Source organism: Oryza brachyantha, chromosome 4, assembly GCF_000231095.2.
Source record: "Oryza brachyantha chromosome 4, ObraRS2, whole genome shotgun sequence".
In the NCBI taxonomy this organism is placed as follows: Eukaryota; Viridiplantae; Streptophyta; class Magnoliopsida; order Poales; family Poaceae; genus Oryza; species Oryza brachyantha.
The window spans coordinates 7,607,691-7,667,396 of NC_023166.2; the positions used below are offsets into that span (position 1 = coordinate 7,607,691).

The window sequence follows — 59,706 nt, forward strand, 5'->3', positions numbered from 1 at the left end:
TATTTATTTTTAGAATTTATTTTTAGATCGCTAAGAATACATATATAAAATATTTAGTTATAAATTTTTTTTTTATCAATCATTAATAAGTTGTTTTGCCTATCCTTAATATAAATTACTAAACGATAAGTTGTCTGTATACAAAAAGTAAGTATAGCCTATAAGCTTAGAAGCGTGTAAATGCAAAGGCAAAATTGATAATTACTCCAATCGTTACACTAATGGAAAACTTTACTAAATTCATATGGATATCAATGAATCTATATATATATATATATATATATGGTGAATTTAGACAAGACTAAAAAGTCTTACCACACGAAATGGAACGAGTAGAAAAAGAACATAGCTGTAGCAAAATTCTTTCTGCCCTATTCACTAAAGATACTTTCTTTTAGACCATTTATTTTGAACTAAATTTTATTACTTAGTTTTACTTTGGACCACCTATAAATATATCTTTATTTTGCACTGTATAATTTTATCATTGTTGTAGTTTGGACACCCGACTAATTTCTAGTACACATTGAGAATGTTAAATCCACTGGCTTGGCTCTGGTGTACCAACAAACTCCAGTACACATATAAGTCGAAGGATTTCTTTTCGAGTAGGGAGCTTGGTATATCTCTTTTTGGGTTCGGTCCAGATAGCATGGGGAGGTCACAGGTTGCGAACGTAGCGTATGTGTAGAGACGGGAGAGGAGGACGTGTGAAAGAATTTTCACAAACAAAGTGATTTATAAAGATTCGGTATGTGTGAAGGCGTAATATCTATTCATGTGAGGCGTAATATCTACGGCGGTGATGTTTGTATGAGTTTTGGTGAAATACATATGAGAGGGAGCTGCAACTAGAGCTCCTTCTTCTCTCTCTGGCTCAAGCATATTTTTCACTGGCTCTCTGTAGGCCCCGATATTTTTTTTGGCCACAAACATTTTTAATCTGCCTCTCTATCCTCTTCTCTTTTATAGTCTAATTAATATGAGGAAAAAATCAATGGGATTGATAGGATTGGGTAATGATGTATCTTTTTATATGGAGATGATAGAAAATGTCCCATCGTCTTTAATATATGACATGAAGAAAAACGGTCAGATATCATATATGTCTAATAATATGAAGAATGTGTGCCAAATGTGATAGGTCTAGCCTTAATTTTATTATGTAGAGTATGTCACGGATTATATAGAACTTGTCAATTTTTTTACTGGAACCTAGATGTTGGCTTCATTGGCAAATGATCTTTAGGGTGGTCGGACCTCTCCTCCTTTGATCAAGGATCTATTTAGATAAGATTCCTTCGATACCACTAGCCACTATGTTTTGAGCCACTGGTGTGAAAACTTGGTTCTTATAACACCGGTAATATATACATTCTATGTATCTCCTGTTGAATGAAGTTTAGACACAATTAGAAAAATATTAGTGGTATTTCAAATCGTAATAATGGTAAATGTATTTAGTTCAAAGTAAAAACAATATACTCAATTATAAGTTTTTTAGGCAAAATAAGTTTATTATTTTTCAAAAAATATTTGTTCTACCCCCGTAATCAAATCGATAATCTACGGCAACTATAAATTGAATATCTATTTTTTCCGAGAACTGAATAATCGGCAGCGAAGATGCCGTAATAACCGGCTAGCCGGTCGAGCGATGCTGCGTCGCATGTGACGAGCACATGATTTCCGTGGAATCTTACAGGCGTGGAACATGGTATCAGAACATGTAGCAACACGCGTCACTCTCTCTCGCGTTACTGGCTTATCCAACTCCAAGAGCTTCATAATTTTACCTCAGGGAATGAAAAAAAAAAGGAAGACTGCATTACTTGCTAAATTATTATTAATTTGATAATGGGGGAAGCTTGGCCTCAATGTCATTGGTGAAAATGGTGGTTGTTTTCTTGCAGGGGGAAGTCTGAAACAGGTGAGTGGAAAAGTTAGAAGTGATGTCTCATGATAACCTCATTTTTTAATTTCTGTGTCCAAAGTTTGATCATTCGTCTTATTTAAAAAATTATACAAAATTTTTTAAAAAATAGTCACACATAAAGTACTATTTATGTTTTATTATCCAGTAACAATAAAAAATAGTAATCACAATTTTTTTTAAATAAAACGAAGAGCCAAAGTATTACAGCTAAAAACTAAAAAATAAACTTATTTTGAGACGGAGGTTGCACTACTATCTTATGTTTGTATGCATATGCCTAGCTCATTTGTAACTATCTTATTATGTTTCACAAATATAAATAAAATCATTTAAGATTCCACTATACGACAAAGGGTAGGAAATTTTGGTCTGACAGAAGAGGGAAAATCGAAAATCCAAAAATTTGAGAAGTGCAGAATCAATTTTTTAGGTGCTGACATGACAAAATACGAAATGTTGCATCTATTTTTCTGCTTTTGCTTATGCTTATAAACAAATTTTAATTTTTTAACTTTAAATTTGGAGTTGATTTCAGAGTTTTTTTTATCGTAGTTTATTTTTCAGCCTTAGATTTTAGATTGCTAAGTACATATATAAGACTTTTATTTATAATTTTTTTCTATTTACAAATATGTCGCTTAGCTTTTCCTTAAAAAAACCAAAAAATTTGCATGTTCTCTATACTCTGTTGTAACAGAGCCCAAATCCAGATATTTCTGCAGTTCAAATCTAATCTGAGTTTTGGAATATTTAAGACGGTAGGAAACGTCTTGAGGACTTAGTGCCATAGCTGATATGCCGTTTGAGTGGCTTCTTAGTTAAGTCCACTTATTGTGAATACTCCAAATATGCAACTCAAATTATCAGGTCTCTCCCGCGTCATACTGAGATGACCTGATTAATATAACAAACACATGGATTTAAAATTCCAGTTTTCCTGAAAAAGCCTACTAATGCAGTTTCTGCGATGAGATATCTCCAGACTGAGTCTTAGCAAGCAAAATTCATATATTTCTTTTGAATCAAAAGCAAAATTTGCTCAGCATGCTGTGGATTGCTAAGCTGGAGAAAAATTCAATCGGCTGCCTGTTCAAATGGCCAAGATTCCAAAAAACAGACAATACCAACAATACTCTTTACTATCATCTATGCATATGCGAATCGCCTATATACTAAAAAGGAAAATAGCTATATATGTATACATCAAATGAGCATCCTCATTGTTCATCATTCCTCCAACTTCCATCTTTGTCGCTGGAGCTAACATGAACAATGCCTATTGTGCATCGTCCTCTTCATCTTCTCAAGGATGCCAGAAGCTTTCCTCCTTGCCCTTTGAGTTCCAGTTTGTGCAAGTAATGCCAGGGAACCATTTATGCTCTCATCTGCCTCGACCTCCTTCAGCTTTGTCCTGTTGTACGTGCATATAGCGAAGAGAACTACCATCGCATTCTCTTTGCTGCGCTTGCAATCGCTCTCCCTTATCGAACGGAGCATGGAAGCGGTACCATTAAACTCGGTGATGATCTCCACCATCTCATGATTTCTTGATAGCAAAGCAAGTATAGCTAAGGACTCGTTAACAAGGGAGTGATCTTCGATGGCTCTCATTGCCACATCAATGATCCCACTTCTTGTGGCTATTGACCTGTTCTCCTGGAGAAGACAAAGATTGAAAATCGCAGATGCTGCGTCTTTCTTTGCTATGATGTTGCCATGTTCAAGGAGATCAATCAAAGGCTCCATTGCCCCTAACTCACCAATCTTCTCCTTGTTTGAGTCGATAGCTGACAGAGTAAAGATGGCAGCTGCAGAGTTGCTACGGCTCCCCATATCTCCTGATTTCAGTGCCCAAATGAGAAATTGGATTGCTTCTGAATCATCTCCAATGATCTTCTTATTGCTATCATGGATCGAAAAGTTGAGAATTATAGTCACCATGTCCTCCAGTACTTGTGCATCATTTTGTAATCCTGGGGTGGACCGTGCCAAGATCATTTGTGCAATGGAATCTGGTCTCTGTTCTAAAACAACTCTGAATTCACTGTTACGTTTTGTAAGAAGCCGAAGATCCTTGATTGCTTGCTTCCGTTCACCACTGCTTGTTGCAGAAGTTATTTTGACAAATATTTCATCAAATTTTTTCTGCTCACTATTTTGACAAATATCACGATCTCCATTTTGACAAATAACACGATCTTCATTTTGGCAAATAACACGATCTCCATTTTGGCTCTCAATCTGTGGTAAAGTGATCCCATTTTCCATGCACCACTGTGAGATCATGGTACGGACAAGCTGGTTAGGAATGAGAATGGTGTGTGAGAGCACTTGTTGGGTCTGTGGGCATATCTGGTTTCCTGCACTAAACCACTCCTCAATGAACTGCCGATCATAGGTCTGCATGGAACGAGAAATAAGATCAGTAGGATAACATGTCTACAAAGCATAGTGTTCTTGTACTAATTGATTAGGTGGCTATGTCAACTCTAAACCCTAGCACTTTGAAACCATCCATGATCGTGTTTAACTCTGGCAATTTCCTTCCATTGTTGTCAAGTTATACAGAGCTATTTCCTGATCATATTTGTTGACTTACTATTTTGTTCCATATTCCTAGAAACCTTTATAATATCAGCATATAATAACTGTAAAAAAGATCCCCATGGTACTCATAAAAGCCAAGTACTAACAGAAAGCAGAGTATGAAACTGATTAGCCAAAATTATAAACAAGCTCCAAACTTCACACCACATGCTCCAAACACATGTCAAACTGTACAGTCTATGCCATACTATAACTTCATACAAGTGCCAGCGTTGTAATATATAATTCTATAAAATTCCCATACTAACATATATCGGTGCATACAAATAATTGAAGTTTTAGAGTGCATGCAAAATAAATCTTTGTTTTTTTATTGAAGGAAATAGAGGAAGTGCCAGTGGTAGCTACATTCACATATGGAAATTTAAGCACAGAAAACATATATATCAACATGATTTACTCGTGAAGCAATGAAACCATGCTACAATTTTAGGTAACTTCTGCATGTTGTGAAGCGAATGCACGAGATAATACCATAACTAATACTTACAGAACAAGTATTAGAAAGAAACAAATTGGACTCAATAACCATTCAATTCACACGCTTCAAATGTAACGACGAAAGTCAACTCCATTATGTGATAACTACAAGGTAATCAAATCCATCTTTAAAACTTCTGAGTCTACTTTGATAATCACATGCACAGCAGGACATAAATGTGAAGTTGAGGTTCCTCAATTCACACTCCCCAAGGATGCACATAAAACTAGTCTAAAATTGGCAATGTGGATTATAGAGTGTAATCCTTCCATATCCAAGCAGGGCTGCCATTGATCGCGCACTTAATATTAGTTGAGAGAGTGCTACCTTTCCTGTAGCAACAAATTGTACTAATCAAATATAAGATCCTAATAAAATGTACCGAATGTGACATTTGCAGTTGCTCAGTTCACCTGCTCCAGGCATTGTCAAGTACAGATAACAATCCTCCAGTACAAACAGCTCTTCGGTTGACCACATATTCAATTCCTCACAACTAACAAATTTGCTGTAATCCACGAACACTGGTAAACAGCTACAAAGAACCTAACATTTGCAAAACCTAAACGTGCCATATCTCTCTACTGATTAGAACAATAATAATAGGCAACAATCATGTTTGATTTAACCCCCCCGGCGGGAAAAAAAAAGTTACCATCAATCTGACACCAGACGATCCAACAACGTACACAGATTACGAGGGCGCACGCACAGTGCGTAATTCTTTTCCGCATTTGATGAATTCGGGAACCAAACTAAAGCAGTAGTCGCCAACACATGAAGAAATCAAAGAGCACGAACTGAGCAGGCGTAGCAATGGCGCAGTCAAAGCAACAAGGGAATTCTTTGGCACCCCCCCACCCCCACCTGGCCGGACTCGATGACGACGGGGTCCCTCATGATCTCGGACGAGATCGGGCACAGGAACCGCGCCGGGACGACGGCCGCCGCCGCCTCCTCCCCGCCCCCTCCCGCCGCGCCCTTCCTCCCGCCGCCGCCGACCTCCGCCTCCCTCAGCGCCGCGAGCGCCGCGGCGGCCTCGTCGAACACGGCCGCGGGGGCGCCGCCGGCGGTGGCGGAAGCCACCAGCCGCCGCAGCCGCCGCCGCAGCGCCGCGGCGTCCTCCGCCTCCCCCTCTGTCGGCGGCGGCTTGGCCATCTTCGGAGGAGCAGACAGACGGCTGGGAGTGGAGGGAGGTTTCATTTTATTTATTTTTCCTCACTCCCTTTTATAATAATTTATTTATTAATTTAATTTAATTTAATTTAATTTAGTTTAGTGAGCAACTTGCAAGGTTTTCGTGGACTCTTGGCGAACCGGCCCACCACTGTTCGCCACGTGTGCTCCCTTGATCCATACTCGTTTTTAAGGGAAAAAATAATCTGTTTAACCAAATGAAAGGCATTTAACACTTTAGGTATGAAACCGGGTATTTTACTTCTGAAGTATTTAAACGGGTTCAAATAACACTGTAGAGTAGTTTTCTAAGTGGTTTTAGATATGTGGAGTGTAGTGTAAACAACGACATGGCAGTGGAGGATGTTAAATACTGTTCTTTTAGAAAGATGCATATTGATGAAGTTGTGTAACTCTTGGGCTTGTTGATCAATAAGAGTAGTACGTGGATTGGGTAGACTTAGATATCCATCTTTTTGTTTTTCTTATACTTATAACATAAAATTTGATTTTAAGCATTAAATTTTGAGTTTATTTTATCACAACTTATTTTGAAGTATGCACTTTTAGATCGTTACGAACACATATAAAAGTTCTATTCATAAATTATTTTTTATTTACAAATATGCTATTTGACTTTTTATATAAAAAGACCAAACAATCACCCCTTTAGATTAAATGGATTAATGTATGTAACACCAAAGTAATACCACCTACCACATAAGGAATAAAAGCTGCCACATCATCACCCAAGATCTCTCTAAAGAATTATTTGAACCGGTTTAAATTTCAACGAGATAGAATACCCGGTTTCGTACTTCAGGGGTTTAGTGGACCAAACTATATATTACATAGAGTTAAGTAGACTTGTTCCCTTCTTTAAAAATGAGTAGAGGAATACTTGTCTTAGTGTCTGTCATCCCATATGGTTAGATATTTATTCATGTGAAACCTTATGGTGTTCTAAAAATCTTTAGGGGTGAGAAATTTCTTTGATGTCTATCGCTTAAGGGGATGAAAAATTTAAGGATATTCACCACTAATATGTTGATTATGGATGCTCATTTATAATATAGTAAAAGGTCATTAATGATATTTGTCTATATGTTTAATGCAATTTGAGAAGTAGTTGCACATATAGATATTAACTTATTTCACATGTCAAAATATTCATAGAGGAATGAAAGATAAACCACAATTTTATAGTTTTGGAGTACACCAGTTAGAAAAACCCTTCTCATCTGATAAACCAATGCCTCGTCAGTTTTATTTGCATGCACATAATCCGTTATATGGTTTGCCAGTTTGTCACCCTTTCTCGAAGAAATAAACATCTTTTTATATAAAAAAAGTTTTTCCATGTTATAGAAATCCATAACACATTTTCCCTACTTCTCAACCATTTTACTTTTTAGCATATATGATCTTAGAAAAGTTTGCATTTCGGGTTGACCACCTTAACTTACAATGCTCTTATTAGAGCAGGGCCAAACACAAGGAACTTGTTCAACCATGGATTTATTATCCACATGCCTTAAATCTATCCTATGTTTGTTTTTGACTACTTTCCATGTTTGATTTAGCCCTAGTAAATTCCACATAGTTCTGATAGCTTAGGAGGCACACACAGATGGTCGTCCTCCAAAATATCTCAACTTTTTTTTAAAGGCAAAAAATGAAATCTCAACTTAAGTGAATATATATAATAAATATAAAAAAGTATTTATTAACATATAAAATACACTTTTGATCAATTTTATATTATAATATTATATATTATATTTGTGACAATTAAAAAGTTATGTAAGTTCGATCACCCAAACAAAAATCCTAGATACGCCACTACCTTAGGTGTTTATAGTGTTACAGAAGAAGCATAAATAATTTTAAAGTACAACTCTATCAAAATGGTGCACTCTATAAGAAAAAACTAGTAGATTGTAGGCATGCACAAAAAATTGGATATACTTGAATAAAGACATCCAATATATTATATTCTTGATATCTGTGAGACTTGCATGGATTCTCGGTTTGCCTCATTTCTTAATTTGACCGGTGCCATTGATTAGTTAGTTGATAATGATTATGTGAATTACTTGGTTAATTTATGTAAGGAGAGAAGATATTAGGCCCTTAAATAAGTGGGGTATATACACGTATAGGCTCCCCTAACTCCCTAATGGAAACAAACCTATATGAAGATTAATTACATCACAATGGACTAATCTAAACCTAGTCGACAATCTCATCATGCCTTGTAGGATTATGGAAGGTGTGCTTATGGTCTTTTAGATCAGTGGTACCTGTTGATCTAGGAAGTCTTATCTTAAGTCACGAACTTTGGTCCTATCTATTTATAACTACAGGCTCTTCATAGCCTATCCTATAATGTTGTTATGACATTCTAGGCCACATAAAACCATTTCAAATCACTCAGGTCATCCATTAGTCACATGGATTAACCCTGGTAACGATTCTCACCCCACATCCAATTTCATCAAGAACATGAATTCACCCTTGATTGTAGGCAAAATTGTTTGAGTAGTTTAGTTCAATTCTATAGAGGTTGCACACTTTACCCCACACAACACGAAACTGATTGCGAGTACTGGACAATATCGAAAGTTGGCGACAAAGCCTTTCCAAAGCCAACCTAGGTTGTCTATTACCTCAACATGGTTCCATAAAGAATCGATGCTAGATAGGCTACCACCGTGATTTCCACCAGAACTCATGAGTAGCCACTTTGATGACTCTAGTCCTATTGGCACTAGACTTTCCTAAGCCAACTAATTACTTAACTAGGAGTACTCTAGAATACCCATAGGTCACACTACAAGAGATCCCGAATACTATATTTAGAGGACATAGAGTCAGATGTTACAAAGGTATTCGTGAGAATGCATGAAGAGGAATAACATAGAGAGATTTATACTGGTTCAGATCCCCTATATGGTTAATAGGCCTAGTCTAGTTTATATGTGTTGTTAACGGAGATACCACAACAAGTACCATATGGAGAGGTGTCTAATCTGGCCTACCAACTAATCTCGACTGAAAAGGTGAAAGCTGTAATCGATAACAGTAGTCATTGTCTATACGCAAGATCCTCCTTGCAACCAGCTTGATGTAGCGTGGTTTGTCTGATACTTATGATTAGCTTCCCTCCCCTCTTGGGAGACCCTTAGGGCATGTACAATGGCGATCATTAGCTGACTCTCTCCATTGCCACGTGAGCAAATATGATGACACTACCTTTGTACATACGCTTATAAAATGATTTAGTATTGTTGACATAGACAATGTAAGAGTCAATACTAGGTTTTACTTTTGAACATGCCCTTATAACCCTTTCTTCATCTAGAACCCCTTCTTCATCTAGAACTCAAGGTAACCAAACTTGGCACAGGTAAGTAGTCCTCACTGTTACCAAGTCAAACTACTAGATCCTTTCCTTATATAGGAGGAACTTCTATCCCTACCTCTGTTACTATCCATTTCTGATTTTTACCTTCCATATATCCTTGGGTATGTGGTATTCCCAACTACCTTTACACATGTATAAGGTAGCTAGGAAAAGGGAGAGGCTAACTTACTGGGCTTGGCATTAGGCCTATGGGCTAAGGGAACATAGTCCCAAGGCCTACATGGCGATGAGGACATCTTTACGTGGATACAAACATGCCATAAGCTAAACAAAATAAACCAATGATGCAAGCTCCAATAACTCGCACATGTGCCTGTCAACCTAATCATTAGGTAAATCCATTCCTATGTTTACATATAAATATATCTAATGACGACATACCATTTAATCCTTGTGATGATTTGATTATCGTTAAGAACTTGGGGGTAATGCTATGGGAAAAAATATGAATGCAAGTGTAGAAGAGAAGCTTTTGAGTGCAAAAAAAAATTTGTTTGTGGTTCCAAGCCTCCGGAGAACACCAATTTCAAATGGACATAGCCACTAATGCACAAAGCTTCTTGGGTCCCATGAGTACCTATTAGAAAGAATTAGAAGTCTACTTTAAGATGGTTTTGGTTCAATGTAAAAAATTCGATTTGAGCTATTTTCAATAGTCAAAACAAGCCACACAACTCTTCCCGTCTGAGCATTTTTAGCCTTGGGCCTTGTTATAGAGTTTTGCTCTGTCGACCTTTTTTATGACTGACTTTCCATCGTTATTTTTAGGGTTTAAATTTTGCTTAAATTAGTATGCCACTTAGGAATTTTTCCACTATATCAGTTTGTGGAACCCCAACTCCGTGTGCTTAATTATCTATCTACAACTTAGATTATGTTTTCTTATTCTTGTGAGTTTCTTAGACTGTTTGCAGGAGGAAAACCTTTGTGGTGAGGTCAGTCATTTGAGAGCATTGTTGATAACTACTAATCATGCCGGTGTAACAATTATGAGGCAACAACCGACTAATCGAAAGCATCATCACTTTCACATCACAAAATCGAACCCATCAAAAGATTGGGTGCCTAATTTTGTATCACATGGCCCAAGCATTTTAAGCCGATGGTGTGTCTTGTATATGGTTAGTAGGTGCATATTTGGCTAAAAGTACTAAAATCTAGCATAAGTGGTGCATTTTTACCAAGAGAATTTAATTAGATTTTAATTAGTTAGGTATTTATGTAAGTGATGATAGTGGACGTGGGATTTGGGAGTACTTATTGTACACTAGAACCAATCTTGCACTCAGGTGGAGAGAGAGAGAGAGAGAGAGAGAGAGAGAGAGAGAGGGAGAGATTGGGCCAAAGGAAAGAGAGGCCCGAGAGAGGGAGGAGGGAGAAAGGATGGGCCAACTAGGCCAAGTCATGGATTAGTCAGAGGAAAGGATTTTGGTTAAGTATTTTAGCACATGAAGAATTTAAGAAAAATACTCCAATCCATATTTTGAATGTTTTGGGATGTATTTTAGGGTTTATGATTTCCTTTACATTTTAATAAATTCTATAATTCCAATTAGAAAATTATTTTTTAAACTCAAGGTGGATTTATTAGGACGTGATAGTCAAGGAGGTGGGGCCAGTTTGTGGGCCCTCATGTGGATCTCCTCCCTTCTCTTCTTCATCTTTTGTGCTTTTTGTTTCATCACTGCGAGGAGGCAAGGCCAATGCAAGTACAGGCACTAGCAGATGGCGGCCAAGGGCTAGAGCTTGGTGGGTTGGTCCACGGAAGGTTGTGATTGACGGCTATGAAGAGGTGGCTTGGGTGGCAGTTGAATGGTCGAACGGACAACGGGCTCGTTCTGGTCAAAGGAAGCAGTGGTGTGTGTTGTCGAATACAGATACAGCTACAATATTTGAGGATGTAGGGTTGACTTGTGCTAGGGTGTACTTAAGAAAATAACAAGAAGGAGAGATGCGTTTTTATATAGGTTCAGCCCCCATCAGATAATAGCTCTACTCCTATCGGCTGTAGCAGTTTTCATCGATTATTTCAATCTCCACATCAGGATGACGTACAAGGAGGAAACTCTAGTCTAATATGTAACTTTATCAACATGGTAGAATGGAAATGGTTGTTGGTGGCTAGATATTGTTTGACTTCTTCAATATTGTCTTGATGAGATTTGTATTCTTTTGGCTTCTAATTGCCCCTCATGGTCTATTAAGTTGTATTGATCACGGGTTGCCTCTTGGGGTCCGTTGGTTTCTCAAATCATGTTGGGTTGTCTCCTCTCCTGGGGGTCTTGTATTTATACTCACATTTGTTCGCTTGTCCAAGTATAACTAGGAAGATAAGTATTGATACTATTTTAAAAAAATCTTGATAGGAACTGATAGGACTTTGATAAGTCCATGGGCTAAACGGTCAGGTAGGTAGAATCATACCTAGATTTAACTACATATTTTTCCTTACTCGAATACAATTTCCTTCCTCTACTGTATAGAATTGGGTATGTGGTACTTCTGCTGAGGTAAGTGCATGTCAATGGGGGTACACCATATCCACAACACTAATAGTGTGGGAAAAAGGTATACGATGTGGGGATGGTGCAGCGAAGCAAGGTGAAGCACGTGTCAATATGACAAAGGGGAGTTCGATGGATGGGAGTTCGATGGGGGAGTGATAAGACTACACTAGAGGGGAAGGAGGCCAGATAGAGATGGCACGGTTGCATATGGTTGGGGCTTTGGCTTTTATAGCTAAGGTGGTTGGGTGAGGTTGGGGAACACTTAACGAGGGAAGGTTGACTTCTTGGTGCTCCGTAGGGGGTGTCGGTGCGTTGTTTGGACAAGTGAGGGAAGGGTGACATGATAGGGGAGGATGGGGGGTAGGGGGTGGTACTGGATGGTCAGAGAAGGAAGATGAGGCAATCGCTCAGTGACGTTCATTGGTGGCACAACGCTCTCACACGCATATGCAAGTTTGGTCATGTCGTGGCGTGGAGACGGATGGTGATTGGCGTTGGCGAATGGATCGTGTCACGGCAACACACGTTGGTCATGTTAGGACATTGAGATGGGTGAGCTATTGCTGACGTGGTCACATGAGTGGCATTGATGGAGTGGGACATTAGAGGGCTTCGGTGCCGTCATGACAGATACATTGAAATCATCATGCATGGACCCACGTGGCTAGCACGATTCATGGTGGGAGCTTCTGACTTGGTGCAATGTGGTGTGTCGCATCATGCGATGCATGGGAAGGGCCAACTTGGTGTATTGAGGTGTGACGTGGTGTGTTACAATGTCACGCCTAGAAATTCAACCACTTTTTGAACAATACCATATAATAAATGCTAGTCTAGGACTAGCCTAAGTACACATAACATTTGAATAACAGTAGCCATCGTCTTGTAAAATAATTAAAATAGCAAAGTCTTACAAATGTAGCGGAAGTAAGCGAAACTAATTCTCATGGCAGTGAACAATAGGTGTACTTGAGCAAAGAAAATGCCTTAACCTTCCGAAGGGACATCCTTTGACTCGTAGCCAGCTTCTGAGGGAAAAGGGAGAAATTACAAGACTGAATACCACCCACCGTAGTCAATAAGTCACACCAACAAATGCAATATAGATACATACACGTACAACAAAATGACTTATGGTTATTTTGCATAAAACAACATTTTTGAAACATTTATTTAGCAAAGATGAAACATTGATAAGTATTAATCAATATTAAACCAACAACCGGTCAACGTTACACGTGCACTAGGCTCAACCATCCACTAACACCATGCTAAACCACATAATACTAGCTTCACTCATCTATACTAGCAAATTATTATCCATATTCATTTATTATAAAAGAGTGTGAGTAATCACAATGAAGCTCAGTCGATCGCCCATAACCATGAGTATGGCTGTTTAAATAGTTTTAAACTAATTAGAGGTGTACAACTTCACCCACAATGCACAACCCCAACATACGTATCCGTATGCTAGTCTGCCACCATGGCATCCCAATGAGAAGCTGTGACAAAACCATCCACATAGCCCATCCCCTTGTGCCACGGTAAATCTGGTAGCCGTTCAACCGTTTCTCGGGCTGATCCAACTCCATCCGACCTACCCTCGCCTTGGTGCCTAGGGGAGGAGAAAGCTATACTTCATGTCTAGCCATTGCGCACGCCGGCTTGCGGTAAGTACAATTATTCTCAGAAGAATTTCCTATGAATCGATTCTTAACTACCATGGACATGACTTGCAAAACCATGCACCATGGTCCACCATTAAACCATATTTTCATTGATTTCGTAAAGCACTATACCATCAATTACTTTCATTAGGAGTTGATCACAACTCAAGGGGTATGAATAAGTAGAATAGTATTCCCTCCCACTTACATGAGTTAAATTAAACTAAACATGGCTAAGCACAATATTCTTCATCATATAATTTAACCCAAAGTAACAAGTTAAAGGGAATACAATATATGGCTCAATAGCGTAAGCATAGGATAACCCATCATACATGTAATTGCAAAATGATGCATAAATAATTTATAAATCAAAAATAATTTTAGAACAGGGTACAGGGGAAAAGTACGACTGGTATTGAGGCTTTGAACTAGCATGAGCTACGAATTCGTAATAAACGGGAGCGTTAGAAACACATAATCCTGAACATAGAAGTAAAAACACTCAAAACAGTATATTGTATAGTACAAACATGAAAATACACTATTTTTATTGTATTCTTGACAATTTTATTGATCCAATGAAATTTGAATGGATGAAGTCCATTTAAGTCCATTCAAATTTCAGTGGATCAATAAAATTGTCAAGAATACAATAAAAATAGTGTATTTTCCTGTTTGTACTATACAATAAAAATAGTGTATTCCATTCAAATTTCAGTAGTTAGGAATTTTAGAAGTTCTGTTGTTTTCTAGTGAAACTAAAAATATATTTAACGATTTATTAAACTGGCGAAGACGAACGAAACCTGTGATCGCAAAGACGATCATGAGCACGACAATGACCGAACGGAACAAGGAAAAAGAAAGGAAAAACAAACCTTTACCCTTACGACGAGATGGGACGTTAATGACTCTGCCATGCATGAAAAACGACCCGTGACAGCCGGTGAACGGATCTGATCTTGACGACAAAGGCGGAATGACCAGCGACAACTCGACCACGGCCGACGTCGATTGAAACACGGGCAGACAGAACCACACACGAACTTGGGATTCATGTGGTGGCAGCACAGCAGCAAACGGAGGCAACAAGCAGCAGCAGCAGGGCGCGATGGCTCGGTTAGGGCTCGGCCGGCGGCAGTGGCTAGCAGGCGACGGCTTGGCGAGGCAGTGATGCACGTAGTCAGCGGCGGCTAGAGGCGGCAGCGGCCGGCGCACGCACGGTTGAGCAGCGGCAGCTTGGCTTGGGCAGGCAGCACACACACGAGGGAGAAGGAGACATGCCAGTGGCTTGAGGTGGGAAAACGGGGTTTATAGCTACCACGAATAGCGGATTATATTAGAACTCCGGTGTGACAAAATTAATAGAGTCCTACGGGAACTCTATTAAGAAAACGATGACTGGACTGCCACGTGTACACTACGTATAACGAAACTGTTTTGGATTGGGTCGAGGGGGTAATTTACCCGATATTGAAAGTTCAGATGTCTGGTTTTCGGAGTTAAGGGGGTAATTCGGTCGACCACGATAATTCAGAGGGGTAATTCGTACCTTTTCCTTTATTTGATGATTTGTTTTCTCTTAATTAATTATTGACTTAAGAAAAATAATTTCTTTAATTTTGTTTTTATAGTATAAACTAGGGGAAAACTCGTGCAGTGATACACGCCCACGCGACATAGTGGCCAGGAAAGGAAGAGAGAGGGGAAAAAGAAAAGTGAGCTGGCTAGGTTGTTCTAGGGGACATCGAAGAAGAGGAAAGGCAGCCTGATTGGCATAGTAGTTTTTGGTTGTTTTCTTTACTTTATTTGAATGAGTATTTAGAGTATTTGAATTGATAATTGAATTGAGATCTGTTATTTGAATTCACAGAAATTTCAGGAGTTTGACAGCAAGGTCTTTCTAGGGAATTTTGGTATTTTTTATGGAATGAACTCTGAATAGATTTATAGGGAGATGCTAGAATTTAGAGGGGAATTCACGAGTTGTCTAGGAGGATTTAAATTTACTCTTTGCATTTCAATTGAAATGTGTCATTTGGATTCACATAAATTTCTAAGAATTCAAGAGATGGATATTTGACTAAGACTTTTGTTAATTGAGGTGATTTCTTCGATTTGCCATCGGGAAATGTCTTTAAGAGGTAATTCAAATTTCAAAATTTAAATATGAAAATTTTATTTGGGAAAACAATTTTGAAATGAGATTTGTGGCACCTACTTCTTATATGTACATAGAGAATGAAATTTTTAACATATATTTTTACTAAAATAATTTTCAATAGTTACACGGAAATTCGGTGTCACACGGTTCAAACTTGACCTAACCTGGGCTTAGTCCCATATTCTACACCCAAAAAACTTGAAAAAAAATCAGTCTGAGAAAGTTTAAATTGAAATATTTGTTTCTAACACGTGCTAATTTACTATGTAGGTTAATACTAATGTATATTTCTCTATTAGTTTGTTATATCAACAAGTAAATAAACAATAATATCTATACACAGTAAAAATTCATTAAAAGCTTGGGCTCAGCTCAGCAAAGCTCACAAGCTTTGGGTTAGGTGCGAGCTTGATCAACTTGTTTAGAGCATGCTCGAGCGAAGCTCAAATCGAGCCTCTAGCTATTTGTAGGCCTCGAGCTTTTTGGACAAGCCTAATTATGCTCAGGTTAGTTTTTTCGGCTTGTGGTTCTTCATGCCAGCGTCGAGCTATAAATAGACTATTACGTATCCCCTATTTACTATGACAACAATCAATATGTAGAAATCAAAGTGCTTATTAATAAATAAGATATGAATGTATGAGAAACTTATAAATGAAGCTATGTGAGATGTGCATTAACTCCATAGCATTGGTAACATTTATGTGTACCTTGAAAAGCTATAAATGCTTTATTACATCTTAGGCTATCTCATTCAATTCAGCTGATACATTCTCATAGAAGACCTTGGATGATTCTCTATTCATTTTTCAAGACCACTGTTTGGATGTTGTACTAAAAATCCTTTCTTTGGGGGGTGCTGGTCTGCCATTAGGAATGACTGGTGCATCAATCAAGAGCATAGAAGCAAAATTTCAATTTTTTTTTTGAAAGGAAGCATGGAAGCAAAATTAAATCTTATACTGTTGTTTGCGGCTCTACCAGGGAAAGTCTTAATCACCAGTAAAAACAAATTGTTTTTGGACTTATAATTCATGCACTGTAGCAAATCGTAACCTGGTTGCTATCATGGAGTAAGCTAATTAAGAATTAGAGTTAGAGTTACTGAATTTCATTTTAAGTTTAACTTTTTTAAGCATCATGCAAGGCCTTTGGACAATAATTTTTTTCGAGCAACCTCCTTTGGCCTTCGGGTAACATAAAATGAAAAAATGTGGCTCCATAGCATGAGAAGATCAATATTATTAGTTTTGGGCTTTTGCAAATTTACCGCTGTGGTTTTCTCTAAATTGCAAGGATACCACTCGAATGATAATTCTAGTGACCTTTTTTTTTTGCAGTTTTCTAGTGGCAATTTTTGCAATAATGTTTTAAACCAGTGACAAAATTGTAATTGTCCCCTTTCCATTCCACAAGAAAAAAATTCATTTTTTATTCCTCTGTAAATTTCACAATAATGATTGTAATTGTTCCAATGCCAACATAGCCAACTCATTTTGTTTCCATATGGTACAAGTTCAGGCTAGCTTGGACCGTAACATAGATTGGCAAATATCCCATTGGGAACTATAGTATTGTTTGAATATATTTTATGTAACAATTTTCTTCTGTGATATAAAATGAAACAGTAAGGAGGAACAAATACCCCCACACAAGGCTGTTATGATCAGGATCCTAGGTAGGATCATTGTTCTCCCAGCAGTGTGGACCACAGGATTGTACCGTAGGAATGAGATTTATCTTTTTTTATGTTTAATTTTGTTATTTCTACAAATTATATGAATACATTCTCTAAGAGCAATAATAATATCATGACATCTTGGTTGCTAATAACAACAGTATGATCAATATATATTGTTAAGCTTGGAATGTAGATTGTATAAATCTACAAGTCGTATCACGAAACTGACAACCTTGTTCCTACAATGAAATCAGGTATAAAGGTTTACTTCTCCTTAAATAATCACTAATTTCATCTTGAGTTTCCATTAACGTGTGTAATTCAATTACATTCTACTGACCATATTATATAAAGAAATACTATACTAGATTCATATAAGAAAATAATATGTCTATATGGCACCTTTCATTTAGGGAAAGAAATCCACTTAACCCTTTAAACTATTTTTGGCTCATTTTACCACCTAAACTATTAAAAATTGTTCACTTCACTACTTCATAACATTTTTCCTTTTTGGCTATTCTAATACAAGTTGTATTTTAAACTGATTTTTTAGAGTCATAGATTACACCGTTATCAAAGTTTAAAATTATTTTCAATTTTTTTCGTGACTATTTGGCTGAACTTTAAAATATTGATGGTTAAATCAATCTATGTGCTTCCAACCTATGTTAGCAGTTTGAAAAATTATAAAAGATTTGCTAATATAAGTTGTAATGCAAATTATGACTAATATAGAGAGAAACAAAAATAGAAGTAGCATTAAAGAGTAAAGCGAACCGCCTTAAATAGTTTGGGATGTAAAATAATCCAACAAATAGTTTAGGGGGCTAAGTGCTCCAATGAAATAGTTTGGGAGAGTAAATATGAACATTTATGGCTTTTCATTTAACACATGACACGCGTCACTGAAATATGAACATTTTATATGCAGTCCCCTAAGTTCCATTGAAATTATATGTATACCTGCTAGCAGGGGCAGTTTTATAAATATCCGTGTTATAGTATTCTACGAATATAAATGATGCAGAGATCTCCCACATTAATTGAAGATGATACAATAATGATATAGCGACAATAAGTTTGTACCAGAAACCATGTTCGGAGTATGCTATAAATAGACTCAACCGCGGCCGTGGGCTTCACACACAAAAAAGAGAAGCAAAGCAAGTAGTATCCATAGCTTTAAGAAACTCATGGCTCAAGGGGTAGGGAACTCACCTGATGGGGTTTTTGTCATAATCGTTGACGAAGATAAGTGCCATGCGAACTATGCAAGAAGCCTGCTCTCTAGTCTCAACTTTCATGGTAAGTTCATTAAAACTCCTATATAGAGTTCATACATGAATTTTTTGGAGAAATATTTGGAGTCCGGCTGCGGAAAATCGCAAATTTGGAGTCCGGCTGCAGAAAATGGCAAAAATAGTAGCCAGTCGAATGTTGGTAGACCGATAGGGGCCCTGTCCTCCTGTGGGAGTTCGACAGGGCAACGCCTAGGCCTGTCAAACTCCCCCTGTTCGACAGGGCGCCTGTCGAAGTCGGTGGGGGGCCTATCGAACATCCCCAGTTCGACAGGCTGGCGGCGGGGGGACTTGTCGAACGTCCCCAGATCGACAGGCCGCATGGTGGCCGGTGGTGGGCCCTGTCGCCCTTCCGACGTTTGATTGGCCCACCTGCCGAACAGGAGAACGTCGACAGGTAGCTATTGACCTCCCGCCGTCCGACTGCCCGCTATTTTTGTGATTTCCCTCCGACGGCATGCGATTTTGTGATTTTCCATTTAAAGAATAATACTTCTCCAAAAAATTCGTTCATACATAACAAATGCATGTCTAGATGATTTTTCACTTCTAGAGTTCCAGATAATAAAAGCAACCAAAAGCTCAGGAGTGACAATAATCCAGTTTTGTTTTTTCATTTGGGTATCTACAATACTACTTATTCGATACATTATTTCCGGGCTATATGTTACAGATCTCAGATATGTTATATATGGTATCTGTAAATGTATTTATACAGTTCTGAAAGGGTACTGCATTCCATATATATGTGTCTTCAAAGGTCTTGTTTACTCTTTCAGTGATAGTATACACAAGCCCTGTGAATGCTCTCCTTTTCCTGGAAAACTATGCGCAAGACGTTGCGTTTGTCTTGGCAGCAGTTGACATGAATCAACTCAGTGGTTTTCAGTTCCTCGAAGCTGCAAGAGGACAACGTGAAGACCTTCAGGTGATCAGTAAGTATGCAAAATCCTGTTCTAATTCAACTTGATGTTCTCTGATGTATGGTGTATCTGTAAAGAAAAAATTATAATTTGTTAGGAAACTGTATTTTATAACTCTTTGCTTTGTTACTAGTGATGTCAGCTGAAACAACAATGCCAACAATGACGAGGTGTGTTCAACTTGGTGCGTGTTTTCTGGTCAAGAAGCCCCTTACCGAGGCAACTGTGGGTGATTTGTGGCAGCATGTTGACCTGAAATTTCTGAGGATGGAGAAGATCAGGGAGTTACTGCAAGGTTGGGTTTCGAACTAGCTTTTCACTAACTAAATCATTTTTCAGCAGTTTGTAGAAGAATTTGGATATGAAATGTCTTCAAGTATATATCCTGCTAGAACTATGAACAAGTTTTTTTTTTTTTGAAAGAGAACTATGAACAAGTATATGAAATGTCTTCATTAGGATGATGATTTCACTGGCTGGAAATATTAAATCCCAATCCCTGCCACACCTAGTATATGCATGCGTAAGATAGAAAAAGTAACGTTGCATGTGAATTAATGAAGCGAGAGATACATGGAAAACGTAAATAAACCAAGAGAGTTGGCAGGATTAATTAACGGCCTGAAAATTTCGCTAGGAGTTACACGAAGAAAAACTATCAATTGATATGCCTATTTATTTGATAACCCTTTTGTTGATGCTAGAATTGGGTACATATTGTTTTGAGGAAGGATAAGAGGGCTTTGTCCAAATATTTCAAAACAATTGACTAAACTCTTACTAATTATTACTTTTCTTAGTTAACAAATTTTTAACTGTAGAGGCCTCCCATGTTGTGCCCCTTTCAAAAAAGGTTTTATATGAAAAGGAAATTTAAAGAAGTTATCTTGTAACGGTAATGTTTTATTACTTTATTCCATTAATAAATATCATGGCTAAAGCTTCAAGAATATCTCACATTTGTTTCTATGTTTCATTTACAATCTGTCTCACAGCTAGTACAGTATTACTAATATAACTTCAGTTTACGAAACAGCTAGATTATCATGTTTACTTTTAAACTGGCTTGATTCAACTTCATCCTGTACAATGCAGATCCTGGACAGGACACCATGGATGTTCTCAGTTACGACGACCAAATCTCCGGAGGAACTGAAGCTGATGAAGCTGAAGAAGCAGAAGTCAATTCCACTGAAGCTAAGAAGAATGTGAAATCAATTGAAGTTGCATCAAATGAGAGGGGACATGGCAATGCTAAAATCTTTGATGCAGCTGAAGGGACCATGTACAAGACTACCTCCAAATTGTCTGCTGATCAGAAAGTCTCCACCTATAATGTTCAGGTACTCCCAAAAGAAAATGAGGCCCATTTTGAAGAGAGCAAGGGTAGCAGCTGCTCAGGTGACCATGTCCCCTGCAAGAGTGATGCCGGAATTGGTGCAGGCCTTGTGGACTATCCAGACTCTGATGATGATGAGACTAATAAATCCACAAGCACTTAGTTATAATCTAGTGACCAGAAAAATGCACTGCCATATATGATAATGGTAGTGTTTGTATCTTACTTTCTGCAAAACAAGACATCATCTGGTGAATAAATTGGATTTCTAGCATTCTGAATCATGATGTGCTGCAGTACATATAGGCTGTACATGAACTTATTGGTAAAAGGAAAAAAAACACCAAGCTTGCACATAGGTATTCTAAAGCATGATTTATAATGTTTTAGTAATTAAAATGCAAAAAGTCAACAATATACAATGTGTAATCAATTTACTTCTGAAATTAACAAAATTTATGACCCTGAAACAATATTTGAAGTTTCATCTATCTTTGTGAGAGTGATTTCTAGGAGCTCCTACTTCAACTCTCTCTAGTGCCTTCCATATTCTAGTGGCGTCCTTGATACAACACAAGCAGTCCAAGTAGAATTTGCACCTTTGCTCAAAAAAAAAGCATCGGTTTCGTTTGCTCCTCATAACTATGTATTTCAGTGATGGAACATCGCCATGATCTAATATTTGAAGACACGAAGTATACAAATAGTTCAACAGACGAGAAGTATGGTTCTATGTGATAACTATAGATGGTTGGTTTATGACTTTACTCACATGCATTGTATTGATAAGCATGGATGGTTGGTTAATAGATGCACACAGTGATGTCACTCACATGCAGCGTATATATGTCAGCTTTTTTAAGAGGGTATGGACTAAACTTTATATCTCTCTTTTGTCTTTATATAGTAGCTGCAATATATAGCTTATTTATGGATAGGTGGGATAACTCCAAAGTACATTTACTCATGAAGATATGTACAGTGGAATGGATGACCCACTTATTTACTTCTTTATTGAGACATGTGCATATGCATGCGTCTAGAGTCAAAAGTCTTCTTTGTTTGGCTAGGTTTAATTGGTGAATTTTTTAAAAACACAATGACAATTGCTCTATTTTGAAACCCTTTATTCCCATGAGATATTGTTAAGGATACATTGAAAGTTATGTTTAACACTAAACCATTAATAGGCAATTAGCACCTTGTGTTCCCCTCTACTCACATGTAATAGTTTAGAATATAGTGCTTTTTTTTCACTTAGGCTGTTTTTGTCTTTGGTTAGCATGCATGCACAAGTTGCTGTATTGGAATGGATAGGTTGTAATGCATTGTTTTACAATACAGATTAGCAATAAAAATTATATCTGAAGATCGGTAAGGTAAGGCCAAAGTACTGCACACAACCAGTTTACAATTTCGAATCTGAATTTCCGAAATTTCAAGTTTTCCAATAATTCGGTATGAGGTTCTTCTAGAAAAAAAAATGCCCACTATTTTTAAAATTTATAAAAAAAAACTGTCCAAATTTAAGAAAAAAACTTCAAAAAATAAGACTAATCAGTTCAAATTTCTTAAACTTCAGAATTTGTGGTCCCCTGAAATAGTTGCACATTACGAAATAGTGAACCCTACGTAGCATGACTTGCTTGGATGCACGTAATGTAGAGGAATTAACCAGAATGATTAATCCATTCTTAAAGGATGTATGGTTTTTGATCTGTTCTTATCAGAAACAGGGCACTAAATTCCTGTGTGGCTTCTAACCGTGGCACCAACAAAAGATTCATTTTACTACTATTTTCACCTTGCTAACGTGTGATAGTTGCATTGAAGTTTAAAAAAATGCAGCTAAATGTTATTTGATAGTGCAGGTCAAGGTTTCCGCACCATTTTTTAAATTTTATTACTACTTCTCGGTTTGCTTGAACTATTTTTCATATGAAAATCAGTCCACCCAAGTATTACCTTCGTTTTGAAGTTATAGGATTTTTTGGTTTTTCTCAAATTCATATGGATACTATTAAATCTGGAAATATATAGATACAATATATATATACACATATATAAAGAAATTTTTATGGTATACCAAGTTATTGCGAACACACCATTGTTTCAATGATCCAATGTCTAGTGTTAGCCCTTACCTCGTATGTGGTAAGACATCATTTAATGTTATTTAAATTCTATTAAATATAATTATTGTAGTCTAATATGCAATACACCAATATTTCCTTATTTTCATATTAAATCCGTAAAAGCATATAATAAAAATCAGGTTACATTTTGAATTAGATTCTATTCAAATTATAATTTGTAAAAGGGTTGGTTTATAACAGATTTAATTAGGAATATTTGGATTATATATAATTTAGGGAAAAATGCTAGGATTTTCCTAAATTAGGATTACTATAAAAATATAGTTTTAAATCTTCAAATCAAATGTATATAAATCTTGAATGAGATTTTTTTAACCTTGTATAGTTCATATTTAGTATATAATATCAATGTTCATACCATAGTCAATTAAATTCTTATGCTTAACTCAAATTTTGGAAATTTGAAAATCTTGTATTTTATTTCTCACATCTGATCAAATCTATATTGTAATAACCTTTGTAAATTATAATTTATTTGCACCTACCGTGCATGCGTGATTGGAATTTAGAAAAAGTAATCATGGCCTTTAATAATCCTTTCCTTGCTATATGATTTATTCATTAGGAATGAAAAATAAATAAAATAATTAAATGGTTCAGATTGATCTTACCTCCACTCTCATCATCTACTTGTAGGCTTATCAGTTATATCCAAAGTTTGAATTTTGAAACTCTATTTCCGAGTTAATATATTTAGGGTTTTCTAAATTCTATTTTTCAGCATTGGCTTTTAAACATCTAATAACACTCAACTTATTACAGCCACACCACTTTGCTCAAAATTTCCAGACAGTGCAAATGATAAGGATCAGCACCTGCATTGCATCCACAGTATAAGGCTGCTATGGCTAATATGAGCTATTCATGCTATCTGGACAAGCGTATCTCTAAGCTAGCTCTATTGTTGTGTAGTACACATCAGTTGGAGATAGAGATGCTGTGGATGGATATACCAGCTTCTATTATTCTATAATTCTGCGCATATTTTCTTTCAAAAAATATATTGCTGAGCACATCATAATATCCTAGTGCATGCAGCATGCATCACTATAGATATACATATTGAATTGGTACAATTTCAGAAAGGACCTCGGCTGCCCCTCTACCTTGCGTTAAAATCTTTCTTTTGCAAGTTAATCTTCACACTAAAATATATAGACAGGTTAGTGATTCTTACCTTGCATTGAACTTTACTCTAAATGTTTAGGAGAATGTTTTTTCTATGAGAAGTATCAAGTATGTGACAATGGATACACCATCCACTTAGAAAAAAATATGATCATATTCCATCACAACTATAACCCGATCACGGTATAACGGCTGTTGTGGCTACCATGCCTCTAAGTGCCATAGATCCACTTATCGGGGGGCGGCCTACACGTATACCCATGGATGGATGGATGGTTGCATGATGGACACTTGTCCAGAGACAGCATAGCTCACTAGCCATCCATCAAACTCATACACCAGCATTCTATCTCTAAGCTAGCTCTATCCTAGTGTAGTAGCCAAGAGATATAGTGTATTTATGTGCATTTGAGATATCTCAAAGGTACACTTCAGTTTGGCATAGAAATCGATGCTATTGATGGATATTCAGGTTTAATATTATTTTGTATTGCTGAGTAGATTTTCTTTGAAATAAAATACTGCTGAGCACATCACAATACATCTACATGTATCACTCTAGATACACATCCAATTGGTAGAATTTTGAAAAGGACCTTGGCTACCCCTGTATCTTGTGTGAAAACATTTCTTTGACAAATTATTCTTTACACTAAAATGTAAACACTTGTTAGTGCTGCCCACCTACATTTTGTCAATGTTAAGGGACAGTGTTTTTTCTATGCGAAGATATGTGATACCGGTTACACTATGCGATGAGAAAATTGTGTGATTATGGTGCCATCACAACTATGTAAATACCTTATCACTCTATAATGTGACGACTTGTGTGATTTATGTAACAATGGAACAATACAAGACACGTTAGAAGTTCAATGGTGATGACCATCTTACTCGTGAGCAATGTTACATCACTATAGTGTGTGACATTCCTTTGATCCAACTTTTTTTACCAAACTTTGTGATGCAACTTTTGCCTTATTATAAGGTAAAATAGCATACAGCCGTACAAAGTATCTTAAAAGATCAATACTTTTGGGTATTAAGTATCTCGAGGTACTAAAATTTTGCCCCAAAAATTTGCTACCTATTGATACCTTTTAAGGACCGTAAAATTTAATTCTCATCCCTCGTACATATGAATAATATCATCATATCTGGTACTTGCTAAGATTACGCAACTATACAATGTTTATATGGAAAATATTGATGGTTTATGTGTCATGATAAATTTAAGCAAAACTACCATATTAGTTACTTAGATCCTGTAAAATTTTATATATACAATATGGACCTATTTATAAATTACTATATGCAATGGTCCTTGATGAATAGTAGTAACAAAAAAAACATATACCAGAAGCAACATACATCAATCCTTGTTGCACTATAAATAGTCTCTAGTGCTTTCATACTTCACAAATAACAGAACTAGTTGAATACTATTCTTCAGAAAGTTATGGCTCAAAAGGAAGTGCTCCCTGCTGGTAGGATTAGTGCCATGGTAATCGATGAGGATAAATGCCATGCCAATTCTACAAGTTGCATGCTATCAGCAGAACTCAACTTTTGTGGTAAGTCCCTCAAATCCAAGGTTCTAAATAGCGGGCTAAGCCGGTTAGCGGTTGGACTCTCCAACGGCTAAGATCAGCTATAGCCGGCTATAGCCACAACTAAGGCATTTAGCGGATTTGAAAAATATTGAAAAAAAATTCAAATGATTGATAGGTTTACAATAAAAAAAATGTATGTGCCTTGTGTTCTTGTCAAGGACTTGATATCGAACTGCATGTGTCGTAATCTCTGGCATGATTTGTTAAGTTGCACGCTAAAATGTTGCGAATAAGTTATATATATACCAGCATACTACATTTGGGTTTACTCACTCTGTTGTGTGTTAACGGAGCGATGACAAAAGTTGTCCTGGGAGATGTTCTTGCTGACATTAATTATCTGTGTATATACTCTTGAAACATTCATATAAAATTCATATTGTGTTGTTGGTGCATACACTGATTTTATTTTTTGGTTTTTTTTTTCAGTCAGGGTGTTTACAAGTCCCTTAAAAGCACTAGATTTTCTTCAGAATCATGCAGAAGGTGTCGGTTTGGTGCTGGCAGATGTCCACATGGAAGAGATGAATGGTTTTGAGTTCATGAAAGCTGCAAGAAAGCTTCATAAATCCATTCAAGTGATTAGTGAGTAGGCATATATATTATTCTCTACAGGGACTAATTTAATTTAAAGTTTGTATATACCTCCAATTTTTTTTAATGTCCATGCATCTTCTATTTACTAGTTTGATTTGTATACTGACATATTTATTAGGTTTGTGATGCTAATAAATCTTTCTGTCAATTAGTGATGTCAACTGAAATAACAATGTACACAATGAAGATGTGTGCCGAACTTGGCGCTCGATTTTTGGTCAAGAAGCCTGTTGATGTTGGAACCATACAGAGTTTGTGGCAGCATCTTGACCTGAAAGTTTTAAGAACGGAGAAGATCAAGGATTTGCTTCGAGGTGGCATTATAACTTGTCAGTTTATTTTACAACAGAATAACAGTCTTATATCAGCTCAACTATAATATAACATGTTTAGATTTTTTTTTTGTTGTCTTAGTTTGACTGCAAATATGTTCATTTTCTTTTGATAATTTCTCCAACAGTGTATTTTAAATCAAGAGCATATTTTAGGAAATATTCCTTTTATAGTTATATGCCTTTTACTACTAAAAATTAATTTGTAGTGATTTCGGATCCTGAAAGTTCCATTTCTGCTGACTGCTGTACTGTGAATTATAAGGGTTAAAATATAGTAAAATCTATAGATTTGGCATATGAGACATATGCACATACAAAGAGCCTTTGTGGTGAAAATTACTTATGGAAAAAATTTATTAATTTCATTTCAAAAAAATGAAAACAGAAACATCTTTATTAAAAAATTATGTACAGTATATATGAAAAAGTAATATCCATTTTATATTGTTCACAAAATAGATAAGAACAGGAATGATACTTCTCTATGTTTATGCTTATGTAGGTGTCGGAGATAAAAGCACTTGTGACAGTGAAATGAATTCTTTTGCTAATAACCAGAAGGATGATAACAAGAAGAAATACTATCTCATGTGGACTCCACATCTGCAGAAAAAGTTTTTGGATGCTCTTGAAATACTTGGAGAAGGTCAATATCTTTGCTGTCACTAGAGGATATTTTTTTGGATTTCAGGTATATGGATAGTAAATTATATATATGTTTTTGATCGATTTGTCTTAGATGCTTCACCTAAGAAAATAAAGATGATCATGGATGTGGACAACATAGATCGCAGACAGATCGCTACTCATCTTCAGGTATGCGTGCAATATATGCTTATTAAATCACATATTTATATGACATTCAGTTGCAAATGATCATGAGGGCGCCTGGCGGTTTGTAGCAGGAGCAAATCAAGGATATCCGTAGAATGGTTGCTGGTATAATTAGTTTTTTGTTTCTTTTAGCACATTTATTGTTTATTGTTGTACCTTTTGTTTTCTTGTGGTTATTTTTCTTCGATCTTCTGAATAAAATGATGCGCAACTCTCCTGTGCGTTCAAGTAGAAAAAACATAGGTATTGGGGAATGTAAGAAAGAGAGGGCCAGTTGTTATGTCCTATGCTTATAATTTGTAGGAAGACTATCATGGGTGTTCTCTTCCTTTTTTTTTCACAAATATTTCATTAATTGTTTTGTTAATCTATCCTAGAAACATCGGCTGAAACTTAAAATGAAGCTGAACAAGGCATTATTTACAAACGGAAGCAGCAATGGCTCATCAAATTCTGGAACTGAGCCTGCAGAGAGTCATCCCAGATGCCGTAGCACAACCCTGCAGCCTCATCCCTGCAGTGCTCAAGCTGCAAAAATAACTGTGAGTTAAACCATACAAAATCACATAGTAATACCATATTATCACCCCTCAAATATAACATTGCACACCTAAGAACACAAACTATATGTATTTTTTTTCTTCATTTCAGATGCAAATCCTCCCTGAAGACGACGACGAACACGACGACATTTATGCAGCAATGCGAAGAGCCTTACAGGATAGGACTGTCTTTGATGAGTGCCAGTATTCCATGGATCCTTGTGGTGATGAACATGATGTGGGAGGAGGATATGGATGTGCTGGTGAAGCCAATGCTAGAGACTCATCCTCTGGTGATCATCATCAGGTTGCTGCTGTTGCTGAAGAAGATATGATCAACAATATGCCTTCTCCTGAAGATATGCAAGCCACTAGGGGCAAGGCACCGGTTTTCAGCCTTGTGGATTATTCAGACTCGGAGAGCGGTTAAACAGGCAGAAGTTACTAATTGGCGGTAGTTGCAACAATAATTAGTCTCCTCAAAACAAAAACAAAAAAAGGGTTAACTATACTGTTGGCCATTGCATACATGCTCCTGCATGGTAGTTGATGTAACCTTTCCTTGATGCAAAATAAGACTGCATGTTAAAACTGTTGCAGCTGAAGTTGCAAACACATTCTGAAATGTTTGGAATATGATATGCTTGAAGGCACAATCGATGCACAAATTGTTGCAAACATATCCTCTCATTTACTAAAAACAGGCTCTCTAACTTATTGTCCTCTGACTTTAGCATATGAATCTCATATCGTATGGGTCCACGTGTTAATGGACCTATGTTAGAGGGCAAAAAGTTAGAAAAAACTCGTCTCTACTTATTGGTGGGTATACCTTCTGAGGTAAAATAGTAGTCTGAGGTAAAATAGTAGGTAGAGTTTAGGGATTAAGATCAAGAAATGATGTAGTTGTTTTCTCGTGTGCTAAGTTCCTAGATATACACGATTTGGTTTCAGCAACAAAAGAATGGCTACGAAAGAGCAATCTGGCTTCCAAATATCGTACGCCAGTTCTAACCATGAAGAGCAAGTCAGTGCTATGTCTCTAATACAGTAATAGTATACCAACATGCTTTGGCAAACCCAACGGAAAATGCTACACGCGGTCAAATGTAACTGTGTGGAGAGAAATGTAACAGCGCTCATGAGCCCTCAAGTCCAATTAGAAGACAAACGTTTCATCGTACAAACATCGTCGTATCAGCACTGCAAACCCAACTCTCAAGGGCTTGCTTGGGCCCCCTCAAAAAAGGGGCATTCAATTACTTGCAATCCAAAAGGAGATACAATGGGGCATTAAGTACTTGCCACTGTTATAGTAACTCATTTAATAATTTATCATCCTATATATCTATGACATGCAGGTCCTATACACAGAGGTTAAGTGTCAAATGTAAGAGCGCAAAATGATTAAACATCCCATATGAAGGCCTTTAGTGGAACGATTAAGTTTCCTAACTTTTGCAACTTTAGATAGTTAAATGCACCAGGATCTTTCAGTGGTATATTTCTAAAACCAGCATATTTCGATGTCATGGAACCAAATTTGCTTTAAAACAACGCCTGAAGTGTGCCTTCAGGAGATGTGCAGTACCGAATATAAATTTCATGTGATGACCACCAAACAGTCCAAGCTATGTTCCTTGGTTACATAACATCAACCCTACACTAATACATCCGAAGGGCAATACAGATCACATTTACTAGTATAAAAAGAAATAACATAAACGACCTAGAGAAACTCAAGCATTTCAGGAAAGCTAGGAAGAAATGTTAATCCAGCATTCCAGCTAAACTATTTCTAAGAGTTTGCAGCTTTACTTCCCAATACTGTTGCCTGCAAAAGGAGAGAACATGTTAAGAATTTGTTGGTAGGGAAACAGAATGCCAAATAGATCAGAGAACGGTTTTAACCTGAAATGATGTATTTCAAAGTAAAAAGGGAAAATGAATGCATATTGAAAAAGCAAATGACAAATAACTTGCAAGAACCAATTTCGTATGGGAGATGATGATCACACGACTTAAGTATTTTGCACATATCATGTCGATACATTTTTTTCTCATGCATAAAGATTTTTTTTCTACCAAACATAAAGAGGGAATCGTGATCTTCTAATTAAGAGTTTCAAATGAATGAAGACATTTTCATTTTACAATATTTTTCTGATTTGGAATAGTGAGTTAATAAAATAAACACAAATGTGTCAACTTATTATTTTTCTCAAGATATGTATTTAAGGATAGTAAAAAAACTATATTTGTTTCCTTATAGCATTCAATTTTTATATAAATATAAAGTATTTTTTCCATTTGAATGAAACCCGAGCGTCAAGTGTCAACTTCAGCTCATTCTTAGTTGTCCCTAGAGGAATAGCAGATAAAAGCATGATAAAGATAGTTCCAAAATGCAAAAGCCACACTGAATGTTAAACCAATTGGAGATGCAAATCTATATAAAAGAAAACACAGCCTTTCTCATAAATAAAGGCAAATAAATTTATAGTTTAATAAGTTTTAATTGTAAACAAGATAAAGTTCTAGAAGCCCAGGACTGCTAGTGCATTTTACCCTTTATATTTGTACTGAGATATTACAGATTAGATTGAATGGGAAGTAGTTTGGGAATTCAAAATTCCTGCAAAGATAACTCTCAAAGAATTAACTTTGATCATTTTGAATAATTCACACAGGAAACACATGAAAATCAAATCAGTAATAGCCAGGTGAAAGCTGTTGCAAATCAAAACCATTTGTTTCATTAGTTCTACAATGATTAATTGACAGCTGTCACTAGCTTCATCTTGACAGATACAAAAAATAAAATAACAGTATCAGATCTTATGTTCAACAGTTCAAGTACCCAACAGGTGCAAGATTCCCATGTCAACAAACCTATACACTAAATGTATCATTAGAAATGTTAGATAACAAAAGTGAATTTGCCTCTAGTAGAACAAAGACATACAAAATCTTGAAACCCACTAGGACTAGTATGCCAATTATCATAAAGCATCTAGGTGTCCACACAAATTAGACTGAACCAAATTTATGGGAGAATTATCATACAAATTCTGCATTAGTATCTAATATTAACCAGGTGAAAAGAAATTTGGACAGCTCAGAAATATATTCATTTCTTGAACTCTTGCAAAACAGAAGTATATAGCTAAGATTCCTTTGTCAGTTCATAACTAAATTAAATTCCAAAAGAATGTTACATTGAATGACCCTACATAAAAGTTCAGATATGTCCAACTAATTCTCATAAGATAGTTCAGCTCAATACTACTAAAATCAACATATATGAATAGTAAATTTGAATATTATTTGTAGACAATACACTAACAAACATATTCATAGGAACAAAAGAACAGCATAATACAGATGTAAGGTACAGCTGCAGAAATAGAACAGCATTTTCTACATAAGGATACAGAAAAGGATACAGGTGAAGGCTATACCAAGATGCCTGTATTATGTAGTATACTGCAAGATAATGTCAAATAGCAGTGTAAAAATAAGAACAAAAGACGAAAAGAACTCAAATATAAGATAGAAAATATACCTGACCAAAAAAGGGCAACTGTTTATATTTTTTCAGTATTGACAATCACGTTTCCTTCTATGATGCATCCCATCATGGTATAACTCAGGCTGGCCTGCAGATCCATCATCAAACATGCTTGTTGCAGGATCTACATCAGAATATGGATTTTGGGGATCATATCTATCACTGAACTTATCTTGAGTGACAGACACTGATCTACGTCGGGTATGACTAGCTATACTCATATCATTGCTTCTGACTCTTGACATGCGGTCTCTTGTGCAACCAGTGGATTCAGAATAGTAGTCTGAGCCATCTTTGTTATACTTATAACCATATTTCCTATGATCATCAGAATTTCTTTCATGTCTGCTGTTCTCATGATTGCGAGAATACCTTTGATCTACTTTGCTTTCTGAATCTTTACTCCTTCTGTTCTCATTATCAGATACTTTCTGATACCGGCGTTGATGACTTCCATTTCTTAAGTCCTTATATGAATCCCTCGTGCCATGGTTCCTTGATGAAACTATTCCAAAAGAATCAGCACATGGTAATTTTTCACAACTGACTGACTGAAGACCAGAAACTTCATTATCATAAGAACTGCTCGTAGGATTATAACTTCCATGGTATGTGCCTTCATGTGGACTGTGCTTAAGCTTACTCTGCGCAATATCACCAGGCACATCCAAAAGACAACCAATCCCTCCTGCCTGTTTGATCTCTTCCATATGCGCATCAATTATGTCTCTTAATACCTTCAAAAGAGGAAAAAAGTCAAATCCTTATACTGATCTATGCAGATTGTAGAAGTCAACTAAATAACATACACAACATGCACTGAAGGGTCATATGAGTCACATCGAATGATCTAGACGAGATTGAATTATTAAATATAAAATCAAGGTGTAACTACATAAGATTAAAATTAAATAGGATAATAAACAGTGAAATGGGGCATAATTAGATTCAGACAATAAATTAATTGAGTTGATGTTCCCTGACTTCAAACCCTAATAGATCGTTAGCTGTCATCAGACAACAAAAGAGAATGTTGAGTATCGTTCCACCTGACAAAATTATATAGACCCTCCACTTTTAAATATGACCTATCATGGTCACAACTCACAACACTACTTTTGGATTGGGGATTTTTGATGAATATACCGGTAGAAATAGTAGTATTCTAGGAAATATTTTCAAAGACATGGATGGCTTTGTCCTTGTGATCAACGACACAATCTTTTACATATATTAGTACCAAGATTTCAAATGTTTGCAAGCAGGATCCCACAGAGAAATATATTTAGGGGCCATTGAGCATACATAAATTCTTCATATATCAGAAAACTTGAGGATGACAAAGACAAATAATACTTTTGTGAAAAGAAAATCCAAACAAACCTCTTTTGGATTTCTCTTCACTTTCTTGCCACGGTACGACATTCTTCTTCGCTTGTAATCTCGCTCTTCCGCTAAAAGCTCTTCTCTAGTCTTGGCTCTATCAGATTCCTTCTCAACATGATAACAAAGAGAGGTAAGATACACTACAATGATATTACAAGTACTATCTTGTATGGAGGACAACATCAAGAAAATCAAGGAGTTCACAAATATCAACCATTTGTCCACATTTTTTATTGGAGCTTTTATAAAAACATACTTTTAGATAGTAAATAGCAAAACAATGAGATTTCAACATGCAGGTCAATATTCACATACGAAATACCTACAGATCAATTAAGGATTATAAACACAGAAATAATACTGCTACATGAGTCAATATAATTTGAAATATTTTTTTCTTGGAGCTGTTCAATTAGAGGTTAGTACATACAGCTCCTGAAACAACTAGAAAAATAAAAACATCAGGCATGAGCATGGTATCTAGATACTAAAACTTACTACTGACAGAGTATCTGTGCGCCTTTACCTGGCTATCTACTCGGCGTGATATAATACCATCATACTCCAGAACGGCTCTGTAGTTTGGTCGCTTTGATCGCTCCTCGTGGCCTCGCTGCAATGCTTGTGAATATTCCAGTAATCTACCAGCAAATTAATATATGGGGTCAAGGAAGGAAAAGCTTTACGGAACCAAGCAAAACTAATCATATGCGGAGAATGTAAAGTACTGTGAGGGGATCAGGTTGTTAAGTTTAATAACTATTTCAATTATGTACATTCATGACAGGAAGCCTATAAAATGTAATATCAAATCAATATACTTGAATTGATACATCAGAGCAACATATTTGAAGCACAGTTAACCATCAATCCATTATTGTATTTTAGTAACTCAGATTCTTCCCCTCGAATTTACATATAGCTTTTTACATCACGTCCATTGAACTGTTAAATATAGCCTGTTAGATGTCAAATTTGATGTACGACTTTTGGTGTCAGTCTGCTGGACTGGAACTAGTGTGATGTCCAGATATCCACAACATTCTTCAACCTTGATAGCACCCAACTATATAATTCAATAAGCAATGCTTGATTAATTAGAACAGTAGGTTTTGAAAAGCATACAGCTGATATTTTGATGGGTGTGGTGCTCGCAGTGCCTTGATCTTCTCTTCCAAAGAGAACCTCTCATACAGTGCCACAATGGCAGCAGCAACTTGAGCAACAGGCACAGAATGCTTCTCAACATTTCCAGAATCACTTCCTTGTACACCTGATCCTCCACTAGCTCCTGCCTCTCCGCCGCTACCGCTGTCAACAGCATCTCCAACACCAACAGCTAAACAAGAACCCACCTGCAGAATAGCCTCCCTCACCGCGGCAATCGCAAAGGATCTCCCACTGCCCTCCCCATACAGGATCGCGAGCTGTGCACCCAGCCATGAGACGCCCTCCACAAGCCTTGGGCACTCAAACCTTACGGCCATTGGATCAAACCCAGATCCTCCAACGACTCCGTTCATGGAACGCTCCAGGGAGCAGCATGCCTCCGAGGCTGCCGCCTTCAGACACAGCCGCACCAGCACCCAGACATGGTCCCTCGTCGCCGCGTCGATCGCGACCCCGTGCCTCGGCGAGCTCGCGAGCACCCAACGACGCAGCGCGGCCTCCCACCGCGGGAGGTCCCAGCGCAGCGCCGCCGCCATACGTGCCGCGGCGTGGGAGTAGGACCCCGGCAGCACGCTGTGGGAGCTCCAGGAGCCCACCTCCCGGCGCAGGAGGCAGAGCTCCGACGGGAGAAGGCGGCGTGGAGGAGAGAACGAGACCGAGGCGGCGTCCCCGGAGGAGGAGCAATCCGCGCACTGGGCGGCGAGGAAGGCGGGGAGGGAGGACACATCCGGGGGCGGTGGGGTCGCCGTGGCGCGGACGACGGCGGGGCAGTCGGAGTAGGGGCGAGGCGGGGCCGGAAGGGGGACGGGGACAGAGCCGGCGGAGGAGGGCAGGGGCGGGAGCCGGGTGGTGACGACGGGCGGAGGCGAGGGGAGGGAGGACGCGGAGGTGGTGGGGTGGGGGCGGAGAGGGGAGGGGAGGGAGGAGAGCGCGGAGGAGGCGGCGGAGAGGAGGGAGCGGAGGTGGGCGAGGGCGGAGGCGGCGGCGGGTGGCGGTGGTGGCTCCATGGGAGGGGAGGGGGGGGGGGGGGAGGGAGAGGCGGGATTTCGCGGCGGCGGGATGCCGGCGGCGGCGCGTATCGGGTGTTTCCGTCTCAGGAAACCGCTCTAGTTTTTTTTTTCTTTGTCCTCGTGCAAATTTGATGTATTATGTTGTGATGTTGTCTGGTCGATGACTTTGGCTCATGGAAGATTAAAGATTAAAAACTTTTTGATTCATTTTATAGTTATTTAATAGGATAATTGATAAAATTATTTATTATAAAATTAAAATTTTGTTTTATGTATGTATGTGAGATGATGAACTTCTATATAGATTTATTTTTACTACTAGTTCTAAAAGAGTAAAAAGCCAAAGAATAATCTGGTTGAAAATAAAACAGTCTATACATGTAATATCTTGTTACTATTGTTTTTGTCCTTGAATATAAATGTCGGAGAAGTAGGTCCGTGGGTATCCACCGAGCTCGGATGGCGTGAGGCGACAATGGGCCCACCGACCAAAACTCCCAAAAGAAGGGTGGTCAGGCCCCTAGAGAGCCACATGCCCTCCAAGAGGTCGGGCCCGCAAGGTAGCCTTGTGAGCAAGCGTCGGAGGGGTCAGGCCGCTCCCTACCCCTCAGCACTCGAATCGCTTATCGTGGGGCCACCCCGCATCGGACGTGGCATCGACGCACAACCACCGCATTTATTACTATGGAAGGGCGTCTGGCACGCCTTGCCGTCCTCATGATGGGCGCAGGCACATGTCCCTCACCTACACTCCCCGAGGGAAAAGAAAGGAGGAGGCAGGCACCTTGGTAGCACAGTGACATCTGTCACAGTAAGTGTGACTTGTCTCCCTCACGTCGCCGTCACACTAAATGTGATAGGCGACCACAGAAGAGTAGAGGCGGCTTCCCGTTCAGACCGTTGGGTCCAAAGGGGCACCGCCCCCTTCACTTGCCCACTAACAAACGGGACCGGATAGGGGCGGCGTGGCGTTGGGCTGACCAACGGCAGGGCAGGCCTTCGCAGCAGTTCCTAGTAGGATGATTACATGCTCGTCATAGGCAGAGAAAATGGTGGCCGCTGTGATGTCCCCTTGCAACATAAAAGGAGGCCATGGTCAATGAACGTAGAGAACAAGGAGAATATTTTTATAGAAGTTTGTAATGTATTTACCCCATAGTGCACAAGCAATATGACTAGGTTTATGCCTCACGGCGACCTGAACCTGTATAATTCTTCCGTGTCCACCGAGGACCCGACCCTTGGGTTTTTCTCCACTTTCTGCTTTCTTTCCTTGGACAAGGCTTTCGGGCCATACCCTTGCACCCCTAGACTGAACTCACAAAGGGGTCACACACATGGACGATGAGCTCATGCTCCGACAATAAATATTATCAAGACTAACCTTGACTAACACTTTTATAAGGGATGGATTATATTTTAAAATCATTGCAAGAGCAGAGAGATGTCAGGTCGATTGTTTGGGACAAATGAATTTTTTTTGTTTGATCGATTATTTAGACAATCGGTTTATTGAAGTTATTAGTGATAAACATTAGAGGCCTTGCACGGAGAGTATATTTTTAGTAACGCTTTGTTTCTCTCTTTGTTTAGAGTACTCGCTTAGGCCGTGATTAATACATGACTGCGATAGCTTACTTACTCATGGCGTAAAACTTAATAATAGATTAATACATAATTAATTAATTATTAGTTATAAAAAATTAGAAAATAGATTAATAATTTTTAAAATAATTTTTCTATAAAAACTTTCTAAAAAATGTTTAGCAGTTGAGGAATCTGAGTTAGCTGTGGGGGAGAAAGAACACGGAGTCTCTTTGTTTCCCTTATGGTTGATTGACCAGTCCAACACGTCACACCAGAGCACCGGTTATAATCAATACTACTCTTTATATGCAACTGCAAGGATTGGAACTTTGATAAGCATCACCCCCATGCACTTGAAGGAAGGGATGTCAAAAAAGCTCCAATTTTGACAAAAAAACGTGGTACTCGCAGTTTGAACGAGAAACGATTCAAGCTCAAGCTTAATCTACCCCTGCACCGTAACAAGCGGAGCTCGAATAACTGGACTTAGCTTGGGGTCGGTAACTGACACAGAATGCTTATATTTCTCTCCATCATATCAACACTTTTAATCCAGTACTGTAATACTACTAGTACCGTGGAGTAATCTATTCTTCAGCAACAAACCCAAGGTCAGGTGAATGCAGCAACGATCAGGGATGCAAGAACCCGTGGAGTTTGAGGCTCCCTTTAATTCAAAGAAAATTCATATGATTTTTAGAGAATTTTCTTCCTATAAAAATTTTTTTTACAAAGAATCAAAAGAATGACCCTATGAAATTCGGAATGCCTTTTCCTATATTGAACCTCATGAAAAAAAGTTTTTATCTCTCCTTAAATTTATGTTTATTCTGCGGCTATTTCTATATTTTTCTGTATTTCCGACCTACGATCAGGTGAACGCAACAACGGTCTACCAGTTTGTTTGCCAAGACACAGGAGAATGCTCCGCTCTAGCGAACTAATTTGAAGCTGCAATTTCCATCACCGTCCCAAACACCCAAAAAAATGCTAAACCAACACTTCTGCATAACATACCGAATGCTGTAGCTGAGAACAGCTAACATATCAAGAGAGAATACAACGGAAGGTGAAAATGCTCGGTTCTTTCCAAAGCTAGAGTTGATCCATTCTTTCATAAAATCGGTGTTCAGTAATAGGTCTGCAGACACGACATAGACGCGCACAAACGACTAACAAAATCCAGTGAATAAATAGGCAAGGCTTTAGAGCCTAAAACACACTCAAGAGAATGCCCTAAGCTGCAGCACCCTTGCCCTTCTTCCTCTGGAGCTTCTTCATGTAGAACTCGAGCTCTTTGCCCTCCAGGATGTACCTGTCGTTCAAAATGTTCCCCGTAAATGACAGCGGTTGAGAGACAAATTTCAGTTTGTTCCCAAGCGTAACACAGAAAGTTGATTGACATTGTAAAATTCAGCCTTTTTATAACAATAGTTGCAACAATTCAATTATAACATAACTGGCTTCTAGAAAAAGAATTAGACAAACATAAACCTAAACACTCAGGGCATATAAAAGGCAAATAGAATAATTAACTAATCATATTCTGTTAGAGCGCTCATAAAAAAAGGGAAAGCAGGATTCTTGTAGGCCTTACCCATCAGCTCTGCCACATTGCCCAGGCCGGGAGGAAATGCAGGCCAACAGCCTTCCACTACCAAATTGCTCTTCAATGTGTGGGTCCAGAGTGCGCCCTTGCTGACGCTTCTCAAGCTTCCTCACAACATGGTTGCTCTTCTTTGTTTCTTCTGCAGCAGCCTCACCCTCTTGCCCCTACAAACATCAAGCATGAACGTTTAGTTTCCAATAAACCAATAAAGCTAAAATTTTACATATCTACAGGCAAAGAACAGCATATGAGAGCATAAAACTGCACAACAGTTATCACTGAAATTAAAATGATCAAGAAATACATTCAACCCTGAAGATGCAATTAGCATCAAGAAAATCTAGCCCAATGCATTGTTCCATGCATATCAATAATCAATAAATAGTAATGTATCAAATAAAATGACTCAACAATTCAATACACAATAGTAGGCAACAAATAAATGGACACCATACAGGAAAATTTATACTATAATTTGCACTTATTTAAAACAATACAGAAGAACCATATACAGAACATCTCAAACAAAAACAAGCAGGAATACTGTGGTGATTACAATAACCATAAAATGACCAAGGCAAGCAAATAATCAAGTAACAGTCTATTAAAAGGTACAGAACATTTGGCCACAAGAAATACTACCTCAACGGCATCCTTCTTAGCAGCAGGAGCCTTCTTCTTCCTACCGATATCAACACCATAGTGAGTGAGATACCACTGCTTAAATGGAGCAGCATCCACTTGCACAATGGCACTCTTCACAAGGGTCTGGGTCCTCACAAGCTCATTGTTTGATGCGTTGTAGACAACATCAAGGATACGAGTCTTGCGAGTGACAGCCTCACTTCCCCAAGAATAGTTACCAGTATCCAGGCGAAGAGCCCTCCACTTAACATTACCTCCACGAACACGGACCCTCCTCACTGTCTTGTTGCTCGACAGCTTGGTGTTTGCCGGCTGGCGACCAAGCTCATACCTTAATAACAAATAAGAAAGTCAATGTTAGGCTTTAGACAAGAAGCACAAGTAACCAAGTCATCACAACTATCTTATCTACAATTATCCTTTAACATTATCATGCCTCAAACAAATTATTACTAGTGGTGGCCTTATTTTGAGAAGAAGTACACAAACAGCAAAGTCTTCAAGATGGAAATTAGTATACAGACAACAAAGTCATCAAAATGGAAATTAGAGCATGTAACATTAACAATACAGAATCTAATCAAGCAATTGCATTAGACAATTGAGGTGTGGACAATCGATAACACTGTAACTTCTGCATCTTAAACAGTGACCGTTTCATTCATCAACAATTCAACAATAATAAGTAGGAGTGGTTCCCTGCTTCATAGTATCATATCCACGAGTTAACTCTCAAAAACTAACTAATTCGTCACGACAAACATGTTTCAAGATCTAGGAATTTCAGACATCCGCTTGCAAACACACCGTTCTCACCTACTCGAAACACATAAAATTGTGAAAAGATGACAATTACTCAGGTAGCATCATCTTTCCCAGCCATTCACCCACAGAACAAAACCATCTTTTGTAATCTAAGAGCTATGTTCCACTGCGCCAAGCAAGAGATCCAGTTCCAAAACTAAAGAAAATCTCCATTTATTTGCATACCTAAATGCAAACATATGAACCATCCACAAAAAAAAAACGATCTAAGCATGAACTCGACCAACACAGATAGGCAACAACGGCTCATCCTCTCGAATTGAACGGGAACACGAAGAGAGAAGAGAGTGGGGGGAGATCGGCATTACTTTCGCTTCTTCCTCCACGCCTTCTGCTTCCCACCGGTGGCCCGGCGCTTGTGCATGGAGTCACGCGAGATACCTGCACGCCCATCACCCATGCCATGAGCACACGACCAAACCACAAGCAACCGCGCACAAGAGGACGCAGAGAGATGGGACGCGGAGAGACGGCGAGCCTCCCGCGGCGCGCGCGTCGAGCCTTACCCATGGTGGCGGTGGCGCCGGCGGCTCCGGCTGCCGCTGCTGCTCCTCTTCTCCTGCTCGCGCCGCCGCAGCTGCTGGGTGAGGGGACTCGCGGGTGGAGAGAGGGGCGAAACCCTAGGGGGGTGGGTTTATATAGGGAGGCGGCCGCGGCGGCTTAGGGTTTACTCCAGAGGCGGTGATCGGGTGATCCGACGGTGGGGAACGACTCTGCTATCCCCCCCCCCGCCTCGCCATCATGCGCCGGAGGAGGTGGGCGGCCCAGTGGGCCTCAATCGCGACGTACAAGAGATGCAGCTGGGCTGGGCCGGGCCCAACTTCAGCGGTTGTTGAAGTGGTGTTCAATATGGGGGCTCACGTAATCCGAAAAGTCTAATGCGCGCGCGGCGGCACGTCCGCGCGGCACTGTTGGCTCATTGCGGCCCAATATATATTACACATATACACATTTTAGACATATAACCTTTATACATGTTGATTTTAAACATATAAATTTTATATAGGTAAACTTTATACTTATACTTTTATATATATATATATATATATATATATATATATATATATATATATATATATATATATATATGAGAGAGAGGGAAAGGAAGCGTCGCGTGAGAGCGGTCGTGTATTAGACCGCCCCCCACGTAATCACGTTACAGTGCCACTATACATTGCTTTGAGATTCATAGGCCGCGTTCGTTTGAAACGTTGATAAGATACCTTAGCCCGCGTGGAAAACGTAGTAATAGATTAATACATGATTAATTAATTATTAATTATTAAAAATATATAAAATAGATTAATATGGTTTTTTAAAACAACTTTTCTATAGAAAATTTTTGTAAAAAATACACCGTTTAGCAGTTCGAGAAGTGTGCGCGCGAAAAACGAGTGAGATAAGTTATCTAACATGGGGACGAACGCAGCCATAGTGGTACTGGTGCCTTACTACTATCCATCTATTGTTCTAACAAATTTGCTATATATACGTGTCAATAGATTTTTATGTATTAGAGCGAGTACAGTAAGGAAGCTAAGCCGGCTTCAAAAATTGCCACCTTAGATTTGTGCTTAGTTTGAAGAAAGAAAGAAAAAAAAGAAGAGAAGTGGTCTCTAGATTTATAGCCAGCTGCACACGGATTTTAAAAAACTTTGTCATAGAGATAATGCTAACTTCACACGGCTAACGACTTTGCTTACGAGGGCACATTAGTAGGATATCGGAGTCATTGTTCCAAGCATCCAGTCTTATTTTTATATTTCAGTTGAGTCAACCAAAATTGAAGAAAGAAGTTGTTGTGCCACCTATCTTAGACCTATGGGCTTGTAACCTCATGGGTACCCGACCCCAAGTGAGGTCCATGTTGTGCGTGCTCCAACTAGATGGAGCACAACCCTAGGACCTCCTAGGTCATCCTCTCACCTCTTTAAATAGCTAGGTACCCATTTAGAATTTCTCATGTTAATGTTTAGTCATTGCTTTTTTCACATTGTATCTGCATCTATTGGCTAGATCGCCTTCTTACTTATCATTAGAATGCCATCTTATCAAGTGTTTCAATACATTTTATTATAATTCATGTTTGCAATCCACATTGGATCTATCTTGTTCTTGCTTGTTTTTCAGTTTGCTTGCAAGAAATAAATTTGATATGTATCAACAACATCAACAATCGATAGAGAGGTGTATCGATCACTAGGCACGACACAACAACATGTCATATGGTTGTAGTTGAGTCATTAACATTTCCCCTATATAATAGTTATCTTCAATTCACCGAAAGATTAAGCCTCCTCATGCTCATATCAGAAACCATGAGTAGCTTGTCAATCTTGTGTGTAGTGGTGCATGGTGACCATGAGAACAAGGAATATATGGTGTATGACCAATACAATGATGTCCCTCTAATGGTCTCCAAAGAAGAATATAAGAAAACCCCATCTTGATCTTCCCAGTGCCTAACACGGTGGGATAACATGAAGAGACTGACAATGACAAAAACAAAGTCAAACATAATGGCATACAATGGTCATTAATAGCAAGCTCTTACTGTTGCTAATTAGGAATAAATTATAATTGGCATGGAAGCCAAAGAAGAGAGAATAGATAAGCATTATAAATACGCTTAACAATGGCTCAACAATGACTCTGATGCTCTGTAAATGGAAATTTGCTTGCATGAGAGTGAAAAAAAAGTAAACAAAAATAATATACAATTATTTTATGTATTATATGATTAGAGTATTTGTTCTCTCATCTGTTATAGAGGCGAATCTTCAAATAAATATGTCTTGTCTAAGAGGCTATATTGGGCTCTACCTCTGATCATACCACAAGGAGCTATGTAATTTTGATATTGAGGAGGCAAGAGAGCGGATTGGGCAAGTGAAACTAGGGAATATTTGGTTCTAGTCAAAAAGTATTGTTAGTAATCTTAATATAATTATTAGATAGCAGAATATGCAACATTTCTAGCATGCCCTAAAGATAAAACATACCATTCGATTTTGCATGGAGGGATAACAATAGATGGATAGATCCGTGTTTCAAAACAGATTCTAATACCACAACCTACAAGAATCTTAAATACAACATAAACAACAGTTTTTTACCAACATGAGCACCATAGTTGATCTTAGAATCTAAAATTTGTTCTTCTTTTTGCTACAAAGATACCAGCCCATGAGAAATACCATCCTCTTGATCTGAGTTGGAAGAGGATAATGACAACATGGATATATATCTAGTCCTCTCGATAGAACACTCCTTCTTGCAAGGATGGTCACACAAGAGGTTATCCAAAATGTTACATCTAAAATCTGATCGATTGATGGAATACAATCATAAAATTTCATCCAGTAGAGCTAGCAATCATCTCCTCTCATTTCTTTAACCATCCATGCATCTACTTGCAAAGTACATTAAACCAAACCAAAGGAATGGCAATTGATCACTCACAGAGTTATAGCTAAGCTGCTAGACTAGCTGGAGGATATGAGGATCATTCAAAATGAGAATAAACTAAAAAAATCATGTAGCTAAGCTACTATTAACATTTAGAACAAGACTAATCTTTAAGCCCTCAACTTATTAGTGAAAATAGAGACTAAACAACAGAGAATATAACCGTGTATGCTTGGAACAGAAGGCAGTGACTAGGAACCTGCAAGGTATGGACGACCTGGTGACGGCGTTGGAGGGACACTGGCGATGCTGGGGCCAATGGTGAGGGAGGCACTTAGGGCAGGCAGCAGCCGTTGGGGGCGGGGGCAGCCTTCAGGGGTGGTCATGATGGTCAGGGACGACATTGATGGTTAGGGGTTGCATGGGCATCAGGACTGAGACCTATGGTTGGGGGTCGCGGCGGTGCTCGGTATAGACGGAAGCAGCGACGACGGCGTCCTTCCACCAAACCCTAACCATGCATGATCTATTCAATTGAGGAGACATGCTGAGGGATAGTAGTATACCGGTGGCATAGGCGGATAATTTTTTATATAAGACAAGAGTTTTTTCTATTTGGTTGGTTCGATTCAGGTGGGAAGCTGCCTTTTAGTTGACTCACATTTACTGTATAAAAAGTTGGAATCATTTTTCTTTTTTATTTGAGAACCTGAACCATTTTTGCATTTGGATAGGGTTTTAGTGAATCTTCTGGGAATTAAGAATGAGAATCTTTACCAAACAGGCCCTTAAATGTAAGGCATTCTAGGGATTTATCGCAGAACCACTTATATTTAAGGACAAAGGAATTATTAAACATATGGAAAAAATGTTACAAAAAAATCCATTGTTGATATAAGGTTGTTGAGATTGTTTATGCACCGGAGATTTTTGCCAAGAGAGGAAGAATGGAGATGTCTCGATAGTGCCCCAATATGGTTACCATTGGGATATAGCTTTCACCAAACTTGTTCCATAATAATCATTTTTTTCTTTCTATTCTCGATTGTGCTATTGTATATCCTCCATCATTGGTTACATGCCATCACTTGATGTAACAATTACGATGAGTAGTTAATTTGGTGAGAGGGATACCAATTTACATATAGGAAGAAAAAAATAATGCAGACAATTAGTGCATAACCAAAAGACTCATGGACTATAGCTAGCTTAATGAAAGGAGTTATCTTCCATATTGCATCAATTAGGTGTATATAATCATCACTAAGAATTAAAATAAATAAACGTGTATACACCCTTTAATAATCCATAAATATATAACATGAGTACCCAATATTTGGAATTCAAAACCTATCAAGATTGAACAAAACATGTTGGTACATAGATAACCCACAAAGGGAAATTATCAATTGGGAACCACCAATTAAATGAAATTGTGGAAAGCACTTAACAAACTATTCAATTCTATTTGGATTATCATACAACTACATAAAAATTGCAAAATCAACCTCGATTTAGATATGACATTAAAAAAAAGGAGTGAATAAGGATAAAACAATCAGACTTTTCCATGTTGTGAAATTTAATTGTTTATTCATCGGTTTCTGAATTTCATAAACTCCCAAAAAATTGAGCTCCATTTATTAAAATAATTTTACTTGTACCAACACATATCCTAAATATGTTAACTTTATGGAAAATTTTATTACATACAACAAAAACATGTGGAGTGGTTTTTCCACTAGTTGTCCGAAATACTCAACTATCTGCATATTGTCAAGCAAATGGATGAAACAACAACCACTCTAGAAAGGATAAAATAATAACTCATTGTTTCTGGAAATCAAGAAACCATTTCAACCAATTAATTTAAAGGGATAAAAATGATCACAATGAATCATTTCTAATCAATGTCTATCATCTCAAAATAGATAATATAATGTATGTAAAGTCCATACAATCCATGAAAATAAAGCACCTGATGATCACTTTAGGCATCACTCTTCATTATCAAACTAGGAAAGGTTGGGGGCCAAGCCATCATGAAGGGATATGAGCGTACAATCTTGCCATTGTCAGACACTTTCTTCACCACTCTCCTTTTGATATGAACCAAGTAGACATCATCACCCATGTCCAAGTACACAAAATCCACACTGCTCCCACCTCTCACAATCTTAACATTAACCTCTAACTTCCAACCAGGATTTGCAATATGACCAAACACTTCTAGTAGACAAACCTTATCAATCAATACCCAATTTCCTGTATTGTTGTTGTTGTTGTTGTTGTTGTCAATGACATGAAACCAAACATGAAGTTGCAACCCATTCAAATGGATGAGATATAACTTAGAATCTTCTGCTCGAGAAAGTTGGAGCTTCTCTTGATCATTGTGTTCCATTCTATTTGGAAGGTCAACAATGAACAAGCTCATAGATAGTAAGTCCAATCCAAGAATGTATCTACTTGGACCCAACATATAGAACTTATTTCCTATAAGCAAACCAGAGTTTTTACGCTGCAACCATCGTGATGGCAGATCTATTGCAGCTGAGGTGCAACTGTCACACCAAGATCCATTTTTAAAAGCTACTAACACACCAAGGATGGATTGACGTGTACGGTTACATGCCAATCTCACCTTGTAGATGGACATTTGGTAATCACCATGTTCCTTACAGAGGAAATCATACATATCTATATTGGTATAACCTTGGGGAACAACTGGTCGATACTGTGGGATGAAGGTGAAATCCTTGGTTGGATTTAAGGGGGTGCAGATGGCAAGCCTTTGTTGGAACTTGGTGGTTGAGTTCTCAACACTAATAAGCACTTGACCACAACACCAATCCAATATATCAAAGTCATCACCACACCATTTTTTCTCCAAATCAGAGAAGTACCTTTTTGCAGAAGATAAGATAGATGCAAACTCGGTGGGTAGCCCTTGATGGGGCACAAGTGCATGCCGTCCTGATGCAGTGAAAATATAGGAGGCGAGTAGGTAACGTGGGTGGAGCTTACCAAACTCACCAAGGAATTTAGGGTTAGCGACGACATGAAGCCAATGTTTGCAAACAAGAGCAGAACGAACAAGCGGGATGGAAAGACCAAGACGAACCAAGATCTCTTTTAATAGATCCTTGTTACCAAGAACCTTTGAGGCCGCATCCACAACTTTCGGTGATAGGAGCATATCCTCTTTCTCTTGAACAACTCCTTTACCTTCTACCACGACAATCATAGCCCCATCCTTTCTTGGTTTCTGCTTGTCTCTTACACTCTCCATTTTCACTCCTATTGGATCTGTGGAATTTGGGGAGGGGTGATGGGGGATTTATAGTGACTTATGGATTGGAGAGTGGTTATTTAGAATAAAAAAGGAAACTCGAGGCAAACGGTGTGAACAGGTACCGCGAGATGGGCCATGGCCCACCTTCGTGGTTATGGTACACGAAAAGCTTAATCTCTAGTGATAAAGAAGGAAATATGTATAATATTGTTGCAAATTATGATGGTTTTATTAGTTGATAGAAAAAAATGCCTGTGCATTGCACCAGATGAAGTAATTTTAATTGTGCAATTAAAATAAACTTTGAAAATAAGTTTAGAAAACAAATTGCACATCGAATTGGGAATAGTAAAGTGTAGTCAATAGACAATTGATTTGGGAAGCGTATGTTGCATAAGAAAGCTTATAATTGATAATAGTAAATTATGCTCCGCATCATAAACAAATTAAATAAGATGAGCAATCTTTCAACAACGAAAAAAGATAGAAGCACACTAAACCCTACTACGCCATTTTCAACTAAGTTCTCTGAGTACTACTCTATTTGATTTTTTTATTTGATGTAAATATTTAATTTTAAAAAATGCATAGTGACGGCTAGTTAGAACCTTTCAATTTCCTATTTTTTAAATTATTTTATTATAGTGAATGGTGATGAGTGGTGGTGCAGGTTGGGACTGAAATCCGAATTGGATGTAAATTCCACCTCCTATTCAGGCGAAACATCTACTTGCTTTCTTTTTGAAAAAAAGTAGAAATGGAATCCTAACGGTATTATTATTATTATTATTATTATTATTATTATTATTATTAATTATATTTCTACTTGGATTTAAAAGATGTCAAATGCCATTTGGATATCTACAACTCTCACCGAGTTAGTATCAAGCACAAATGAAGAGGCATGTGTAATTCAGCTGTAGGAGGATGTAGGAGGAGGGAGAAATTTGCTATTATGCCATTACCAAAGATGGGTTTTGTCTGGTTGGTCATTCCAGATTTGGTTTTCGCCACAATGCCATTATCAAACAATGTCACTCCACTGGTTTGCCATTTTCTTCATTTCTTGCACTTCAAATATATATTTCCATTTCTTATGTGTTTTTTGACTATTTTACCCCCCCCGAGTGGCATGCCGTGAGATACTTGTGCATCTTGGTGGCGAGCTCGACGACAGCCTGGCCTCGCCAAGATGACATGAGTAGACATGGCCACCGAGGCATGCTCGGGCCTCGAGGACAAGCATGTGGAGACTCGAACCTAAGCAACTGGTGCATAGAGTGGGCGCCAATGACAAGCACGGAGGCAGCGCCGACGAAGGTTGGCAAGAGTAGCCCATATGCGGGGAGCTGCTCATCGACGGAGAACCTTAACGAGAGCATTGTAGGTGCCTGCATCCCTGTCTCCTACTGCTGGCCATCTGCAGAGAGGTGGCGTAATTGCTTGATCCGCTGGGACCGTGCGACCGAGCGTTCCTGAGGTAGGACTCTAGCTCTTTGTCCACCAGGGAATGGTCACATGACGTCGACCTGTCGATGCCGCCTCCTTGGCACTCGTTGCAATGGCAATGACAAGGGAAAAACAGACACAACGTCATATGGAAAAGGGTTCCTGATCTTCCGAAAGGTTCTGATATACAATCAATTTGGTGGAGTCATGACACAACTCAATCCAACTTGTCAGCGAACACACTATCGAGCCCTGCAATCGCAGCACCACACCTCCTCTAGTTATCAACCATGTTGAAACTCAGTTGACCTCGTCGAGAAGGCTAATCCATGCTTATGAATCGAAGATCACAAACAAGAACAAGATAGATTGCAATTAAATTGAAGATGAATGATTAAACTCACAGGTTGGGTCTCACAAACTGAACGATTAGCGAAACTATTCTAGACAAATTAATCTAACCAAAACCCAAACCCTAACTATGGCAGTGGGTAATAATATATAGTGCGGGGTCGTGCAAATACCCCTTGACGCAACCCTAATAGACTCCAACCCGATACACGGCCTAAAGGCACAAAATTCAGCGACACAACACCAGGACAGATTTTGGACGTCAATTTGTTCGGTTGATTCCTAATGAATTGTAATGAATTTTGACATTCGACCCGAACCATTAGAAAAGATATCTTCTTAGCTTTCCATCCATACAAGAAACGCCTAAATCCAAGAACGTATGTGACCTGTGCTTTCGTTTTAGGGTAGGCTGGTCATGGACTTCGAATCTTACTTGAAGTCGACTTGGTTTGGCCTCTATCTTAACTTGGACCTCCTTGCTAGTCTACACATCTAAGTCCCTCTATAAGTGTTTCATTATTGTCACGCCTAGAAATTTCTCACATGAATTTCTGAACTTAATTGTGTAATAAAATCCCTGTCCAGGACCAGCCAGGGTACACAAATAGACAATGTTGATTACATAACCATCGTTCTTAGGAACAACTGAAAATAACACTTATTCTAACGAAAATGCAGCGAAAAGCTAGGGTAGACTAGCTCCAGCGGGTACGGCTCCAGTCCACAGGCAAAGCTTCGACGGGTAGACCAGCTCATTCCTGAGAGTTTCCTCCATCGGATTCCACTTCTAACTCTGGAGGGGGAAAATGGCAAGGCTCAGTACAAACCACCGTACTGAACAAGCAGTACGGAAAAGAGGGTAATAAATGATGCATAAGGATCATCAAGGGCAGGCTAAGGTTAGTTGCAATAAAGCAGCATTTAAATAAATAATAGAGATTAAAATGAAAATAGATAATTAAATAAATTAAAGAATAAGTAAATAACAGTTGTAAAATACCACAACACTGTCCAACGTTACACCACGTTGCGACAGGCCCAACCACTACTCAATGTTACACCATGTTGTAGTAGTCCCAAATGAAAACCAGTTTACACAAATCATTAAAGGTTCGACTAATCACAGTGAAGCTGGTAGTTTGCCCGTAACCGTGGGCACGGCTATTTGAATAGATTATACTCTGATTAGAGGTGTACTACTGTACCCACAACACATAGTCCCAATACACTTGAACGTGCACCATGCCACCATGGCATACCGGAAAGGGAACTATGATAGGACCCGTCACATAACCCTCCCTATTCAATCACATCGCACTTCAGGTTTCGCCCCCTCCTTTAAACCAAGTCGGGCAGCCCCCTCTTGTGCCTAGGTGAATCCGGAAGCAGCATAGGCCATCGTTACATCACGACTCCCATCCATACTCCATCACGCTCACCCTAGCCTGGGTACGTCGAATAGTTCTCAATTACACTCCAAATCCCACCGTTGCCTATTCTGGCTTGTGGTTAGCACGGAAATAACTTCCAGGGTTTCCTGTGAACCAGTCCTTAATTGTCATGGGCGCGACTCTCAAAAACAAGCACCCACGACCCACCATTAGCAATATTTTAGTTGGCATCAACCCGAACCGAGTAATGAATCATTATTACAGCTATTCAGAGCTAATCATGATTATTAAATGATCCCATGAGCTACTTGATCTAAGCACGGCTAAGCATTAACCTAGGCCTAACTCTAGTCAAGTTACCCTTGATCTAGCATGAATAAAGTTGCGTAAACAACGGCAAAATAATAAGGATTACCCGAAAAATAAGTACAGTAAATAAATAAAGCAGGGAATTTGCAATGATAGGTTCAATATGATCAAAGATGAGTGCCACTTGCCTTGCTCTGGTCCTTGGGGAACTTCGGCAACGATCTCGAAGAAAACCGGCGCTTCGGCGGGTGCCAAATCTAAGCGACAAAGCACAAAAATAAATAAAACAGGTACAAACTCTACCGAAACAGTAAAAGAAAGTATTTTTAATGGATTCTTGACAATTTTATGAATTTAATGAAATTTGAATGGGCCTAAACGGAGACTAGATGAATTAGATATGAATTTTAGAAGTTTTCTAGGTTTTTTAACTAAACAGAAAAGTCCTAAATCAATTATTGCGCAATTAATAGGGCTGCTGACGTCAACGGAGGGGAGGTGGCGCTGACGGGTGGGGACCACCTGTCGGTGGAAGAATGGGAGGATGAGGGGCTGACCAACGGGGCCCCATGGGAGGAGAGAGGGTGGAGGGCCGGCGGGTGGCTGACAAGCCGGGCCCACCCGGCGGTGAGAGAGGGGAGGGAGAGAAGGGACCCGGCCGGTGGGGACCAACGGTCGGTGAGGAGAAAATAGAGGGAGGCGCGGGCGTCAGCTCAGTCCCGTGGCGGCCGGCGACGGCATCGGCCCACGGCAACGGCGACGGGGCGGCGCGCGGAGACGACGGCCGGGGAGCGGGAGCGTCGGCAGCGTGAGGGGCGGCGGCTTTGCACGGCGCACGGCGATCGGACACCATCGGCGTGCCACACGCACGACGATGGCGTCCGATCGCGGGAAGCGACCGCGCGGGAAGGCGCGGGTGGCGTGACGACGGCGGAGCCTGGCGACGGTCTGGCAGCGATTGCCGGCGACCCACGGCATCCAGCGACGGTAGCGAGGGGAGAACTCAGCGGCGCCGGCAGCAGGAAAGGGAGAGGGAAGAGAGGGGAAGCTTACCGACGGTGGCGAAGGCAGAGGAAGCACGGCGAGGACAAGGTGGAGGTGATGACACAGTCCCGCGGCAACGACCGGTAGCGAGGCGCGTGATCGGCGGTGGCGGAGACGGCGGTGACGCAGCGGCGGCCGGGTATTACTTCTAGCGCGGCCTGTGCTTCTTCTGAAGTGGCGTGGTTGACTCGAGCTTGCACAAACCTCTGCCCGCTGTGCTTCGGCTTTGGGCACTTGTCGGCGAAGTGACCTGGGTCGCCACAGTTGTAGCACACCCCAGGCTTAGAACCTGTATCCTTCCTAGCTGGAGGAGGCTGAGCTATCGGTGGAGGTGCATTCTGTTGCCGAGAAGCTGGTGCAGGAAGAGCACGTTGAGGTGGAGCACGCTGGGAACGAGCCACTGTTGTTGAAGTTGTTGGGGTTGTAGGGACGGTGTTGGCGTACAATAAAGGTCGATTGTCCGTGCTGCTGACTTGGAGGGTGAGGGTCAGGATGGAACCGGGCTTCTGTGGGTGCGGCTGGTTTGACCTAAACTAAGAGGTCTTCCTTTTCCTGTCCATCTGGAGGTGCTGGTCCTCCTGACGGATGGCCTTGTCGACTAGCTTCTCGAAATTGACGTAGTCGCCCGAAAGCAACTGCTTTTTTAACTCATCATCCAAACCTCCAAGGAACTTCTCCTGTCTTTCGGCGTCAGTGTGCGGACATCCTCGAGGGCATATCGCGCTAGGCGATTGAACTCATGAAGGTACTCTATCACCGTCTTGGTACCTTGTTGCAATGCGCGGAACTCATGCTTCTTCTGCGTGACTATTCCGTCAGGGACGTGAGCTTTGCGGAATTTGAGACAGAACTCCGCCCAAGTCACTTCCGTGGTAGCAGTGCGAGTAACTAAGAAATTATCCCACCAAGCAGAGGCAGGACCCATCAGTTGATGTGTAGCGAAGAAGACCTTCTCCTAATCAGTGCACTGTAGCAAGTTGAGCTTCTTCTCAATGGCATGGAGCCAATCATTTGCCTCCATGGGGTTGGTGGTGCTTGAGAAGGTCGGGGCACAAACATGGAGAAACTCTGGCAACTTGGACTACACTGGGGTGGTCCATGCTGCTGTTGGTTGTTCTGGTGCTGGTTCAAGAGTTGTTGTAGCACTTGCTGATGCTGCTGCTGTTGTTGTATCTGCTGCATCATTAAGGTGAGCATCTGTGTCTGACTGGCGAGGATCTGAGCGAGTGATGGGTTCTCTGGTGGAGAAGGTGGGGGAGGTCCTTCGGTGCTGGAGTGGTCGGTGTCGCGGTTGCCGTTGCGGGTGTTCACCATCTGCAAGTGCGGGAGGGAACGGAAAGAGAAAGAAGAAAAATAAATGGCTAAGCAAACCGGGGCTTTATTCAATTAATGAACTGTAATTGTCTTGCTTAAGAAACATGCTTAAAAACCACACAACTCCTAGCGGTACAACCATAACCCCACTACTGCTATGGTTCACCATTAGCCCCAAGCGAAGCAAACCTAACACACCAAACCTAACACACGACGACTAAGAACGAAGCTAAGGCAACGTCTAGTGCACAGAGGGAGAGCGACGGTCGACGGCAGGGGACGGATCTTCTTCCTCATCTTCGGAACGACTCCTAGAGTTGTTAAGGGATACCGTCTTCATCTTTACCAGAGGCGGACTCACTGCTGCTAGAGACTGTGACGGTGCCATTGTGGTTTCTTGCAGTGCTGAAGGGGGAGACACCTTCCTCGGGCACTGGGGTTGGGGAGGTTGGTATCATCTGCATCAGTGGTCTTGGTTCATCCGGGGCACCAGGGTAGGACTAAACTCTTGGTGGCCTACGGGTTCACTTCCTTGCTGTGAGGCGAAGCGTCGTACCACCGGGCTCCGGGAGTCCCTTGAGTCTAGCATTTTTCTTCTTTGGGTGATCGATCTCATCCTGCAGACGGACGATCTGTGTGAGCTTGGCGTCGTTCAGGGCCTTGGACGCTTCATGGAGGTCACGATGCATCTAGTCGAGGCCTTGCAGCACCGTGCACATCCTACTGAAGGTAGGGTCTTGCTCTCTCCGAGAAGACCGAAACCTACTGACCATGGAATTGGGTCCACGACCAGGGTGATAACGGTAAGCCGAATGACGGAACGTCAGGTCGTGCCTGGCCCAGAGCGTTGTCATCAGACTGTAGGCGGCTTCGTGGCAGGCATGCTCATGCGAGCCTCCTGCTCCTTCCAATTCCATGTTAAGAAGGTTACCGGGGATTCCATGTAGCTCCAGTCTGACGCGGTGGGGAAACTCGCCTTCGAGAGGGTGGATTATAGTGTACTCTAGCTCATAGGGGTATCCTGCCGTGAAGGACACTTTTGCCAACTCTGCCACGAATCCAGCCATTCCATTTCCACGGTGGAACAAGGGGTGGTTGGCCATCTAAAGAACAACAAGGATTTAGAATCAATAGATGCAAAATTTTATTTCAAGATAAATAAATCATAAAAGAAACAAAGTAAACAAAGTTTGACCCCATAAATCAATTTACTCACGCTTTTCAACCAAAGGGGGTTTTTCTTTTTAAATGACTCACGCTTTTGAAAAGCACTAACCCATTTTTAAAGCACTCTAACTTTCACAAACAATGCACAAACATGAAAAGCAGAGGGCTCTTAGGGTTTCCATTGACCTGATCCTACGATCAAAGGAGGCTCTGATACCAACTTGTCACACCCAGAAATTTCTCACACGAATTTCTGAACTTAATTGTGTAATAAAATCCCTGTCCAGGACCAGCCAGGGTACACAAATAGACAATGTTGATTACATAACCATCGTTCTTAGGAACAACTGAAAATAAAACTTATTCTAACGAAAATGCAGCGGAAAGGTAGTGTAGACTAGCTCCAGCGGGTACGGCTCCAGTCCACAGGCAAAGCTTCGACGGGTAGACCAGCTCACTCCTGAAAGTCTCCTCCATCGGATTCCACTTCTAACTCTGGAGGGGGGAAAGGGCAAGGCTGAATACAAACCACCGTACTCAACAAGCAGCACGGAAAAGAGGGTAATAAATGATGCATAAGGATCATCAAGGGCAGGCTAAGATTAGTTGCAATAAAGCAGCATTTAAATAAATAACAGAGATTAAAATGAAAATAGATAATTAAATAAATTAAAGAATAAGTAAATAACAGTTGTAAAATACACAACACTTTCCAACGTTACACCACGTTATGACAGGCCCAACCACTACTCAACGTTACACCACGTTGTAGTAGTCCCAAGTGAAAACCAGTTTACACAAGTTATTAAAGGTTTGACTAATCACAGTGAAGCGCGGGAAGGCGCGGGTGGCGTGACGACGGTGGAGCCTGGCGACGGTCTGGTAGCGACTCTCGGCGACCCACGGCATCCAGCGACGGCAGCGAGGGGAGAACTCGGCGGCGCCGGCAGCGGGAAAGGGAGAGGGAAGAGAGGGGAAGCTTACCGACGGTGGCGAAGGCAGAGGAAGCACGGCGAGGACAAGGTGGAGGTGATGACACGGTCCCGTGGCAACGACCGGCAGCGAGGCGCATGATCGGCGGCGGCGGAGACGGCGGTGACGCAACGGCGGCCGGGTGGTGAGGAAGCGCGGGCGCTGGGGATACCCGCCGGTGACGACGAAGGCGTGGTTGCGACGGTGGCGGAACAGGACACGCGACGACGGAGGCGGTTTTCGAAGGCGGTGGCGCGCGACGCAGATCGATCGGCGGCGGCGAGGGTGGTCGGGCGCGGGCGGCGAGATCGACTACGGCGGCGGAGGAGGGCGCGGCGGCGGTTCGGGCGGACAGGTAAAGGGCGGCGGAGGCACTCGTACAAGGGGGTTTTATAGGGGAGGAGGCACCGGCTAGGGCGGGAAGGCGGTTGGAGACCGAGTCGGGCGCGGCGGGGACTCGGCGGCAGCCGTTGCGGGCAACCGTTGCGGCGGCACGGCGAACTCGGTGGCGGCTCGGACTCAGCCGGCGCGGAGGGGAGGCGATTCGGACTTGGCGCGGCGCAGGCACGAGTGCGGGCGAGCTGGGCCGACGGCCCAGGCGGAGGGAGGAGGGCGCGCGCGGAGGGGAGCGGCCGGCTCGGCTAGGCTGGCCGAGCGGGGAGATGGGCTGGCTCGGCTTGGCCGGCTCGGGAAGAAGGGGAATAAAGAAAAGAGGAGAAAGAAGGAAAAGAAGGGAGGCAAATTGGACTTCAGCCCAATTCGAGGAGGAAGGGAAAAAGAAAGAAAAAGAAGGGAAAAAGGAAAGCCCAACTTTTGCCGAATTTTAAATTAATTGTTGGGCAAAATTTTATACTTCTGCAATTTAAGTTTAAATCCCGTTAATCGATTTGAAACCACGATTTAATTAAATTAATCTCTTTAGAGTGATTTTTCCTGGGTTAATTAAGCTAATTATTATTTACGAATTTCTTTTACAAATTTAAGCTTAGGATAAAACTCCGGGTGCGACAATTATCCTCCCCATTGCTCCTAATCATACTATAATCATTAGGTAGCAATCAATTCTCAAAATCATATACAGAAGAACTTAGGAACGAGCTCACATGTAAACTCAATTGTGACACGCGAGCTCTTATGATTGGACCTTCAACGACCAACAGAGGATTGTTGTGTTTATCCGAAGAAGTGATGTCCTCGTCACAACATATGAAAAAAAACAGAGAAAACATTTCCAAATTCTAAAAAAAAAGAGGAGAAAATGGCAAACTGGCAGAGTGACGTTGTTTGATAACGGTATTGTGGCGAAACCTAAATATGAAATGGCAAACCAAACGAAACCCACCTCTGATAATGGATGAATAATAAATTTCCAAAGAGGAGGTGAGCTAGCACATTCAACTCTGGACGGTTTTAATTCGTTGCTTGCCTTGGCAAATCACGGTGCTAGAATATACTTTTATGTGCTCTCTACTAACCTATTTGTTCACTCTTAGCTGAATGCACCCGTTGATTTTAACCAATTAGGTAATAACCAGAGCAGGTCGCAGGCTAGTGTAAAGAATTGGGTTGTGTTGTTGCATGCTGCGCACCTTCTGTACACGGCTGACAGCTGGCCTCCCGCTGAAGATGGTAAAGATGGCGTAGGATTAAACAGGTGAACTGTTGTTATATCTTGGCATGCCTCCCAGGTGCTCCAGCTTGTGCATTTCTCTGCTGAACTGGAAATTGCTCCTAGTTGGATGCTCCTGCAATTTTAGAAGCACCCAAGGAATGCAGAAAATTTCACCATATCGTCATGTTTTCCTTTTGGATAGTCAGGACTCTAACCATCCAAAACGTGCCTCTCTTGTCCTAGCTTATCCAGTAAAAAGTCACAAAAGACCAAATCCTCTCTAGGATTACTAATCCAATTCATCTCCCTGTTCCCGAGGTGGGATTTGGGCCGTGCCCGTCAGGTTTCGTGCCAAAATTAGTCAGGCTGGCCCAACCCGACTTGCTCATCGTGCTATGCCGTGCCGGCACGCAAGGGTGATGCCACGGCCCAAGCACGGCCCAAAAGCATATCGTGTCTGTTTTGGCCGTGCCGGCCCAAGCACGGCCTAGTAAAGATTGTCTAGTCTGTTATCGTATTGTCATGTCATATTATGGTGACCCATACGTCAAAGGCATTAATCCACCATTTTCGTGTCATGTCGAAGCACCGAACTAGAGGCGTAGAAATAAAATCATCCTATTATGGTAGCACGGTACAGGAAGAAAATCGTCTTGGCGTGAATGTTTCATGTCTCTTTTGGGCCGTGTCAGCCCCACCACGGCCCAATAATCATGGCGTGTCGTGTCGTCCAACATGTTTGTGTTCCAGGCCCAAGCCTAGCCCGTGGTCGTGTCGTGCTTTCTATCGTGCCAGGCCACCATGTCTTGGGCCGACCCATGAAAGCACAGCCCAATTCCCAGCTCTACCTGTTGGTCTTACTGGTTTTGTCTGGCCACTTGGCCTAATCTTTTCCGTTGTAAAAATCCTGTGTCCATTTCACACATTAATTTATATTTGTTCCAACTTCCAATACATACGGTGCCAACAACTACTGATGCAACTTTCGTTGATTCATTATTCATATATCATGTCTGCATTATTTTCGTTCTTCAAATTTGTGAGAGTTCATGCCAAACTTTGCTATACTCTCTTTCCAATAGGACTGCTGGTTTGGAGAAATAGCAATAGATTGGTTTGGGCAGCAGGGAGGCCGAAGAAGGAAGAGCCCTCCTGCAGCAGGCAGAAGCAGCAGGCAGAAGATAGTCTGAGTAAAGCTTCTCTCTTAATCATTTCCTAGTATACCATTTGCAATCTATTAGTTGCTTCCCATGCCCTTGATTTGCTGCCCTTCGCATGACAGGTGGACCATATGGTGCATAGAGGTGACATTGGAAGCGGATCATCCGACGTAAAGTCAGAGGAACGTTATCACTAACATATAAGCCTCACCATTCATGGGGTATATGTCAGTCTCCTGAGTTTCTCTGACTTTACGTCAGAGGATCTTGTTATGGTGAGATAAGTACCTAACTATTGTAGCATGATTTCTTTTGCAATTTTTTTGTGAGAACTTATTATACTGAGAGGGCAAGGCGTGTGTTGCGCACGAAACCTGTTGTGCTATCAAGCTTGGCAACACATGTCTCTTGCCACATTAAGTTTTTTCAGAAACTTTTACTTCATCTTTGAATAGATCAACCTTTCATAATAGGGATTAAGACATAGTATAAAAATGAAGGGAGAAAGATGGCATATGCACGCATAAATACAAACATGCAGCAAGGCACGTGTCCTCTGTCTAGGGTTCCCCTTACCATTCTTTCCACGAAAACCGCGGCGCCACGCTCCCACGGATCCCGCAAGGTAACCGCAAAAACCGCAACGAATTTGAAAACAAAAAATTTGAATTCAAAACCACGCGGTAACGCGGTAAGTACTTGCTGAAAAAGCACATGACAACGACGGAAACCGTGGTTTCCCGTGCGGTTTTTGCAGCCGAAACCACGGTTACCGCGGAGAAACCGCGGATGTGATGTCAAATGCAAAAAAACATTAAAAAATCTTTAAAAATACATGAAAAATAGGAAAATATTTTGTGACTATATTTGTGAGTTGTGACATAGAAAAAATATGAAAATAGAACATGTTTTAGGGAAAAGAAGAAAATTTTCACGTGACATTTTCTAAATTCTTGATATTGCAACATACAAACATACACCATCATATCATCCTTCAACAAATAATTCACACCAATAATAAGTAACAACAACTTCATTTTGATTACTGCGTCACAACTATATCTACTACCCATTATTACTAACGTGCACATATAATTTTTCTTTGTATATATTTTTCATATATCCATAGTTGTATATTTGCATTTCAACACCCTAGTGTCTAGTGCAAATTAATAATGACTCAACAACAAAATATTCTTAACCATCTTCCTATGAAATATTATTTGCAATATGCTATTTTTTTAATTTTGTTTCCCGAAATTCTCGTTTATGATTTTTAATTACGCCGAAAATATACTTTTTTCATAAACTTCTTTGATAAAACTACACTATATATTAACCTATACAACATATATTTTTTCCATTAAATTTCCTCAAATTTAAACTCAGTTACCGCGGCTTACCGAAATCATGCCCTCGCGGACCCCACGGTAACCGTGGGATGGTAAACCCTGTCTCTGTCTCTTCGTGAAAAGGGTGAACGTACATGTTGGCTGGCATGCACTTTGCAGGTCACGACAAGCAAACAGCAGTCCACTCGGGACTACGCGTCAGCACGCGCGAGTGGCCACGCCAGCACAAAACATTAGAAGGCTTAAATCCCATTAGGTTTTGAAGTATTGTAATTGTAATGGGACCTGTTAGGAATTGGCTAATAGGCTAAGGTCCATATGAGGATTAATTCGTAGAAAATCACAAAAGTCCACCTCATAGAAGTATGCACGTGAACCTTTAGTAACACCTTGTTAGTTCTATGAGGGTGAGACCTCTTAAAACAGAAAAGTGCTCTCTAGTCTCTTTAGCAACAAAGAAATAGAGGAACATATGCGCGCTCTCGCTCGCCTCGCCTGGCTTGGGCACGGGGCGGGTGCTTGAAAGTGAATGGTTTCATGCCAAAATTGGCTCCTCATGCTTGTGTAGACATGGCTTCCTTTTGTATTTTTATTTTGCAACAAACGGAAATTCCGGTGTTAGTTTTGGAAACTTTTTGGATCTTTCCATGCGTGAG

The 59,706-nt window shown here is 40.0% G+C and overlaps 6 protein-coding genes across 6 annotated transcripts; 2 read left to right on the forward strand and 4 right to left on the reverse strand.

The window, feature by feature from the left end:
• Window positions 1-2,926: 2,926 nt before the first annotated feature.
• Window positions 2,927-6,182, reverse strand: LOC102701076 (U-box domain-containing protein 9-like). The gene is made up of 2 exons (XM_006653223.3): window positions 5,892-6,182; window positions 2,927-4,336 (listed from the first exon to the last, which is right to left on the reverse strand). Exons 1-2 carry the CDS (start codon window positions 6,180-6,182, stop codon window positions 3,197-3,199), a joined length of 1,431 nt encoding a protein of 476 aa, XP_006653286.3. The 3' UTR covers window positions 2,927-3,196.
• Window positions 6,183-18,848: 12,666 nt separating this feature from the next.
• LOC102701352 (two-component response regulator ORR29-like) lies at window positions 18,849-21,383 on the forward strand. Its single transcript, XM_006653224.2, has 4 exons — window positions 18,849-18,960; window positions 19,733-19,888; window positions 20,010-20,171; window positions 20,972-21,383. Exons 1-4 carry the CDS (start codon window positions 18,849-18,851, stop codon window positions 21,376-21,378), a joined length of 837 nt encoding a protein of 278 aa, XP_006653287.1. The 3' UTR covers window positions 21,379-21,383.
• A 5,507-nt stretch (window positions 21,384-26,890) lies between these two features.
• Window positions 26,891-28,850, forward strand: LOC102701630 (two-component response regulator ORR29-like). The gene is made up of 5 exons (XM_040523050.1): window positions 26,891-27,038; window positions 27,547-27,690; window positions 27,784-27,860; window positions 28,256-28,420; window positions 28,530-28,850. Exons 1-5 carry the CDS (start codon window positions 26,891-26,893, stop codon window positions 28,848-28,850), a joined length of 855 nt encoding a protein of 284 aa, XP_040378984.1.
• A 1,057-nt stretch (window positions 28,851-29,907) lies between these two features.
• Window positions 29,908-35,083, reverse strand: LOC102701910 (U11/U12 small nuclear ribonucleoprotein 48 kDa protein). Its single transcript, XM_006653226.3, has 5 exons — window positions 34,503-35,083; window positions 33,904-34,018; window positions 33,375-33,482; window positions 31,986-32,728; window positions 29,908-30,254 (listed from the first exon to the last, which is right to left on the reverse strand). Exons 1-4 carry the CDS (start codon window positions 35,081-35,083, stop codon window positions 32,018-32,020), a joined length of 1,515 nt encoding a protein of 504 aa, XP_006653289.3. The 3' UTR covers window positions 29,908-30,254; window positions 31,986-32,017.
• Window positions 35,084-38,213: 3,130 nt separating this feature from the next.
• Window positions 38,214-40,825, reverse strand: LOC102704327 (40S ribosomal protein S8-like). The gene is made up of 5 exons (XM_006652126.3): window positions 40,730-40,825; window positions 40,532-40,604; window positions 39,396-39,729; window positions 38,742-38,917; window positions 38,214-38,459 (listed from the first exon to the last, which is right to left on the reverse strand). Exons 1-5 carry the CDS (start codon window positions 40,731-40,733, stop codon window positions 38,381-38,383), a joined length of 666 nt encoding a protein of 221 aa, XP_006652189.2. The 5' UTR covers window positions 40,734-40,825; the 3' UTR covers window positions 38,214-38,380.
• Window positions 40,826-45,621: 4,796 nt separating this feature from the next.
• On the reverse strand, window positions 45,622-46,923 carry LOC102702187. Its single transcript, XM_015835922.1, has one exon. The coding sequence runs from the start codon at window positions 46,921-46,923 to the stop codon at window positions 45,622-45,624; it is 1,302 nt and encodes a 433-aa protein (XP_015691408.1).
• Between the last annotated feature and the right edge of the window lie 12,783 nt (window positions 46,924-59,706).

What these genes read in the sequence shown, in the direction of transcription:
- LOC102701076 (XM_006653223.3), bottom strand. Translation starts at nt 6,182, where the DNA reads ATGGCCAAGCCGCCGCCGACAGAGGGGGAGGCGGAGGACGCCGCGGCG. An exon ending in TCGTCATCGAGTCCGGCCAG is followed by an intron (nt 4,337 to 5,891) that starts GTGGGGGTGGGG and finishes CGTTCCATGCAG; the next exon opens with ACCTATGATCGGCAGTTCAT.
- LOC102701352 (XM_006653224.2), top strand. Translation starts at nt 18,849, where the DNA reads ATGGCTCAAGGGGTAGGGAACTCACCTGATGGGGTTTTTGTCATAATC. An exon ending in CTCTAGTCTCAACTTTCATG is followed by an intron (nt 18,961 to 19,732) that starts GTAAGTTCATTA and finishes TTACTCTTTCAG; the next exon opens with TGATAGTATACACAAGCCCT. An exon ending in GATCAGGGAGTTACTGCAAG is followed by an intron (nt 20,172 to 20,971) that starts GTTGGGTTTCGA and finishes TGTACAATGCAG; the next exon opens with ATCCTGGACAGGACACCATG.
- LOC102701630 (XM_040523050.1), top strand. Translation starts at nt 26,891, where the DNA reads ATGAAGATGTGTGCCGAACTTGGCGCTCGATTTTTGGTCAAGAAGCCT. An exon ending in TCGAGGTGGCATTATAACTT is followed by an intron (nt 27,039 to 27,546) that starts GTCAGTTTATTT and finishes ATGCTTATGTAG; the next exon opens with GTGTCGGAGATAAAAGCACT. An exon ending in TCTTGAAATACTTGGAGAAG is followed by an intron (nt 27,691 to 27,783) that starts GTCAATATCTTT and finishes GATTTGTCTTAG; the next exon opens with ATGCTTCACCTAAGAAAATA.
- LOC102701910 (XM_006653226.3), bottom strand. Translation starts at nt 35,083, where the DNA reads ATGGCGGCGGCGCTGCGCTGGGACCTCCCGCGGTGGGAGGCCGCGCTG. An exon ending in CACCCATCAAAATATCAGCT is followed by an intron (nt 34,019 to 34,502) that starts GTATGCTTTTCA and finishes ATTTGCTGGTAG; the next exon opens with ATTACTGGAATATTCACAAG. An exon ending in CACGCCGAGTAGATAGCCAG is followed by an intron (nt 33,483 to 33,903) that starts GTAAAGGCGCAC and finishes CATGTTGAGAAG; the next exon opens with GAATCTGATAGAGCCAAGAC.
- LOC102704327 (XM_006652126.3), bottom strand. An exon ending in GCGTGGAGGAAGAAGCGAAA is followed by an intron (nt 39,730 to 40,531) that starts GTAATGCCGATC and finishes TTTGTTATTAAG; the next exon opens with GTATGAGCTTGGTCGCCAGC. An exon ending in CAATGTGGCAGAGCTGATGG is followed by an intron (nt 38,460 to 38,741) that starts GTAAGGCCTACA and finishes TTTGAACGACAG; the next exon opens with GTACATCCTGGAGGGCAAAG.
- LOC102702187 (XM_015835922.1), bottom strand. Translation starts at nt 46,923, where the DNA reads ATGGAGAGTGTAAGAGACAAGCAGAAACCAAGAAAGGATGGGGCTATG.